Source organism: Sorghum bicolor, chromosome 2 (genome assembly GCF_000003195.3).
Source record: "Sorghum bicolor cultivar BTx623 chromosome 2, Sorghum_bicolor_NCBIv3, whole genome shotgun sequence".
Lineage (NCBI taxonomy): Eukaryota > Viridiplantae > Streptophyta > Magnoliopsida > Poales > Poaceae > Sorghum > Sorghum bicolor.
Window position 1 is genome coordinate 56,894,289 of NC_012871.2, and position 66,651 is coordinate 56,960,939.

The 66,651-nt window shown below is 46.1% G+C and overlaps 6 protein-coding genes and 1 non-coding gene across 8 annotated transcripts; 5 read left to right on the top strand and 2 right to left on the bottom strand.

Moving 5' to 3' along the window:
* On the top strand, nucleotides 10,179-11,809 carry LOC8056175. Its single transcript, XM_002460096.2, has one exon. The coding sequence runs from the start codon at nucleotides 10,402-10,404 to the stop codon at nucleotides 11,542-11,544; it is 1,143 nt and encodes a 380-aa protein (XP_002460141.1). The 5' UTR covers nucleotides 10,179-10,401; the 3' UTR covers nucleotides 11,545-11,809.
* On the bottom strand, nucleotides 12,970-17,096 carry LOC8065373 (protein SCO1 homolog 2, mitochondrial). Its single transcript, XM_002462245.2, has 8 exons — nucleotides 16,890-17,096; nucleotides 16,118-16,247; nucleotides 15,805-15,877; nucleotides 14,985-15,197; nucleotides 14,375-14,464; nucleotides 14,159-14,291; nucleotides 13,962-14,090; nucleotides 12,970-13,404 (listed from the first exon to the last, which is right to left on the bottom strand). The coding sequence occupies exons 1-7, from the start codon at nucleotides 16,970-16,972 to the stop codon at nucleotides 13,970-13,972; spliced, it is 843 nt and encodes a 280-aa protein (XP_002462290.1). The 5' UTR covers nucleotides 16,973-17,096; the 3' UTR covers nucleotides 12,970-13,404; nucleotides 13,962-13,969.
* LOC8056176 (zinc finger AN1 domain-containing stress-associated protein 17) lies at nucleotides 20,920-22,065 on the top strand. The gene has a single exon (XM_002460097.2). It carries the CDS (start codon nucleotides 21,235-21,237, stop codon nucleotides 21,790-21,792), a length of 558 nt encoding a protein of 185 aa, XP_002460142.1. The 5' UTR covers nucleotides 20,920-21,234; the 3' UTR covers nucleotides 21,793-22,065.
* On the bottom strand, nucleotides 22,117-23,208 carry LOC8065374 (succinate dehydrogenase [ubiquinone] iron-sulfur subunit 2, mitochondrial). The gene has a single exon (XM_002462246.2). The coding sequence runs from the start codon at nucleotides 23,158-23,160 to the stop codon at nucleotides 22,219-22,221; it is 942 nt and encodes a 313-aa protein (XP_002462291.1). The 5' UTR covers nucleotides 23,161-23,208; the 3' UTR covers nucleotides 22,117-22,218.
* LOC8056177 (mucin-5AC) lies at nucleotides 29,396-31,436 on the top strand. Its single transcript, XM_021454989.1, has one exon. The coding sequence runs from the start codon at nucleotides 29,714-29,716 to the stop codon at nucleotides 31,073-31,075; it is 1,362 nt and encodes a 453-aa protein (XP_021310664.1). The 5' UTR covers nucleotides 29,396-29,713; the 3' UTR covers nucleotides 31,076-31,436.
* On the top strand, nucleotides 60,587-63,566 carry LOC8056178 (hexuronate transporter). 2 transcript variants are annotated; one of them, XM_021452220.1, is made up of 3 exons: nucleotides 60,587-61,036; nucleotides 61,850-62,599; nucleotides 62,792-62,954. In XM_021452220.1, exons 1-3 carry the CDS (start codon nucleotides 60,743-60,745, stop codon nucleotides 62,804-62,806), a joined length of 1,059 nt encoding a protein of 352 aa, XP_021307895.1. In that variant the 5' UTR covers nucleotides 60,587-60,742; the 3' UTR covers nucleotides 62,807-62,954. The 2 variants fall into 2 exon arrangements, with proteins under 2 accessions (XP_021307895.1, XP_002460144.1); XM_002460099.2 differs by having other exon boundaries at nucleotides 60,597-61,036; nucleotides 61,850-62,595; nucleotides 62,792-63,566.
* Nucleotides 63,567-63,639, top strand: TRNAK-CUU. Its single transcript has one exon. It is a non-coding gene; the product is annotated as a tRNA-Lys (tRNA).

Here is a 66,651-nt window from a genome sequence, read left to right on the forward strand (position 1 = left end):
GTCTTTATTGATGATATCTTGATCTACTCCAAGACTGAGGAAGAACATGAGGAACACCTGAGACTTGTGTTGCAGAAATTGAGGGAACATCAGCTCTATGCCAAGCTGAGTAAGTGTGATTTCTGGTTGAAGGAAGTGTCTTTTCTTGGTCATGTCATTTCAAATGGTGGAGTTGCTGTCAGTCCGAAGAATGTGGCAGATGTTCTTAAGTGGAGTCCACCTCAGACTGTTGGAGAGATCAGAAGTTTTCTTGGGATGGCCGGTTACTATCGGAGATTCATTGAGGGATTTTCCAGTATTGCCAAGCCCATGACTGCTTTGTTAGAGAAGGGTAAGCCATTCAAGTGGAATGAACAGTGTCAGGCTAGTTTTGAGGAATTGAAGAAGAGGTTGACTACTGCACCAATTTTGACTTTGCCAGATGTGACTAAAAGCTTTTCTATCTATTGTGATGCTTCCAAGCAAGGTTTGGGATGTGTACTGATGCAAGAGGGAAAGGTGATTGCCTATGCATCTAGACAGTTGAAGAAACACGAGGTGAATTATCCAACTCATGATCTTGAGTTAGCAGCTGTGGTCCATTCACTGAAGATCTGGAGACACTATATTCTGGGTCATAAGTGTGATATCTACACGGATCACAAGAGTCTGAAATACATCTTCACTCAGAATGACTTAAACCTGAGACAGAGAAGATGGTTAGAGTTGATCAAGGACTATGAACTGGAGATTCATTACCACCCTGGCAAAGCTAATGTAGTTGCTGACGCTCTGAGTAGAAAGAGTCAAGTGAATATGATGGAAGCCACGGAGTTACCGATGGAACTACTGGCAGAATTTGAGTATCTCAATTTGGGGTTTGTTGCTAATACCCAAGGTACTTCCATGGACATAGAACCAACTCTTGAGCAAGAGATCAGAAAAGGTCAGGAAGAGGATGAAGAGATCAAAAAGATACTTAAGCTGATAGAGGAAGGTAGAGCACCTGGATTCAAAGTTGATCAAGAAGGAATTGTTTGGCACAAGGACCGATTGTGTGTGCCAGATATTCAGAGAATCAAGGATGTGATACTGAAGGAGTGCCATGAATCTGCTTACTCTATTCATCCAGGAGGTACTAAGATGTATCAGGACTTGAAGCAAAACTATTGGTGGCCTGGTATGAAGAAAGATATTGGTGAATATGTGGCACTGTGTGACACCTGTTAGAGAGTGAAAGCGGAACATCAGAGGCCAGCAGGGTTGTTGCAACCGTTGAAGATACCTGAGTGGAAGTGGGATGAGATCAGCATGGACTTCATAGTGGGATTGCCGAAAACTCAACGAGGTTATGACTCAATATGGGTTGTAGTAGATCGATTGACCAAGGTAGCTCATTTCATACCGGTCAGAACTAACTACCGTGGAGATCAGTTAGCAGAAAAGTATATGGAACGGATTGTGTGTCTGCATGGAGTTCCTAAGAGGATTGTGTCTGATAGAGGTACACAGTTTACATCAAAGTTTTGGGAGAAGCTACATGATGCTTTGGGAACCGAGCTCAGATTCAGTACTGCTTATCACCCTCAGTCCGATGGTCAGACAGAGAGAGTCAACCAGATAGTAGAGGATATGCTTAGGTCTTGTGCTTTACAGTATGGAGATAGTTGGGATACTAGCTTGCCCTACGCTGAGTTCTCCTATAACAACAGTTATCAGACTAGTCTTAAGATGACTCCTTTTGAAGCCTTGTATGGAAGGAAGTGTAGGACTCCATTGTTCTGGAACCAGACTGGTGAAAGGCAAGTTTTCGGCCCTGATTCATTGAGAATAGCCGAAGAAAGAGTTCAGTTCATCCGACAGACTCTGAAGGCAGCTCAGTCTAGACAGAAGAGTTATGCTGATGTGAGACGAAGGGAACTTGTATTTCAGGCAGGTGATTATGTATACCTGAAAGTGTCTCCGATGAGAGGTCTAAAGAGGTTCAATGTCAAGGGAAAGCTAGCTCCAAGATATGTTGGTCCTTTCAAGATTTTGGAGAGGAAAGGAGAAGTGGCTTATGAGCTTGAACTGCCTGTTAGTTTATCCAACGTGCACAATGTTTTCCATGTCTCCCAATTCAAGAAATGTTTGAGAGTGCCTGAGGAACAGTTGCCACTAGAGGAAATGGATCTACAGGGGGATCTAACTTATGAAGAGAGCCCTATCAAAGTCCTGGACACAGCAGAGAGAATTACCAGGAGTAAAACTATCAGGATGTGTAAAGTACAATGGAAACACCATTCCGAGGAAGAAGCAACCTGGGAAAGAGAAGATGATCTAATATCCAAATACCCCCAGTTATTCCCTGGTTCATCCTAATCTCGAGGACGAGATTCTTTTAAGGGGGGTAGGTTTATAACACTCCAAATTTTTGAATTTCAAATTTAGTTTAAATTTGATTTAATTTTGGCTTAGTTTGAATTTTTGGAGAATTATTAAATAATTTACAAAATTAATTAAAATAAATATAAGGTAGAAAACGTGTTTGATTTTTGCATTCATGGTGCTGCATAATTTTTCTTGATTTTATTTATTTTGCTGATGCTTGTTTTGTTTTGTTTTGGAGCAAGAAAATTTAAAAAAAAAGGAAAAGGGGAGAGCTCTCACCTGGGCCGATTCTCGGCCCAGCCCCCGCGCGCGCCTCCCCCCCCCTTCTCCCCGCACGGCCCAGCAGCGGCCCAGCCGCAGAGCCCGCGGCGCCCCCTGCCCCTGCCCCCGCCTGGGCCGACTATCGGCCCAGCACCCCGCGCCCCTGCGCGCCCAAGTGGGCCGCGGCCCAGCCGCACGGCAGCAGCGCCCCCTGCCCTGCTCTCCCTCTGCCGCCCGCTGACGAGTGGGTCCCGCAAGTGGGACCCACCTGTCATCCCCAAGCTCCGTCCGAATCGGACGGGAGCAACCGCCGCGCCGCCTCCTCCTCGGCTTCCGCGCAAAACCCGCGCCCCGAGGTTCACCCGCGCTTTAAATAGCCTCACTCGGCCGCTCGCACGTGCCCTAGCCGCATCCGAAACCCTAGCCGACTCGCCGACTTCCGCAGCGCCGCCGCCGAGCTCGCCGAACCCGCGCCGCCGCCGTCGACTTCTCGTCGCCGCCGTCCGTTCGCCAAGGTGAGCAGCGCCCTGGATCCGCCTCGTCGTGCCGACCCCGCCAGCACCCTCGGCTCGGCCGGCCGTGCCCCGCAGCGCCGCCGCAGCAAGCCCGCCGCGGCCGGCCATGGAGCGCCGCCGCGGACCGGCCTGCCCGACGCGGCCCCGCCGCTCGCCTACCCGCGCGCGGTCCACCATGGACCGCGGCTCTGCCGCCCGCACGCCCGGTCCACGTGGACCAGGTCCACGCCGCCCCCGCGCCTCTCCCCGGTCCACCATGGACCGGTGGTCCCCCCCCGAGCCCCCCCCGGTCCACAGCGCTGCCATGGACCGGGCCAATCGCCGGCCGCCACGTGGCCAGGACGGCCACGGTCCCCGCGAGCCCCTGCGTTTTTGCAAAAACCCCCCTGGGTTTCTTTGAAATCAACCCGCGCTCCATTTAGTTTTAGATTTATTTAATTTATGCCCCTGCTTTTACAGTTTAGCCCCTGCACCCGTTAAAATTTATATATTTAATCCTAAATGCTTTTTAATTCAGTTTTTAATTAGTTTTATTACGAAAAATAGTTCAGTTTATCTACAGAAATGCCATTTAACTTGTTTTAGCCATAACTTTTGCGTCGTAACTCCGATTTAGGTGATTCTGGTCGCTATGGTTTCGTTCCATCGAGTAGAATACAGTAGTGCAGTTGCTTTATGCTTTCGCATGCTTTGGTGTACTGTTTCTGATTAAGTTTGTTTGCTTGCATGTATTGTTCCTATGATTGATGATTGTCGCGTTTAGCCAACGAGACGTTCGTGAAGGAAGAGGTACAGGATCCCGCCGAGTTCGAGCAACCCGACTTCGATCAAGGCAAGTGCAGACACCATTTGATCATTTTGAACCTACTCATTAATGTCATTTACTTTATATGCATGTGTCCAATGAATGCAAACCCTAAGGACATGATTAGCTTTACTTATTATTCCTTGCTCACCTGGGGTTACGTATTTGGGTAGACTAGGCTATACTAGGTTTGCTTAGCTGCTCTACTCATCTTATACACATGCCTAAACAAGTATTAGTCTCTACTCAACTTGATGCTTAAATTGTGCTGAATCTTTGGTCACTGCGGTGATGGCGATGTTGGATGCTTATGAGCATCGTGATGATGGTGGTGACAGGGGGAGCGGGTACCATTGGTGGTCCGGTTTGCCGGGCGTACCCGTCTCTGCTCTCCGTAAGGACTTAGACAGGGAGCGGCCCCCTGGGACTTACAGTGCAGCTCCAAGCTATATGGCTCTGGCTTGACTAATTAGCAGGACCTCCACTAGTAGGGTGTTACTTTCCGGGTAGGTGTGAGGAAGTAACTTGGGTAATGAATATTAAGTTGTCGGTTGATCGGTATGCCATGGCTATGGGTATCGACTATCGAGCGCCCCGGCGAAAACTTGCGAGTGGCATCCTATTAGTTGGACCCTGTGAAAGGTCTCGTAGTGAGACCCTGCCTGCTCACCTTGGTAGTGTTTTGGGGAGTCGCGACCCCGGGCAAATGGGAATCACGACTTGGAGTGAACGTGCACACCTCTGCAGAGTGTAAAACTGATATATCAGCCGTGCTCACGGTCACGAGCGGCCCAGACCCTCACTTGATGAGCAAATTGGATTCACTGGTTACTTGGAGATGGACCTTGGCGAGGTTGCTACCTCGTGATTTTGGCGGAATGGCTATTCCGTGTTGGCAGGATTGCTATCCTGTGTTAATAATTGGGGTGAATCCCTGGATTACTATAATAATTAGGATAGTCTTCTAAAAGATGTTAATTACTACTTACACTAAATAAGGGTTGGGTTTATGCTACTCATAATTAGTAATAGGTTGTTCTAATAATAGTCATAACTAAAAGTGTTCAACTAAAATGCTACCGCAGTCAAACCAAATCAGCTTTACCTTGTTTTAAGCCTTGCATGTCATTACTTTCCGTCTGTGCTTGCTGAGTTCGACATGAGCTCACCCTTGCTATAATCATTAAAGGTTGCTCGGACGATCAGGAGTACAATTGCGATTTCCCTGAGGACTACCCTGAGTCTCCTGGTTGTTAGGCTCGTGTGGTTCTGCCGTCGACCTTCCTGTGGCAAGGTGGTCCTGCTACGTCGGCGTTTAGTTTCCCCTTTATTTATGGAACAGTTTAGTTTATGTTTCCCCTCCGCACTTTGATAAACTTTTGGCTTGTAATAATGGTACATTTACTCTCATTTATGTAATTCGTTTGAACACTGTGTTTTGTACCATTGATGATGTCGGTCCATGTGTGTGAATTTGAGATCCTGGCGCACATGTGATTTGGCACCCGAATGCTCTCTTACATCCGGGTGTGACAACTATCACTAGACACTCACTTATGACTACAAAGCATATGGACTCAAGTCTATAAATCTTGTGGTCTACATTTGAAAATCCAAATGATCTCAATTCAAAAAAATACAAAATTGAAGATCTCGTCGAGTACTATAACTTTGGTATAAAGTTTATCTTCATCGGAGATCATATGAGAAAGTTATGAATTTTTCCTCCAGTATATCACCACCGGTTCGTGGCTTGAACCGAAAATGATGATCTAATATCACTGTGCGTTCTTGGCTAAAATCAGTGGTTATATGAACCGACAGTGATGACCTAATTATCAGTGTCGGTTGGTCCTATTATAGTCAGTTTTAGTCAAAACAGGTAGTGATGATGCTGGCAGTGAATATTGAAATCTGTAGTAGTGTACATTAGTGTGTGTACTTTGCCTTGTCACACTAAAGAATGATGGGCCTTAAAAATTGTGCAGTGGCAAGAAAAAGGTTTAATTTACTACTCTCTTTGTCCTTGAATAAATAGATTCCTAGTTCAAAAAAAATCTACAAATGAATCACTCTAGAAGGTTGAATGGTGCACCAATCTATTTATTTTTCTCGAAGGCTCCTCGCATTTACTGCACAATTGTTCCCTGTTTGACACTTATGTTAAAGTCAAGGTAAAAGACCATCTTGCCCCTCATATATGTTTGATTTTAGGTGTGCTGTTTTCAGGCTTACCATGAAAAAACATGTGCAAATAAATAAAAGATGAAATAGGTGACAGGTATGGAAATTTTTAAGTTTAGGTGTAAAATATGTAAGGAGAGGGTTTTCTAATGTCAAATAGAGTTATTTTCTGTTTTTATTAATCATTTATCTATTTCAAAATGTTTTGGATTGATTTCTAAGTCTAAGAGCAATTATAGTTTTCTAGCAAGCCACAATGTGAGGACAAGATGTTAAACCAGGCGCCTATTTATTTGTAAATTCCAAACTATGAATATCATCCACTGAATCTCTATCTAACGTTGGCCCATCGTCGTCTTCTCTTCCTACGTGCTTTCAACCGTGCAGGGTTCCAACCGTTTTGCTGCTCACCCAACATATGAGTACTCTTCATTTTAAATTATAAAATATTTTAGCTTATATATATATATATATATATATATATATATATATATATATATATATATATATATATATATATATATATATATATATATATATATATATGGTAAATTTTTCCTACTCCCTGGGAGTAGTTACTCCTATCTGTAAGTATGCACTCGTTGAGCATCCTTCCAGCTAGTCCAGCGGATGTAAAGGTTAGCGGATATCGGAGGATCCAATTAGGCATGCCGCATGAATCTAACAGATTTAGTTAATGAATAAATAAAATAATTTATACGGCTGTACAGTCATCGTAATTATCGCTGGCTGTGATTCACACTTATCTGTATTTAAACTTGCTGTTGTACAGCTATAGATACTAATCCGTCAGGAATATGTATTTGTTATATCTAATGTAAGAGTACCTATATATACTTTTTAGAATGGTGTACATACCTTTTTAAAATATTATTTATACATACTTTTTAAAATAAAGTATCTATACATACTTATTAGAATAAAGTATTTATACATACATTTTGAAATGGAGTATGCAGACATACGCCATAGTATAAGTGACCATACGATCAGAGTATATGTACATACTTGAATGTATGGAGTACATGTGTCATGAAAATATATACATATACTCAATGCATATGGTCACGAAAAGTACATAAATATACCCAGTATGAATGCATACGTCCTTCTAAAAACTAGTATGGACATATACATTAGTATGTATACATATACATACGACTCTCTAAAAGGTTATGTATATGAGCATACCCACTAGCGGTATTTGGAAGATGCAGAGCCACCAGCGGTATCTGGAAGATGCAGAGCCACAATGACGTATTTTTCTAAGAAGTATTTGTCCATACTATTTTTATCATAAAGTATTGGCCATACTATTATGTTGGGCAAGTATTTGTTCATACATTTTTAACAAGAGCATGTGTGCATACGTCTAGATTCTTTTTGTAGAAATATGCTAATGAGTGTCGCTAACCAAACATGACCAGCTTGCATTGTTATTTAGATCAAACAAAGTATAAATAACATATCTATCCCTATATGAATTATCCATGCATACTTCTAAAATATTAGGTATATACACATACTAGTACTATTTAATGCACATATTTCTAAAAGATATATACCCAACTCCATACCAACCCAACGTCAAAACCTGATCCGTTTTTCAAGTGAAGTCATCAGCATATGGGTCACGTACATATATGCGTGGTTCCCCGCACTGTCAACCCGTTAACCCGGCCGTTAGCTTCTCCTGATTGACCGGAGCCTGTACGGTGTGTATGTGGGAGACTGGGAGTAGTTACTCCTGGAAGTATAGAACACTCACCATATATATATATATATATATATATATATATATATATATATATAGTTTTTACTATACTTAGATATATACTACATCTGGATAAAAACAATGTATATAGAGAAACCAAAATATCTTATAGTTTGAATAGAGGGAGTACATATCTTCTTCATCTGGTCCAGTATGTAGATATACCACTATGTCGAGCTTTCTCTAAAGTCATGGGGAAACTACGAATTGAAGCCCTACCTTGAAACCCTATATCCACAGGCCAGTTGAGAGTTTTCACGAGTGTTTTATTTGTATTTAATAACTTGTCACATACGTATTTTTATAACATGGCACTGCTTTAATAAAGAAAGAGAATAAATGAGTTTTATAGGGATGAAATTTTCTTGACACGATTACCGATTCGCTATGAGTTATAGAATCAAATACCTATGAAATCATAGAATAAACATGTTTGTTTGTCGAAAAATCATGGCTAAAAGTATGGTTCGTCTTAGGCGTCTCAATGCGGGTTTCACCAAGATGTCATGCAACATTTATTAGAGCGTCATATCACCAAAACTACACTTTTTGCATGAAACGAAGAGGAGAGAGAAGAAAGTAGTTTCACCATGGTGAAACTACACGGGCATTGTTTCCAACGCGGTGAAACGAGATGAAATCCCCACTTGCTGAAGTTATTTCATAGATGGTTTCATTTCAATCTTGATGACGTATTGGTATGTGAAACTATGCAGTGCCTAATCTGAACAGCAGGAAGCTTGCATCATAGGCTTTTTTTTACAACATTACACCACAGGCTTATGATGATAGAAACATTTATTTCACCGACACCTATTGTTGGATTTGGTGGTCAATTAATTAAGTCACGGATGAAACTAACCAATACCGCAACTTGTAGTGGGTGCAAGCACGTCATGAACATCTTACGAAAGCTAGGCGCCGAAAAGCATGAGTTAAAAAGGGAGAGAACGAATGAACAGGGTTTTTTGGAGCTTAAATAAAGGCTAAACATAAGAAAAGAGAAGATATCGAGCCTATTTTTAAACATTTTAAATTTCCTTGCTCAGTTCTACAACTAATACTCTCTTTATTTTAAAGTATAAAAAGTTTTTTTTACAAAACAAAAAATAAAAAGATTTGAATTTTTTAGATACATAACTTTTGTTATGCACTTAGATATGTACTATATCTCTATATATAGTTAAAATAACGTATAAAAAACAAAAATGTCTAAAAAATAACGCTGATAAGTTCAAAAGAGTAATTAAGTGCACGCTTATACATACATTCAAAAAAAAAACCTATAAAAAGATGCCAAGTACTCCCTCTGTCCCTTTTTAATTGTCGTCGTTGGTGTGCGTGCCACAAGTTTGATTTGATTTGTAGAAAATACGTGCAACATTTGTATCCCCAAATAAATTAGTCAAAAACTAGATTCAAAGATCTTTCTAATGATACTAATTATGTATTACAAATATTAATATTTTTTAATATATAATTGCTAGCAGTTGTTTTTCGGGAAGCGAAAGCGACAATTAAAAATGGACGGAAGGAGTATGCCTGAATCAAAGGAGGAGGAGGCAACGAAGCCATCTCACAACCTATAGGTCGTGAAGCCACGCTTTTAGACTTTTAGCAGCACTGTGCGAGGCATCGGAGGCAGGGGCGAAGGTGTGTTATAACTAGGCGGTGCAAATGCACCCCTCAAACAGTATATTTAATCAAAATTTTACTATATATATACCCTCTATAACTCATATATATGCACTCAAAAGCTAACTGCACCATCCTCTGATTTGCTCTAGTTTCACCACTTATCGGAGGTATCATCTCTATTTTACCACCAGCTCTACGGTACAGTAGAAGGGAGCTTTGGAGCTGCAGCCACAACTACAGCAGAAGCGAAAAGAAGCTGAGGCCAGCACAACACATCCGTCATCCGTGTGACGAAGAATCAGCAACATCAAGCTTCAAGTTTAACTCAAATAGAGTTAAAAAAAGTCTAACTCAAATAACATTTGTTTTTCAAAATGGTTCCCTCCGGCTCTGAATTCAAATGGTCCAATTCTGCAGCTCAATGAAAGATGACATCATAAAACCATGGAGGACAGCAGGAGAGACAAAAACCTCCGGCGTCTCTGCATATTCCCTGCCCCCTTTGCCTGTCGCTCCCTCGAGGAAACGCAGGCAGAGAGAACTGATGGCACATCAAACAGAGAAAGCGGCAATCGAAAACGATGCGTCGATGCCAAAAGCAGCAAGACTCAAGAGCTGACAGAGCGGCCGCCTGCCCTGCCGTACTGTACTACGAGCTCGAGCTGCCGAGCACGGAGCAGTGACAGTGAGCACCCATCAAAAGCGAGCGCAAAGCTGCCCGTCCGCGCGTTTTCTTTTAAAGCGCCTTCATCTCCTCACCCTCCCCCTTTCTTCCCTAAAGCCGTCGCCTCCGCCTCTGCTCCTGCAAGCTCTATTTCCAGTGCTGGTGCAGCCATCGGCAGCCGAACGAGGCCATGAAGAAGGCGGTGGCAGTGGGAGGAGGAGGAGGTGGTGGTGGAAAGGGAGGCACAGCGCCTACGGACCTCCTGGTCTGCTTCCCCGCTCGGCAGCACCTGGCGCTGATGCCCAAGCCCATCTGCAGCCCGTCCCGGACCACCATGGACAAGGCGGCCGCCGCGCGCCGGCGCCAGCAGCTCCAGCTCCAGCTGCCGGGCTCGAGCGCTGCTGCAGGTGGTGGTGGGAGAGTGCGCGGGAGTAGCCCCATGTTCCGGGGGTCCAGGGCGAAGCAGAGGGCGGAGGAGGAGGAAGTGGAGCCGCAGTCACCCAAGGTCACGTGCGCCGGCCAGATCAAGGTCGGCCGGCCCAAGAAGGTGAAGCCGGGGCCGGGCTCGACGGCAGCGGCGAAGCACGGTAAGGACGGCGTCGGCGTCGGCGTCGGCGACGCCAGGAGCTGGATCACCGTGGTGGAGGAGATCGAGCGGCTGCACGGCCGGAGGAAGAAGCAGGTGGGCTGGCTCGAGACCCTCGGGATCAGGCGGGACGCGCTGCCGTTCCTCGGCGCCGCGCTCCGGAGCCTGCGGTTCAAGGCGCGCTGCTTTGGGTTTGGGTCCCTCCATGCCGCGCCGACCGTGGACTCCTCCGTTGACTCCGACGACCCGGGGGAGCGTGGAATAAGCGAGCACGGAGCCGGAGGGAGCGCCGCGGCCAGCGTGTTCTCCAAGTGGCTAATGGTGCTGGAAGGCGGCCAGGAACCCACGGACCTGGAGCAAGACGAAGACAGGTACGACGACGAACGCGACCAGGAAGAAGACGTTGAGGTCGAGCGGCAGCAGGGCAAGGAGACGGACGAGGGCACGAACGGGCCGCCGCCGAACGCGCTGCTGCTCATGCGGTGCCGCTCGGCGCCCGCGAAGGGACTGTCCATGTCCAGAAGGAGGACGTGTGAGCAGTTGGCCGGCGAGTTCGTCGACCAAGAGAAGGGGGCCGCGGCGGACGGCGTGCCGGGAGACGGTGAAACAGAGGAGGACAAGGAGGAGGAGCTGGTGTTCATGAGCACAGCGCCCGGCTTCATGAAGCTGTCACTGGACATCGCCAAGGAGACGTGGATCGTCGGCGGCGGTGACCCGATCGCGAGGTGCCGGAGCTGGAAGAGGTGACCGCCAAGGCGCCAACACGCGCGCCGCGTGCGCGGAACGCCGACGAGGATGACGTGGACGCGGGACTCGTCGTGCTTGTACAGATTGTATCACTGGTTTATGTGTTGGAACATATATAAACTCATGTTACGTAAATGTTCTGAGTTGTAGAGTCTTTGCATAGGATGATAGGAACTTGAGATGACATTGAAGTGAGCCCGTGCATTTCTCTCCCCAAGATCCACGTGAAATCACGCAAAGTTCTTGTTCCAAACATAAGTTTCGACTTTCGAGTCCCCAACCGTGCTAACTACTCCAACGCGCCGAGAGTTTTCTTTCTTTCGAAAATATAAGAAGTTGAGAACGACGCTCTGCTCAAACATAAAAACCGACGCCACCAGTGTAAGCGTGTGGCCTGCCCTCTCCATTTGGGCAGTTGCAACAATCTGAGGCAACGTGGTGCTCAGCTTGGCATCGATGCCGGCCAGACGACCTGCCACTCAAGGCCAGGGAGGCCAACAAAACACGGCCGCTCTGGCACGAATACTAGGGCCTTGTTTAGTTCCGAAAAGATTTCGGATTTCGGTACTGTAGCATTTTCGTTTGTTTGTGACAAATATTATCCAATTATGGACTAACTAGGATCAAAAGATTCGTCTCGCGATTTCCAGCTAAACTGTGTAATTAGTTTTTGCTTGCGTCTATATTTAATGCTTCATGCATGTGCCGCAAGATTCGATGTGACAGAATCTTGAAAACTTTTTGCTTTTTGGGGTGAACTAAACAAGGCCTAGATTGTTTATATGCTGCAAGCCTGCACAGCAGAGGACTCTGGCAAGAAGAGACCAAACACCCCTGTACTAGATTGTTGTATGCCGCAGGCCTGCAGTGAAGAATCTACTCACCCGAACGCTTTCCAAGGCAATGTAAACCATACTTTAACCCCAACGTGCAACGGGTGGCCACCAGCTTCAACAATCAATCAGCAGGCCATCAACAATTAACAAGGAAAAAATCACCATAAGATGAGATCACGCTCTAAGCCTAAATTGCAGGCGTCAGATTCCACCAAACGCACGAGCACACAGGACTATAAAATCAAAAGTGCTACAGCTCACACTAATCCACTACTACTCCTACTGCACAACAGGCTTAACTCTACTCGCTCCAGTGGCAAAAGAGAGGGCTCCCACGGAATGTCAACACCTAGATAGGCCCTAGAACAAACACACCCGCGAATATGAAATGAATCCCCCTCGGGCTCGCTCGGGCAGCAGGCATAATGGAAGCAGGTGGCCGCTGTCGTGCCGGGAGCAGACACGAAGCACGTACCGAGTAGTACCTGCAAAAAGGGAAAGTGCAAAGGCGAAAGCGAGGTGGCATTCCGTGCGTCCCATGGAAAAGGGAATTCGGGCACGAACCAAAAGCGTGGCTACATGTTTCTCCGTTCTCCGACGGGATAGATATAGATCTACACATGACATAACATGGCCAGCGCTGTAAAGCCTCACAATCGTGTTTACCTGTTCAGCATCCAGAGGGGAGAACAATGCAGGTTCATGAATCTATGCTACACAGCCTGCTAGACTGTAGGTCATTTGGCACATCCAATGCAGCAGGTTAATGTTGCGGCAAACTGCAAGATCATTCACGTGTCGCAGAATCGAAAGTGATTTGTAACTGCCAAGAGGCGCAAGAGGAACGCCATTCTGTACAGTTAAGCTCAGATCTCACACAGAAAGAGGGAGAATAGGAGATCTTGGGTCGGTTGATTGAAGGGAGAGCTGAATGGAAGGCCCACTGTGACACCCTTCTGTGAGGGCTATGCAGGAGGCGCTTCACGGCAAGATTTGAAAACTGCTGATACTGCCATATTAGGACCTGGAAAAATGTTGAAGCAAACTTGTGTCAACAAGGTCAAATGTTGATTATGAATCAGATTATACGACATCAAAAGGCATTTAGAGAATATAATTTGATATGCAATAAACATTGAAATCACTACAAGACAACAAATAGCTTGGAAATTCAGTGTGTGCGAATTGTGATCAGGAATTCAGGATTAAACAATTAATCAAAAGAACGCAACAATAAGAACAGAGCTTTTCAAGTCTGCAACATGAAGAGAGTAACTGTGATTGAAATATTTAGTTGTTGGTCTAATATAGATGGTAGGCAGATTAACATAGAGAATTTGTTACTAGAACGATACAATCACATGGGCTTCTTATTAATAACTCACTATCAGAAAAAAAAACATTTTCACTTGAAAAGTTTCTAGTAAGATAAAAGGTTGGAACCTACGGCCAAGTATTAACATGCAGCTAATGTTCTACTTTCAGATATTAAAAGGACTAGCAAATATATAAACAGGCCTAGCTTTACTTTCATATACAAAGTGCGATTAACCAAAAAAAAAGTACACCAAGTGGGAATACCCGCTAGACTAATTTGTTGATGAAGCAGATGCTTTCTGAACCTCTGTTGTTATCGCCTCAGCAAGGTCTGATGCTTCATACTCAGTTCCAAAGCACCTAACTGTCTCCAAGCATGGATCTAGCAAGTACCTGTAACTTCAGATGGTCAATGTCTGAAAACATTCATCAACATGGCAAGGTGCACAACATGCACTTACATATTGTGAGAGCTCTCTACAAGATAGTCCTGACCAACTTCCTCTACTCTTTTAAAGAAAACACGGTACTCCTGAGCAATCTGTCTTACTGCACTGATGGGGCCTGTTAGTCCTACTATTCTTGGGTCAAACTCTGCAGTTAAAACGAGGCGAATCATCACTTGCAGCATAGCCTAAAATTTCAATGTTTCTGACCCCAATAGCAGAATATCTTACCACTAAGGTATGCCTTAAGCTGAGAAGGTGAATCACGTTGAGGATCAATTGTGATAAAGAGTGGTATAATCTTGATAGCATACTTTGACTCTAGTAAAAAAAAACAAATCAAGCACCATAAGCAGTTATGAAGATCCTAAATTAAAAGTGCACATAGATGAATCCAGAAAACTTATTCATTGCAAGCCAATTTTAGACTGTCAATTTTCCAAAGCAGCTGACACTGAGTAGATCGCAGATTTGACAATGACTGACAGAAGCCAAGACTGAGCAATTCTACTAGCCTAGTATTGAAAACATCATTACGAGTCACTTTTCAGCAAAAGATAACAGATAATTGGAAACAGCTAAGAAAGGTTGCAGAGAAAGTGAATAAACAGAGGACATAAGCCAATTTCTGTATAAAGTGGGTTTTTAGCCTTCAAACTAAATATGAAAAACAAAACATGCACATACACAGAGCACATACAGAAGATCACATGCATGTAACTAAATAAGCAGCTTCACAATTGTGTAAAAGTAAAATACAGAGGATGCTGAACAAATTTAACACATAATGTGCCTATGAAATGTATTTGTATTCCTGAGAAAGGGTAATATAGCAATGTACCTAACAGTTTAACAACATCAGCCATCTTCTGAACTTCGGCTGGACCCACATCTGGGCATGATGTATAGCCAAAGTACATCAGAGTCCAATTTCCCCGAAGCTTCGATTCAGTCACCTCATTTTTTTCTGTATCATATAGCTTAAATGGCCCTCCTATAGCAGGTCTATTGGTATTACATCTTTTGGGAACACTGGTCTGTCCTGGTACTTTAGCTGAAAACACCATGATATGAATTGCAAAACAGCAACAGCGAATACAACTATTAGAAAACTAAAGAATCAATGTAAACCACTTGTTTGAGCTAAGCTACTATTCACCACTAAAACTTGTTTTCATGCATTTTCCTTTCTTTTTCTCCAATAAAAATTGTACCAGCAATTTGCAAACAGCAGGAATAGTAACTCCAAGATGTCATGTACACTATAATTAACAGTGTCATAACAAACTTAATCACGAGAGCACACTACTTCATCATCAAGAAGTTCCATCAGATGTCCAAGCATAGATAAATTGAATCTGCATACCATGACAGGGTATTTCATCCAACTGAACTATTATCACAATCTAATCTATACAAGTTAAGAAGTACTCCCTCCGTTCCAAATTATAAGTCATTCTGGCTTTTCTAGGTACATTTGTTTATGCTATGCACCCTAGATATAGACTACGTCTAGATACATAATAAAAGCTATGTATCTACAAAAGCCAGAACGACTTATAACTAGGAATGGAGGGAGAAGACTGAAGCATAGAATGAATACCATCAAAATGTGGAACCTCAGAAAACAACATAAAGCTGCATTGCTGGAAAACTCTTACCGAAGGGAACTGCACGCCTCTCATCATTGTAATGAACAAAAGTTGCTATCCCAGCAAAAGCAAGTAGAGCAGGCTGCAAAACCAACATGTTTACAAAGGAACAGTATTACTTAAAATGCTATTGCAGTTTTACTCAGAAAAGTGTGGGCATATAATGGTGCTAAGGTTCAATTAGGCAACTGTAAATGTGCCCAAAGACATAGGTGTCAAAGAATATCTTGTTGATTATTTGACATTAGACAATACTCTAGATAGCATTGTAACTTAAATATAATATGAGAAATCAGATAAGAAGTCTTTAGAAACAGCATACAGCAACATAATATATCAATGGCCTAGAAGTTGACTCATTCTGTTCAGAAAACTGTCTCATTGGCCTATCATACTTGGAGCTTCCCCCATTAGAATAGCCTCTGGAATGGTAAGTCTGCACAGGTAGGATCCTACAGAACCGAAGAAATAGAATTATCAGAACTCAGTAAAACAAGCACAAGCAAATAATCTACACATGTGGCTGCATGCACAAGTTAGAGGTAGTGACAAAACAGATGGAAAAATTCAATACCCTCAAGCATGTGATATTTTAAGTGTCAGTTTATGGCATTAAATTGAAGTTCAACAGTAGCAACTATCTAGAAGGGGAAAGCAACACATTATCATTCATATCAAATCAAACTACAAGTGAAACATCACAGATTCACAGGCAAATTAAACTTATGGTGTAGCAGGAGCCATCAACAAAGCTACATGCAACATTACAACAAGTATGACATTTATCAACTGAGAACTTAGCACCATTTTCGTGCCATGCTGACTCAACTTGAGAGAGAGAGAAAAAAAAACTCGTCTCTCCCGGAATTCTCCGCTCAGCTCCATGGAACGCTCCAACGGAGACGAATCTCAAATCCCGATTCCAAACCACCCCAAACTACCAACCCAATTACCCAAACAACACCTGCAGAAACCGAGGGCGCCAACGCCGTTGGGTGCCGCCCGCTGCGGTATTAGCGCAAACACCTGGCGCGCACGCACAGCCGCACAGCAACACCACGCGCTCGTAAACCGAGAGAAGAGAAGAGGCGTACCGGGGTCGCCACGGCGGAGGCAGCTCGGCGGCAGCGCGCAGGCGGCGGAGCAGCGAAGGCTTGAGGACGCGCGGTGTCAACATGGCCGCGGCCGGGTGCTAGGCGGTGGGGAGTACCGGAGTAGTATCGGTGAGTCGGAGACGAGCTGGGGATGTTTGATGTTTGAGAAGAAGGAAAAAATAATGCGGCGAAATGGAAATTCTATGGGCGGTCTTTGGGGGTGTCGGGTGCGTCCGACTTCGGGTCCAAGCAAGGAAGCGTTATCGTCTTGTGACCCAAGAAAGGGAGTTTGATCTCCTTGTGGCCCAAGAAAGGGAGGATCTCCGTTCTATTGTGGGCTGACGATGGATTGATGTGGCCCAGACAAGTTATAAATTTCCTATAAAAATAAGAAGGAAAAAGTCCACATTAGCTCCTTCAACTTTTGCGAAAGCCTGTTTTTTTCTCTAAAACACCAAAATCAGATAAAATACCTCTTTCAATTTTTAAAATAAAACATCTCTTTTAATTTTTAAAACCATTCGTCTTACCTCCCTGTTTCGAGATGTCAATGGGCCCTGTTCTCCGATTTCCCGCGGGGAATTAGGATGGTACAAATTTCGCCTCCATGGGAAATTATATGGGGCTAAACTTGTCTGCATCGGGGTTCACGGGGCCGGAGATGGTATGCAGGCCCCTATCCCCGCTCCCCGCGGGGACCCAACTCTAAAGGCACATATACTTACAAGATCTAATAATTGTGATATATAAGCAAAGTTGAAACCTTAATTCTTCACTTTCTCAGTCTCGAATGTGAATTTTTATAGTATGAATTTGTTTCTATACCATTAATATGAATTCGTGAATATGTGAATAGTTAACATTAGATAAACTGATATGAACATCACAGATATGGAGAACCCCATAGATATTATTTCCCGCACAGGGACGGGGAGAAAATCTCCCTCGTGGCATTTGGCGGGGATGAGGATGGGGAAAGTTTCTTCCCACGGAGACGGAGATGGGGAGGCACTCCCCCGACAAGGAATTTCCCATTGACATCTTGACCCTTGTTATAAGCAATTTTGAAGATGGTTTTATCTTTTATCTTTTTTCTTTATTTTACCTAAATCTTTAAAAAAAATCATAGTAAATCAAAAAATACAAATAGAAACATTTAATTTTTTTGAACTCCACTACACATTGAACATATAATATTGTATGCTTTAATACAAATATTTTGTGTGGCTTTAGATCTATGCTTTTCTGTAATTAATTAGAATAATTTAGTTGCAGTTTCTATGGTTCAATGATGATGAATTTTTTATGGCGGGCTTATTATTGTATGATTGAACTATAATTAAAATTTATGCTCATTGTATCATGTACAATTTAGTTATAGATTTATTTATATTTAACAAGCATAAACCTAAATAAAAATCTATAACTAAGTTATACAAAATCTGATAAGTATAAAATTTTTACAATAATTTAAGAATATAATAATTAGTTCAGCATAAAAATTTTACCATAATTGGAATATTGAAACTGTAGCTATAAATTATTTCAATTAATTACAGAAAAGTATAGATCTCAAGCCACAGTAAAAACTTTATAGTAAAGCATAATATATTATATGTTCACAGTATAAATTTACTCATGTAAAATCCAACAAAATTTGATTTTCTATTTTATAATTTTTTTATAATTTACTATAATTTTTTAAAGATTCAACCAAAATAAATAAAAAATAGACAAAATCGCCTTCAAAACTGCTTATAACAGGTCAGATAGGTAAGCTGGAGGATTTTAAAAGTTGAAGAAGGTGTTTTGTCTGGTTTTAGAGTTTAGAGAGGAAATGTGGACTTTCGCGAAAGTTGAGGAAGGTGATGTGGATTTTTCTAAAAAAATAAAAAAGCTAAGTTATAATTTTTCGTATTGCTTTCTTTTAGAAAACTTCTTATCCGCGTGTCTTCATCCACGGTTTGTTTTCAAAGAGCAGCTGCGACTGCAACAGCCCTTTTATTTAAGGGTACTACCGTTTCTCAAAAAAAATTAAGGGTCTAGCAAGAAAAAAATATTAGATACGGTGCAATATGTTGAGCAACTGATGCTAACTAAAAAAATGTTAGTATCTCTGATGCTATAGTTTGCAGTTGAACCCGGTGCAAAACTAAAAAACGTATATTTTTAATGTTGTTCAGTTGTGTAAGAAGTTATCTTGCCTTCGTACACTGAGGAGAGAACATTACTTTGTATTGGAAAGGAGTTAAAGATTACTTTTGCATGACCATTTTCTCCCAAACAGCGCGAGATGAGGTGTCTAGCTTTTAGAATTTCTTGAGTGACTATACACTGCCCCGACTCTAACGGTTACTCTCATATATATTTATATCAGCAAGACATTTGTAGTGGCTTTATGAATCTTGAGATTTGTCGGCTTTATGAATTTTGAGATCAGCCGACTCAGTCTTTCGGAGGTGCGAGGTAGGTTTTGTATATGTGTTCATAAGAGTGAGTGTGTATACGTGTTGTGTGCGTCTGCGTTGTACTGTATAATTTTTTAAAAAAGTTTATAACTATTTCTATATATAACATATAAAGATAAACACCACTAATTTTTCATATGAACATTCAAATTATTAACATCATTTCTTTACTAGTTTTCAATCTCAACATACAGAATATCCACGTTGTCTCTACTAAATGGCGTTACTATTTTCAACCTATCAATCAACAATATAATATATCAATATGATGCCATTTGCTTTGTTGTTCCTTCCCACTATAGTTTAATCTAATATTCTATTAGTTTTTTTTATTATAGTACTCCGTTACCATGTCCAGCTTTAACCAGAATCAATTAAATAGTACGTAGGTCCAGCTCATGCAATACAACCAATGACTTTGTTTTTAAGAAAGTTCCGCTGCAACCGATGGGGTATACTTGTAGCATACAAATCCAGGCACAATGAACTAAGTTGTTCAGTTTAGGTAGTTTAGGACCAGTACATACTCCCTCCATCCGACCGTTGTTATTAACTTTCAGACATCTTGTTTGACCATCGTTTTATTATAATTTTTTTATAAATATCATCTATTTTGATATGACTTATTTGATCATTAGAGGTACTTTAATAATGATTTATCTATTTTAGAATTTGCATAAAAATTTTAAATAAGACGAGTGGTCAAACATGATTGATCAAAATAAAAAACATTGATCTTTTTGAGACGGAAGGAGTATAGCCATAGACTAACTGAAAAGATCAAAGGCCTAGAGGGGGAGGTTGAATAGGCCCAATCTGAAAAATTCAATTCAGCTCGGCAATAGACATAAACTATATATATTGGTCCAGCTCGGAATTTCTAACCCTGATCAGAAGTTCCGAGCTAAACCCAAAGGTAGAAAATGATGTGAAGCCTAGTGATGTTGGTGTCTTGAGAAATCTAGAAGGAAAGGAACCCAAGGTTTTCCAATGCAAGGAGCAGAACACCGTGGCAATGCTCGCAGCCATCAAGAAAGAAGTGATTGGGTTTTGGCAGGAGGAAAAACATTTACAGCGTATTTGGTTCAAGGAATCACTTCATTCTAGATGAGGTGACGCATCATGAATTAAATCCTGAAATTTGGTAGAATGATTTTATTTGTCATAATTAGAGCTAATTGTTTGGTTTAAGGAATCACTCCATACTATTGCTAATTGTTCCATTCCATAAACCAAACAAAAAAAAAGTAAATAATGAGCGGATGATAGACTACCTTATTCCTCAGACCAAACGTGAGAGTAGCCCTTTGTACGGTGTCCATTTGTTCAGAAAAACAGCTGTGTGTCATCTTCCAGCCAACCTCCTGGCTCCTGCCATGGTGGTCATCGGCGAGGTAGGGATGTTGGAAGCGTTCTCAGGCGAGGATAAAGAGTCAGAATGTCACCTGTGCGTCAACCCGCGGCGTTTGTAGGCAAGGAACAACTCGTCAACGCCCTTCAAGAATGAGGAAGAGCCGCGCTTTACGGACAAGAAGAAAAAAACCGCCGAACTATTAGCAGCGTCAGGTAGCACGGAAGGATCAAAGACCTATGGAGAGAGACCGGCTGCCCCCGATTTTTTTTCCCGCGGAAACGGACACCGACTGACGAACGCGCGCGGTGCGCCCGGTGTCGGATTCGGAACCCGGCCTTAATTTGGGGCCTATATATGAATCCATGCCAAACCATAACCATTACCCCGATCGTCACCGATCGCTCCCTCATCATCCATCCATCACAGAACCAACCGCCGATCGACGCACGAAGAAACCAAGAACTCGCGGACGCCGGCAAGAGGGGAGATAGCTAGGCGCCTGCAGGCGGAGGGACGACCGATAATGGCGCGTCGTGGCACGGAGGCGTTCCCCGACCTGGGCGCGCACTGCGACGAGCCCGACTGCAACCAGCTCGACTTCCTCCCCTTCGAGTGCGACGGCTGCGGCGGCTTCTTCTGCGCGGCGCACCGCGCGTACCGGGACCACGGCTGCGCCAAGGCCGCCGACCAGGGCCGCACCGTCGTGGTGTGCCCGGACTGCGGCGACGCCATCGAGCGGGCGGCGGCGGTGCCGGGGCCGCAGGGCGACCGGGAGATCCTGGACGCGCACGCGCGGTCGCGCCGCGGCTGCGACCCGGCGAGGAAGCGCAAGCCGCAGTGCCCCGTGCGGCGATGCAAGGAGGCGCTCACGTTCAGCAACACCAGCCAGTGCAAGGGATGCGGCGTCAAGGTGTGCCTCAAGCACCGGTTCCCCGCGGACCACAGCTGCGCGGCGGCGGCGGCCGCGGTAGCCAGAAGGGCTGCCGGTACTGCGAGGTGTGGCCGCGACGTGGTGCAGAAGAAGCAAGGTGGTTGCCGGCCGGCGCTCGCGGTGTCCGCCAGGAGCTTCAAGATCTGTTGAGCCTTCGAGGGAGGTGACTGTGGCGTGTTGGCAGGCCACGGACCAACGGCAGCAAAGGAAGAAGTCGCTCGTTCCAGACGGGGGAAGCATGGCAATGGAAAGAAAGAGCCCGTCGTCAGAGAAGGAACACGTTGATTCAAGCGGCGATGTGATTTCTTATGTTGTTGTTCCATGTAATTATTAATTGCCTACCCCGATTTGATTGGGAGGACTAAAAGGCTCTGTATAATTGCTCCGTGGATTGAAATATTTCAGAAATATTTACGTGCCGTATGTTCAGATGGTTCTTTGTCGTTGTTTTTCTTTCTGTAAGAGGCATAGACAGATTTTGCGGATTGGCGTCCACAAAATTTTCAAGGCGAAAATTTTCAACTCGTTGGATCGTACAGGTCATAGCTGCTTGCCACTGGGGTTTCCCCTGACTCGTCAGGCCTTGCGGAGCTGGTGCAATGCCTTCATGGCGGAGATGGCGGCGGCGGGGTCGAGGCTCTTGGGGCACGTCGCCGTGCAGCTCTTGATCATCCTGCACCTGTACATCTTGTCCCACCCTTCCGACAGCGACTGTATCCGCTCCCGGCCGTAGTCGTCCCGGCTGTCGGAGACCCAGCGGTAGGCGTGCAGCAGCGCGGCGGGGCCCAGGAACGCCTCCGAGTTCCACCAGTAGGACGGGCACGCCGTGCTGCAGCACGCGCACAGGATGCACTCGTACAGCCCGTCCAGCTTCTTCCGCTGCGCCGGCGACTGCAGGTGCTCGCGGCGCGTCGTCGTTGCTTCGCCCTCGGACGCCGACGACGCCCTCCTCTTGGTCTTGAGCCACGGCTCCACGGACCTGTACTGCTGGTAGAAGTTGGTGAGGTCCACGACGAGGTCCTTGACCACGTACATGTGCGGCAGCGGCGTGACCATGCTCGGCCGCGACGTGTCCGCGTCCACGGGCTTGAGGCACGCCACCGTGTTCACGCCGTCGATGCTCATGGAGCACGACCCGCAGATGCCCTCCCGGCACGACCGCCGGAACGCCAGCGTCGAGTCCTGCTCCGCCTTGATCTTCTGCAGCACGTCCAGCACCATGGGCCCGCAGCTGGCCAGGTCCACCAGGTAGGACTGCAGGAACGGCCGCCCCGCCGGCGAGTCCGGGTTCCACCGGTACACCTGGAACTCCTTCACCGTCGTCGTTGCCCTGCCGTCGCGCTTGCGGCGGTCCTCCTCCTCCGCGGACAGCCGGGCCTGCCCCTCGGCGGCCTCGCGGGCGTTGGCGCGCGCCGCCGGGTGTCCACGCAGCGACGGGAAGTGCGCGTCGACCTTGCCGGCCTGCCCTGCCGCGCCATCCTTCACCGAGCGCAACGCCGGCAGCGTCCTCCGCAGCATCGTCACCTAGCTGGTGATCGCTTGCGGCGGCTGATGATCGGAGCCTGAGGAGAGTGGCGGGCGAGGAAGTGAGTTATGAGGATGCGCCCCGCGGCGGCACGTGCTAGCTCCGTCGACACGTGTGCCGCCGCACGCCGGGATGGCGCGACGGGTGGAGCGATTCGAGACCAGCTCATCAGCTCGCTTGATCGGTGGATCGCCCGCAGATATTCTGTGAAACAGCAGCGGGCTCGGCCCATAGCATTGTTGCCTTCTGGGCTGTTGCGAGTGTTTTTTTTTTTAACAGAAATTCGTCAAGACTTGTGGGCTGTTGTCATAGGCCGTTTCATGGAACTGAAAAATGGATTTTTCTTTTTCAACCGCTTTTCCCTATTTCTGCCATTCCTTGGAAATGCCTAGTTTTATGTGTACATGAAGCTACTACTCCCTCCACTCCAAATTAGGGTCAACAACGGTAAAATCTAAATTGTTGGCTGATATGATATGTAAAGAATAAAAAAACCCGTAAAACTATAGCATTTGGACCGTGCCAGTGTACAGACGTAGGTCCCGTGAATTTTGTCGGATGGCGTGCGAGACTATGGGCCTGTTTGGGACAGAGCTGTTTTTTTTGCCAAACACTTATTTCCAAAACAGTTTCATGGGTGAAGCTGTTTTTTCCCTCCTCTCACAAAGACATAAGTTGGATGAAGCTGAAAAAAAGTAGCTTATTGCAGCTTCTCCCTCATTTCTCTCTCTCAACTATGCATGAAGTAGTTGGTGAAGCTATTTTGCCAAACACTTTCTCCAAAACAGCTCAGCTTCATCTAGAAAGTCACTCATGAAACTATTTTCTAAAAACACAGTTTTACTAGTGAAGTTGAGCTGTGCCAAACAAACTCTATCTAGGAGGGAAGCGTTAGTGTAGTGTTTTTTTTTCTTTACCCTCTCTAACCATGTCAACTAAAACGTGATGTCAGCTAGCGATTTTCGCTCGCTCGTTGGAGGCGCTTTTACAAGTCATTCCAATAATTTTAAAAAATTAAAATATTTTAAGTTTGATCAAAATTATAAAAATTTATGACACTAAATAGATGTACTATAAAAATATAATTAATAAAGAGTCTAATAGTTGGTATCAGTATTATCTTATCGTATAAATTTGATTAAACTATAGATGTGTTTTGATACTATAAGATTTTTGAAATAATTTATAATGTAAGATGCAGCGAGTACGTACTTATATGAGGTGTGAAGTGAGAGCATTTGGCTTTTACACGAAGTCTAATAATAGGTCGTGCAGCCTATTCGTTTGAATCTATCAGCTAAATCTATCAGTCATTCAACAATATTTTTTTTTAATAAATCAGTCAACGATACTTACTGTCATGGTTTATTAGACAAACAAATCGGACGACATCTTTAACAGCGCCCGTGGTACCTATGGACGAAATAGAGAGCGAGATGTACTGTATGTATGCGTGAGGTTCTACCTCGACTTAGAAAGCAAATTATATGTGATCCAAATAGGACCTAAATATGTAGGTCTCAGCATATCTGAAATGGTACAAATATACGGTATTAACCATCTCTAAACTAGATGTCTTTTTATTATTTAAAAAAACTTACAAGTTTTCTCGACATACAGACTGTGAATACTTTCTTTGTATGACTATCTATAAATCTTATAATTCTAAACTCCACTAACTATTTCTCTAAACTTGCAAGATATTCACCTAAGCAATACACTACCATATTCAATTAAATTCTACTGAGTAAAAATTTAATAACTATTTATCTGAACATGTAATGCACTACCACATATACAATTAAAATTCAATAAAACACAAGACAATTGTAGTGTACATGTCAGTAAGACAAACAAATATAGTCTATATTATTATACTACACAATCCTTAATTTTTGCATCAACGCATGGGATATGCTCCTGATATAATAAACGCTGGTCTCCTCGCAAAAAAAACGCTGGTCATTAGAGAAAACAATCCGTATATCCAAGCGTCCTTCTGTAGTTTTGTTAATGCAAAACATACATAACTGAATGAAATGTAAAATCCTGTATCAACTCATGAGGCTTTGTTTAGTTCCGAAAATATTTTAGATTTTAGAACTGTAGTATTTTCGTTTTTATTTGACAAATATTATTCAATCATAGATTAATTAGACTCAAAAAATTCATCTTGTGATTTACAGATAAACTGTATAATTAGTTTTTGTTTTTATCTATATTTAATGCTCTATGTATATGTCATAAGATTCGATATGACGAAAAAATTTAAAAATATTTTTGTTTTTGGGGTAAACTAAACAAGACCTCAAGTTACAGATCTGATGTGAGAAAGGAACAGGGGAAAGCCAGACAGGTACAGATCCCACGGCTGACGGCTCTCTCCGAGTCCGAAGCGCAGAGGAAACGGCGCTGGGCGTCGCCGGCGACCATTGACCGCCGTTGCTATCGGCGGCACAAGTTGTACTGTTCTAGAATGAAATTTTCACGCGTCCGCAGCGGGTTGCACTGAACTTCTGCCGATGACCGGGACGCGTAGGAACGCATGAGCCGCGTATTCTAGTTCTATTCTATCCTGTAATTTTGACGCGTCCCGTGCGTATCTCGCGCGCCGACGTTAGCGCGGGACTAGTAGTAGGAGTAAACTTTGGAGCCGTGTGACACGCCTCGCCATCGGAATGGTTAACCGCGCCGGCGTTGATTGGGCCTACTACAGGCTGTAATTTGCTAGTTAGCTTTGCGACTTTTTAACCACTGACGAACAAAGTTGAAGGTGCTAAGTTTAATAGGTACCATATAGTATTTTTATAATCGTAGTGATTAGTGTTTAATCATAAATTAATTAGATTTAAAAATCATCTTTTAAATTATTCTCTAGCTATATTTTTAATTTTATAAATAATTTTTATTTATAACTTTATGCATGTATCGAAATATTTGATAAGATAAATATTAAAAATAATAGTCCAAACCAAACAGGATCCAATACCGCTGTTTTATTTTTTACCGCGTGGCAGGAAATTTCGTTGTTTGCAAATGCTGGCAGCGATGCCTTGTTACTTTGAATTTATTAACCGAATCTACCAGCCATTTAGCAGTGTTTTTCTCTCACAATAAATCAGTTTTTTATCATAGCTTATCAACTAATCGGTACTTCTTCTTTTTTTTTAATCCTATCGTTCACTTACTTCAAGTAAACCAACTTGTAGTTGACCGGCGAGGTCTAATGCAAAAGCTTAGGGCCTGTTTAGCTCCCTTTCAAATTTTAAAAGTTCAAAAGATTTTTCATCATGAATCTTGCGGTACATACATGGAGTATTAAATATAGATAAAAAAATAATTTATTGCACAGTATACCTGTAAATTGTGAAACGAATCTTTTTAGTCTTAATTAATTTATGATTATATACTATTTGCTAAATTCAAACAAAAAAATACTACAGTATCAAAATTCAAAAAGATTTTGCATGTAAACGTGCCCTTACTATCCACTCGGCCCACTACTGTACTAGTTGCGTTGTTCTTGTGCCTGACGTATTCCCCATTCCAAAAAGAACGATGTTTTTTACTTTCAAACATTATATTTGACCATTTATTTTATTCAAAAATTTTATTTAAATTATAAAATAAATAAATCATTAATAAAGTATCTTTAATTATAAAATAAGTCTTAACAAAATATATAATATTATATAAAAAATTTGAATAACATAAATGATCAAATAAGATATCTGAAATTTTAAAGCGACTTTTTTTTAAGGGAGGGAGACTACTGAAAAAATTTTACCGTGACCTTTTTTTCTAGCTAGGCCTTGTTTAGTTTCTCTTAAAAACCAAAAAGTTTTTAAGATTTTCCATCACATCGAATCTTTGGACACATGTGTGGAGCATTAAATATAAACAAAAACAAAAACAAATTACACAGTTTGTCTGTAATTTGCGAGATGAATCTTTTGAGTCTAATTAGTCTATAATTGAATAATATTTGTCAAATACAAACAAAAATGTTACAATAACCAAAACCAAAACTTTTCGTGAACTAAACAAGGCCCTAGTTACTTTGAACATATAGTACGTACTGGGATTTAGGAAACCAGACTCCCTGAACAGTTCCTAAGGCTGCGTTCGATTATCGTGGATTTGAGGCATGAACTATTCCCACTTATCAAAATTATATAATTTAGTGAAGCAAATCTAGAAGGAATAATTCTAAGGACTCAATCCACGTCAAACAAACGAGCCCTTAAGGGCTTGTTCGTTTCTGGGTTAGAATGGTCTGGAACTATTTCAGACCTAGAACCATTCGATACTTTATACTGGGCTGGAAATATTCCAGGCCGTTTCAGGCCAGGAATGCCTAACCGAACAGGCCCTCGGTAAGCCGAACAGGCCCTCAATAAGATCCAGTAACATCCGGATTTTTTATGAATAATATGAACTCTCTGACGTTGGCCATCACAGTTTGCCACCACACCATCCATAGCCCTGGAAACAACTGCAACCATATTTGAGTATATACCAACTGAACCGCCGTTTTGGGCCGTATCAGGGCACTCACAATGTAGACTCTATCATAGAGTCTAAAGTTATTTATTACCTCGAACAATGTTAACTTAGAATCTAAATAAGATTTGGAGTCTTATACCTCTTTTTTCTATGAATATGTTGCCACATCAGTAAAATAGCATAAATAATATGTAATTAATTGTCTTAGACTTTGTGATAGAGTCACATTGTGAGTGCCGCCGCCGCTCCGCGCGCCACCGGAGGCATGCACGTGTCCTCGTTCCAAACGGGGAGCGCGCGTGCGGTACGTGTGAACAGTGGTTTTCTTCGAGATCAAGCACCTGCTCACAGCAACTACTGTTGTTTAATTTGGCGGTGTAGCTGTCTGTACCTGCCGCAATCCTGGCTGCATTCAGCGCAGTTCAGGTTGCCCGACCCCCAGGCCTGGGGAGGAGCCATGCTCATGCATCCATCCATCCAGCGCCGACGCGGCGCCGCCGGGCGGGTTCAGTTCACGTGGCCGTGTGCTGCCGGTCACAGAGTCGCGCGCCCAACATCCAGGTGTTGCGCGTGCGCGTGACGAGCCCATCCGGGGGGGGCGGACGCGCTCCTCTCCTGCCTCCTAGCTGGCCTGGTGGTTGTGTTGCAGCCTGCTGCAGAGGCGCGATCGGATGTGAAGACTGAAGAGCACTGAGCACACATTGATCGGAGGATTCCGATCCCGTTCCCATATGCACGAGATGTAATGGGTGGGCGCGCACGTTTCCGCGACAGAAAAATCGGTCATCGCCTAGCGTGCGCCGCATGCATGATACTATACTTTGGTCTGCTCAACCGCGGAATCTCTCGATCCCAATGCAGGGGTGTAGAGGCACGGGGTAGCAGTGACCGTAAATACTAAACACCCGAAATTTACATTTACATTATACGATAACAATTAAACTTTAATTTAAAGTGTATAATAAGAGGTAAAGAGTAAAAATTCTGAAATATATAAAAAAATATTCTATCTAAATTCTAAGTAGGGGACGAACCTCCATAACCTAATCCTACCCTGTCAAGGCATTAGGATCCCAGCTTGAACTTTTTGTCGAGCTTAAATGTTTGCCAAGCAGCACGGATACAGTAATACGTTGTTTCGCATAATTGGTGGGCACTGCAAGCTAGCTACAGTGTCCGACCCGGGGACAAACTGGCGGTGGCGGTGGCGCAGACCAGACGGAACAAGCCTGTGCATCGCTGCCAGCGGGCGCGTCCTCAGCTGCCGCGCACGCAGCCTTTTTCTCCCCTCCCTTTTCCTTTCCCCCGGCGACGGAGCGTTCACCAAGGCCTTGTTTAGTTCGAAAAAATTTCGAATTTCGCTACTATATCACTTTCGTTTGTTTGTGGCAAATATTATCCAATCATGAACTAACTAAGATCAAAAGATTCGTCTCGTGATTTACAGACAAACTGTGTAATTAGTTTTTATTTTTGTCTATATTTAATACTTTATGCATGTGCCGCAAGATTCGATGTGACGACGAAACTTGAAAACTTTTTGGATTTCGGAGTAAACTAAACAAGTCCGAAGCCTGGAGTCCCTGGACACCACGCACGCACTCGCACTCGCACTCCGGGGCCCCGGCCGCGGCCAGCCAGGTCGCACTCGCGCACAGCAACGAACCAGACCAAACCAACGATAGCTTCCTTTCCTCCGGCCCGGCCCTCACCCCAGCCGTCAGTCAGTCGCCGTCCCTTTTGCGGGAACGTGCTCCGAAGCAGCAGCCGCCGTCTCCTCCCCTCCCCTCCCCTCCCCACCTCCTCCTCTCTCTTCCCTTACCTCATCGATCTCCCCTTTTTATACCGCGTCGCCGGTCCGACGCAAAGCTTCTCCTCTTTCTGCGTCTGCCACTCGTCCCGGAGTGGAAGATCCGCCCTTTTTAGCTGCTTCTGGTGCTGCTAGTTGTTGGTTGTTTCTGGGGAGTTGCACCACCGGCCGGGAACCGGGGAAGGCACGAGAGGGTTGGTGGGTTTGCGCGCGGTGGCGCTGGCGTCGTGATGGACTCCGGCAACAGCGGGAGCCTCCAGTCGTCTAGCGGCGGCGACGACGAGTTCGACTCGCGGGGTGGAGGGGGCGTCGACTCCTCCCCGCTCTCCGCACTGCTCCGACCGTCGCCGTCCCCCTCCGCCGCCGCGTTCTCGCTCCACGGCTCCTACTTCGGCCTCCAAGAGTTCACGTCCGCGCCGCCTCCGCAGCAGCCGCAGGCCGGTACCTGGTCATCGGCCTCGTTCCCCGGCGCCTCCTCTTTGTCCCCGCGCGTCGCGCAACCGGACTCGGGCGCGGGCGCGCGCCAGCAGCAGGCTGCTGACACGACCGTGGCGGCGGCGCAAGGGCAAGGGGCGGCGATGGGCGGCGCGCCGGCGCCGGCAGCGCAGCAGCCACCGAGGGGGTCGAGGAAGCGGACGCGCGCGTCGCGGCGGGCGCCCACGACGGTGCTCACCACCGACACCTCCAACTTCCGCGCCATGGTGCAGGAGTTCACGGGCATCCCGTCCCCGCCCTTCGGCGCCGCGGGCGTCGGGGTCGGGGTCGGTGGCCCCGCCGCGTCGCTTCGGACCCGGTTCGACCACATCTTCCCCCCGCCGTCGTCCTCCCTGCGCTCCGCCGCCGCGGATGCCGCCACGGCGTCGCTGCCGCCGTACCTCCTCCGGCCCTTCCCACACAAGCTCCCGACGACCGTGCCCTCCTCCAGTTTCCCGCCCTTCACGACGACGTCGTCGTCGTCGTCATCGTCCACGCCGTCCTCATCCAACATCGGCGTCGCCAATGCCAATGCCGCGACGGGCACGGCCGCCACCGCAGCAGCAGCAGCAGCACCCTCCAACCCGGTCGCGGCAGCCGGAGCGGCGGGCGACACCTTCCAGCAGCTGACGTCCTCGGCGCTTCTCCGGCTGCAGCAGGACCCCAGCAGCTACCTCTCCTTCCAGAACCTCCTCGACTCGCAGCCGTCGTCGCAGTCCATTTTCGGCGCGGCGGCGGGCGGGTTTGGGCAGGCCTCGTCGAGGCTGCACGATCCGGCGCCGTCGCCATCGGATTTCCTGGCCAGCGTCGGCGGCCTCACTCACGGCGGGCTCTTGGCGAGCTCCGAGGGCCTGCACTTGCACCATTCATCAAGGAGCGACGACGTCCACGGGCACGGCCACGGCGGCGACGAGCTGTCGGGCGTGGTGGCGGCCGGCGCTTCGGGCGGCGGCAGCTGCAAGCTGAACTACTCCTCCCACGCCGGCGGCGCGGGCACCTCGTCATCGGGCGCGGCCAGCGCCGCCGACAAGCCACCTGACGGCGGCGGCGCTGGTGCTGCTGCCGGAAGGCCGGGACGAGGCGCGGGCCTGGATCCGTGGATTTGTACATCGGAGTAGTAGTAGTAGGGATGATGCATGCTGCGCGCCGCCTCGTTGGCTGTCGTCGTCCTGTTAGCTGCGTTGCGATACGGGGGCTGCGGCGGCTACGGAGACGAAGCAAGCCACCAAATCCGTCCGCCATGCATGAGCATGACAAACAAAGGTCTGATTAGCCTTTATACCTTTTGTTACTACTTAGTATTAATCACTTCTTTGCAGAGGCATGCAGTTATCGTAGCCGTAGCCCCTCCCCACCTTTGTACATTAAAAACCTCTTCATCATCGCATCTTGCTTCGGCTCGATCTCTCACTCATTAGATTCTTGAGTTAATTACACACGATTTAGACGTGCAAATGAAATAATGCCTTCTTCCCCTCATAGATACTGTCGTACCCAGAGACAGAGAAAGGCACGGTGCAATGCAACCGTGCAAATTTCAATGCCAACGCAAAGCAAGTAGGAGTTGCTTGGCTTGTTGTTGTGTAGCTAGTGGCTACTGGCTAGTGCTCTCCAGCGTCATGTATTGCTATTTTCGCCGGCACTGTGCACAAGTCGAAGCTGCAGTTGCTGTCGTCGTCGAGCTCTCGGCGATGGACTCCGTTTTTGGTGCGTGATACCGGGGGGCCGGTCCTTCCCAAACATGAGTGCATGCAAACAAGTGGAGTAATCCCCACCGGCGGCGGGCCGGCAGCGATTGGCGGCGAGATTTCCGGCGCCAAGTTTTGTTTCTTCCCCCCATCCGGTTCGGTCCCGGTCCCAACCGTCGAGATTGCGTGGCTCTACGAATTTAGTTGCTCCACCGGTCCCAACCGTCGCTCACCAAACTGCTATGCATACGTACTTCTCGTATGTCATCATGTGTATATATGTATACTATGCAAGCAAAACCGCCGCAACTGCTACTTGCACACAGGAGCGATGGAGGCGCTCCAATGGAAAGGAACCGGATCGACGGCGACGGCAAGGGAGGGAAGAAAGATGGATCGCTTTGCTATGCTACAAAAAAAGTCGAAAGCGATCGGCGCGGCGGTGGCAGTCGCCTACCGGCTTCGGATTGATTCTTGGATGGAAGCGAAGTAGCTAACGCTAACCACCCCACTGGAGACCGCCATGACCATGACCATGAGAGCGATCGATGGATGGAGGAGGAGGAAGACGAAGATGGTTCTTTGATTGGTGGGGGATGGAGGGGATTATTAGGAGAAGGAAGGAGGACTTGGGGTTGGCCTGGGAGGAGGAGACCAACGACCCAAGAGAGAGTATGTACGTGTACCTTCCCCGGGCCGGGCTGACCGTGTTAGCCGCGGCATTGCATTGCATTAAAAAAAAGAAAGAAAGAAGATGGCGCCACTGATGAGATGAGAACGAGAGAGGGGGGGAGAGAGAGGCGATATGCCCATCGATGTTGATCTTTTTAAATCCGTGCGTGCTAATAAGGGTTTTTTTTTTGTTGGAGTAGCATGTGATGTGGTTTTCTGGGCAATCAGCTAGGGCCTTGTTTAGTTCCGAAAAGTGAAAAGTTTTCGGTAATGTAGCACTTTCGTTTGTTTGTGATAAATATTATCCAATCATTGACTAACTAGGATCAAAAGATTCGTATCGTGATTTCCAGCTAAACTGTGTAATTAGTTTTTGTTTTTGTCTATATTTAATGTTTCATGCATGTGCCACAAGATTCGATGTGACAGAGAATCTTAAAAACTTTTTGGTTTTTCAGAGTGAACTAAGTAGGGCCTTGTTTAGTTCCGAAAAGATTTCGGTATTGTAGCACTTTCGTTTGTTTGTGATAAATATTATCCAATTATGGACTAACTAGGATCAAAATATTCGCCTCACGATTTACAGCTAAACTGTGTAATTAGTTTTTATTTTCGTCTATATTTAATGCTTAATGCATGTGTCGCAAGATTCGATGTGATGGAGAATCTTGAAAACCTTTTAGTTTTTGGGGTGAACTAAACAAGGCCTAGGAGTAGGGCGTAGGAGTGAATGGAATGGAGGATGGAGCCAATGGACATTGGTGTGGGGTGACCAGTAGTTGTTGCATGTGTCCCCCCTTGCCTACACTCGATTGCACTCCGATGGACAGCTACTTTTTCTCGTTCATACTACTCCCGCGCTGTCAGCTCAGCTCCGTTGGATTTTACATTCAAGACGGGATTGCATTTGATCTAGCACTTGATGGCTTGATCGGTCGACAGATTTCTCTTTTGTTTGGCTTGCTTAGATTGGATATCCTTATACTGTACTAGGTACAAGGCTTTACATCCTACTACGTTACATTACTCCTAGCTGCCTCTAAGAATTGCACTCGCTTTCTCAAGGTTCACGTCCATGTCTACGTCACCAGTACGTACACGCTCTATCTACTCCTTAGTACAAGTAGCGGTCACCCTTTTTTCCCCTAAAAAAGAAAACTGTATAGTGATCACCTAACTAATGTCTCCGGAATCATTTCGTTTCACATTGTTGTTCTTCAGGCATGCATACTACTCCCCATACTAGTAGTGGTAACGTTTTATTTTAGCATAATAATAATATTCTAGCCAAAGTTTTACGGTTACCTGTCATGAAAGTGACATCAATCGTTGTTTTCCTCCCTTTTGACAAAAGCTAATGCTAATCTATCATTAGGGTGTGCAACTTTTGAGAAGGGAGAAGGGGGTGAATGAATGAGTAATCCTCGAGCTCGAGATGATTAGGCACTGCATTGGTTGGATCAGGGGCAGTGATTACCTGACGAAACCAGGGCCTAACCCCCTATAAACGATGGATCGCCAGATTGTAAAGTAAAGCGCGAATCTGATTGATGCAACGAGCGACGGCATGATTAGCTCGCTCGTCCGCAGCAGACGGCAGAATGCAGATCCATCTCCCTCGGTGGTTGCTCAGCTGCTGTGCTGCGTCGTCTCGTCCGCGGACGGACGGACCAGACTGCTAGTGGTAACATGTGAACCCCCCCTCGCTGGAATCATGGTCGCCCGCCCCATTTGCAGGGAATAACTCTGTTCTGCTGCCGGCAATGATGCCTATTCCTCTCTCTCTCTCTCTTGTTGTTGCTGCTGCTGCTGCTGCTACAGCTACAATGCATTGCTGGTTGTTGCTGCGCTCTGGCGAGGTGATGATGATGGTGATCTCTCGCACAGGACCCTGATCCTGGCCCGAGTGGCCGCGTGAAATTTCGAGCCACACCCAAAAGTTTAGGGGCTTTTCCAGAGCCCCCAACGGAAGTCTGGCCGGCAACACCACAGTCCACGCCACTGCTCATGAGCTCAGCTGCTGGCTCGCCGGACGGACGCCGGACGGGCCGTCATAGTTTCCGTGCCAAATTAAGTACCGGCTGCATCACCATTTTGCCGAGGCAGATGGAGATGGAGATGGAGATGGCATGCAGGTGGAGAAGGTAATGCCAGGGCGCTGCAGCTTCATTCCCGACTGTATTGTAGCCCGCTGCCGGCTGACGCAGAGAGTTGAATGTTAAACCGGACTTTTACTCCTCCTTCCAGTACTTGAGCTGTGTCGAAATCACACGTCCCCTGTTATATATGGTACTACCTGCAACGGGCGCACACGCTGTTGTTGATAGCCGACGTGCCTTCGCCGCCGGGGCCGGGCAGCAGCGCACATTCACGCCAACTGTTCACGTCCGTCCAGTTGCCATCCACGCCGCGGTCTTGAACAGCCGCCGCGTACGGCTTCCTCCGCGTAAGGGCGTGTTTAGATTGGGAACGAAAATTTTTTGGGTGTCACATCGGATGTGTCGGAAGGATGTCGGGAGGGGTTTTTAGAAACTAATAAAAAAATAAATTACATAGCTCGTAAGGAAACTGCAAGACAAATTTATTAAGCATAATTAATCTATCATTATCATATGTGGGTTACTGTAGCACTTAAGGCTAATCATGGAGTAACTAGGCTTAAAAGATTCGTCTCGCGATTCTCAACTAAACTGTGTAATTAGTTTATTTTTTTATCTATATTTAATGTTTCATGTATGTGTCCAAAGATTCGATGGGATGGATGAAAATTTTTTGGGTGGGAAACTAAACAGGGCCTAAGCCACTGGCCGCAACATTGCCGCACACGGCGCACGCACCTGCCCAGGTCCGTGTGAGCAGGCGCGGTACCAGCGTACTACGTACTACGGCGTGCCAACCCCGAGAGGGCCGGGGGACAAAGAACACAGAAAGGGAATAGTCGCCGTCGCCGGCCGGCAGCCCGGTCTGGCGCTGCGTAGTGTACGATCGGTTCAGCGACAGGGCCGGGGACGCCTGCCACCAAAAACGCCGAGCAGCAGTAGCGCAACCATCGGTCGCCGCCTCACCGGCGGCTGCATGCGCGCCTGCTCCATGCCGAACGCCTCCCTCTCCCCTTCTTCCCTGCCTATCCTGACGCGGCGGCAGCCGGCAGGTATACCAAGCAAAGCACGCACCGCGCACACATGTCGCGGTCGTCGCCGCATGGCCAGGCGCCAGCGGGAACAGAGCGGAGAGCAGGAGAATGCGACCACCGTACTACGGGCCAGCCGGCGCGCACAGAAAATGATGCAACGTGCCCAGCAGCTAGCAGCACATGCAAACTCTCTACTACTCCTGTCCTGCAAGAAACTGTGAAGCCGCCCGCCGCACGGGCCCTGGTCAAGCCGGGCATGATGGCCCTGCCGCGGCAGAGCTCTGCTGAAAATGCTCGGCAGCGGTGTGCCACAGTGCCAGTGCCCAGTGCGTTGGCCTGTTGACTGGGCTAGTACCGGTGCTGCGTGGTCGCCCGGCAGAAGCAGAACCCGTGGTCAGGTTCGCCCTCGACCGCTGTTGGCCCGGTCCACAAGCCGCGCGCTCGTCACGTCCGTCTGATGGACATGGACGCGCCACCCATCACCAATCGATTAGATGCGGGCCGTGACCGACACATGAGCGTGTCTGAGGCCATGCCCGGTGCGTGACCGTTGGAGGAAGCTGGAAACCCTGCATGCCGTCCGACGGTCCAGCCGGTCGTTGCCTCGTAGGTCGCGAGACGTGATATGAGCGCGACGTCAACCATGATTATGCATTCACGGCAGTGCCGGTCCGAACCGGAGACAGCTGACAATCCATGAACCCCAGCTGTCTTTGTGCCACATAGTACACTCATGGAGGATCCAGGACGAGCACAAAAGGGGCTAAAAGTGAACGTTTAAGATTAAAGTTAGAGATTAACAAAGATTTAAGACTAATTAATACTAATTTAAAAACAAATTAGATTTATAGGAGGCTAGAGCCCACCCCGCCCCCTTTGGATCCACCCCTCCTTGGTAGATTCTCACTCTCACGTGCTTGTCGTGTGGAGCTCGTGGGAATGGCTAGGTCAGGCGAGCCACTATGGGTGCGTTTGGTTCATTTCCTATACAAACATAGCTAGCAAAATTAAGCTAGGCTAACTCTAGTCTGTCCCTAGCAAGTCAAGACATGTTTGTTTAGTTGCGTGTGATGCTGAGCCTAGCTAGGATAAATTCGTGTTTGGTCGGTTGGTTTGGTTTGTATACAGTCACATCTTCCTTGAGTGGGTGAGTTCACCGCCTATGAAACATTTTCTCAAACACGTCTGCTCCACCAGAGTTGTCTTCTTTGTCTCCAACAAGTAGCCCAACGAAGTCTTCAACGAGCACAGCGAGGCAACCAACACTCATGGGCTCGCCGCGACTCGCCGTCGGAGCCCACGACCTCTTCCTCATCCACGCTCCCTCGTGTCTCGTCCTCATGGGCTCGCCGCGACTCGGCGTCGGAGCCCACGACTGCTTCCACCACAGTCCCCACCGTCCTCGACCCCGAATCTGTGCTACCTGGCACGGGCATGTCGTCGGGCACGACCTTCTTGGCGTCGTCCGGCAGCGCAGACGATGTCGGCGCGGACTCGCCCTCAAACAACGAGGTGGACCCATCCAAGGAGACCCCGCCTCCTCCTCCCTGCAGCGAGAGGTCGTCGAAGAACACGACTTTGCGGGAGAGGCTTCGCATGTGCGCCCCGCTCGGCGGCGTCGGCAGTGCAGGGGAAGCCGCCCGTTGCTGCGACATCGGCTGCTGAGAGCAACTCCAGCCGAAGCACCCAAATCAAGCCCCCTATTTTTGATTTGGGTGCTCACCCCTATTTTTCTGGATCTAAGAAATTGATTCTACTCCAACCATACTGGTCAAATAAAGCCCCTAAACTCATACTAGCACACGCCATTGACTAGCGAAGCAGCATGGAGATGCAGACGCAGGATACCAGGCACGCATGCCTGCAGGGGCGTTCCTGTGACCCCGCGACCCCGCGAAGCCGATGGCTAGGAGTGACACATCTGACTATTTGAGATCCGCGTGCGCCTCAGTTGCCGGGTTCAAGCGAAGCGATGGACCAAAATAGCTCTGGTGGTTGCCATGGACACAAATTAGCTAGCGGCTAGCGCATGAATGAATGAATCAAGAAAGAAAAGCAGCAAGAAAAAGAAGAAACAGTACGTGTACATGGCGTGGTGAAGCAGAAGCAACCGCCGTCAAATAAAAGCAGCCGCGTAGCGAGAGAGAGAGAGAGAGAGAGTCTAGGCGGCCATGCAGGCGGTGCGGACGCGGCCGGAGCAGCTCGCTGCGGAGGCGGCGGTGGTGGAGGCGACCCCGCACAGGAGCGCGCGGTCGTGGAGCCCTGAGGCGGAGATCGGCATGCACGTGGAGAACATCTGGGATCGGCATGCGCGGTCATGGTGGCCGCTACGCATCGACGGAGCTCGCTGGCGTCGCGCGCCGTCCAGGCTGCCCGTCCGCTCGCCGGCGCGTCGCGCTGGGCCGCCCGCTCGCCTGCGCGCCGCCGCCCCGCGCTGGTCCACCAGCTCGCCTGCGTGTGCATCGACGGAAAAGGAGGGGAAGTGGTGTGGGGCCCACAGATGAGAGGGGGATAGGGGGCTACTCGATCTGGGAACCTGAAACTATAATTTGAGAGGGCATTAAAAATAGGAGCCAAAATAGAAGTTGGGTTGGAGTTGATTTTTTGGACGAAGTCCCTAAATTTGGAATAGGGGCCTGTTTAGGAGGTAGGTTGGAGTTGCTCTGAGGCAATGGCGCCTGGGCCTAGGTGCGGCGTTGGTGTCGAGTAAGACGCCACGGGCGAGTCGTCAAAGAGCGAGGGGAAGTCGATGTCGGAGAAGCCGAAGTCCGCGTTCGGGTCCAGCAGCAGGTCCGCGTCAAGCGGATTAACATCTTCGAGTGCCCCGCCGGTGGTGCCCCACGCTAGGAGCAGCCCCCTACCCCACCACCACCCCCGTCGAAGCAGGACATTGGCGCTAGGGCGTGGCGACCGGCAAGGGGCGAAGCGGGCCTGGTGCGAGCAGGGAGACCGTCGGTGAGAAGGGGGTTAGGGGGATGGGGCTGCACACATGATAAGGATAAAGGGCGTGTGCACGGAGAGGAGTAGCAATGATGAGAAAGGAGGAGAGGGCTGGCCATGCGAATGGCTAGCCAGAGCCGAGCTAAGTTGGGACGGCCGATTTGGCTTTTCAATGTTGGCCAGGCCAACGTGGTACAGTCGGCCCGTCCTAGCCATGCCCCAAGCCTAAAACAAGGGACAAAATACTCATTTTCTAGCCTAGCTCAGCTTTGCCTACACATGGGCTTCAACCAAACACACCCTAAAAAGCCAACCCACATAACTTTGCTTGAAAGTGATGCTAAAACTAGTCCTTAGTGACATACTCCCTTCGTTACCAACCCCCTCCAAAAAAAGTCACAACTGAATCGTACTAGTCATATTTTCGCAACTTTCACTAGATTTGTAGAGAATACATATAACATTTATATCTTCAAATAAATTTATTATGAAAGATATTACTATTTTGTTATATATATATATATATATTTAGTCAAACTTAAAAGTTATTAACTTTTTAGAAGCGAGAATGGCCTTTTTTTAGGAACTCTCTTTCTAAAAATTGCACACATATCAAAGCATTCAATTTAATGAATTTGTTTTATTATTTAGCAACTACTCCCTTCGTCCAAAAAAAGTGTCGTTTTAGATTTTCGTGCCACAAGTTTGACTCGATTTATAGAAAATACGTGCAATATTTATATCTCTAAATAAATTTGTTAAAAAACTAGACTTAAAGTTCTTCTCAATGATATTAATTATGTATTATAAATATTAATATTTTTTACTATATATTTAGTTAAAGTTATTTCTCGGGAAACGAAAACGACACTTAAAATTATTTTAAGACGGAGGGAGTAGGTCCTGCGTAGGTTGCCCTGATCCAAATGGGAAGTCACTTGTGTGTAGGTCTTCGTCTTCACGTCATTCCTCTTGTCAGATGTGTATGCTCCCCTTCGATCCCTGTAGAAGAAGCCTAGGAGCTCCCTCCTCCTGTCCCATGCGGTCATTCCCGTGCAACCCTAAGCCAGCGGATCAAGCCAAGCTCCCTATGTTAAATACATAAATAAATTTATGAGTTGATACACAAAGAAACTACATGTAGTTTTTGGTATTGAGATGACTACCCTTTAGACCCTTTATTTCTTGAGTGGCCCGAGGAGACAGAGGATTAAGATATCACCCTTACCACTATTAACAAATCATCTCAAAGGTCCAAATGGTTAGAGGGGGGTGAATAGCCTATTTAAAATTTCTACAAACTTTACTAAACAAGAGAGTTAGTAAAATAAGTGGCGAAGTTATTCTAGCACTAGCACAACTAAGCTATACAAGCCACCTAAACAAGTGTAGCAAGAAAGATAAACAGTAAACCACAACAACTAGAGAAGGCTACACAACAACTAAGCTAAACAAGCTAAACTAACAAGGTATGACAAGTATGTAAAGGGAAGAGTGTGGTTGTTATACCGACGTTGTAGGGATGAGATATATACAATCAATCACGTGCACAATTGCAAGAGAGACCTCGACAAGAGATGATACAAGATTTTTTACCGAGGTTCACTTGCTTCCCGGCAAGCTACTCCTCGTTGTGGCGATACACCCACTTGATGGATCACGAGCTAATTGGCAATCCAAAGCCAAACCCTCAGCGGGTGCCACACATCCACTCACAAGATGGGGATCCTCTAAGCCACGAGCAATCCACTATAGTAGCCAATTGCGATCTCCCGCGGAGAAGGCTCAAGAACCCCTCACAAAACACTTGGTGTGATTCGAAACAATCTCCAATCACGAGCTCAACACCACCGCTGCTCCAAGCCGTCTAGGGCGTCGGAAAACACCCAAGAGTAACAAGAATTCCGCAGCAAACTCAAGGATCAAGTGCCACTAGATGCAACTATCAATGCAATGCACTTGAATCTCACTCAATCTCACTAGGATTAGCAATCATGCAAGGAGATGAGTGGAGTGAGTGTTCTCTAGCTCAATGTATACCTCAAGTATTCAAATGTGCAAGAGAGAACCCCAAAGCCGGCCACCAACTATTTATAAGTTCTCTCAAAAAAACTAGCCGTTGGTTGTTTTCAATGTGCTGCAGTCGGGCACACCGGACGCGTCCTAGTTCACACCGGACGCGTCCGGTATGAACTAGGACAGCGTCCGGTGCCCTTGACCGTACGAAAACTAGCCGTTGCCGTTGAACGAGACACGGCACCGGACTCTCGACTTGGAACGCACCGTACGCTAACCTCGGACACGTCCGACCTCATACCGGACGCGTCCGGCCTCACATCGGACGTGTTCGGCCTATACGCGCTGCACGAAATGATCTTCAACTTCTTCTCTTGCTTCCATGTGCCAACACAAAAGTGTCACAACACTTGTGCAAGTGTGTTAGTATTTTCACAAATATTTTTATCAAGGATTCAAGTTAGCACTTTACTAGATCCTAATGCATATGCTCAAGATATGGACCTAGTAGCACTTGATTCGAGAGATGACCGTGATTTCCCCTCTCGATAGTCGGCTATCTATCCTAAACCCGGTCAAACACTTCTCTACTCAACTTAGAACGGCAAAAGCAAAACCCTATATTTATACCTTTGTCTTGATAACTTTGCTCCTCGTCTATCATTATGATCTCCACATCATGCTTCATCTCTTTGTAAACATGTGACCACCTTTCCATGCCACCATGCACCTTCATCACATGTGTTGCTATATATGTCTAATTAAAATCACTTAAATACAAGGCAACTTGGTGTCATTAATTACCAAAACCAAACTTGGATTTTCATCATCCCAATTTAGAGCAATGCTAAAAGGGGAGAGAGGTGCACATTCATGTGCTGATTCCAACTTCTCCAAAAATTATTAATCTAACGTAGCAGTAGGGAAGGAAGGAGAGATGAGGATTATTTCTGTTGCGAATCAAACAAATGGAAGTATCATAATGATATTTTATTTTGTGTAATACCTAAGGGTTCTAGATAGTTTCGGTGCCTGAAATTTTGTACGCGGCAGCTATGCATAGCGTGATGCCATTTTTCACGACCGGATTCATCTTCTTTTTGGCACCGCTAGTTCATTGTACACAACTTTAGAGCAACTCCACCAGATCTTTTTTTTCCTTAGAAGTTATTAGTATAAGAAAGTGAGAAAACTCAACTCCACATTATAGGGAAGAGCTTCTTCAACAAATTGAGAAAGCCATCTCTTTTTCTTTTGTAGGACCCACATGTCAGTGGCATCTCTATTTGTTCATCTCCCTCTTCTCTTGTTTTCCTCTCCCTCCGTCATGACAAGGAAATGGTCGTAGCATGCATGGCAAGCCTAGCGTGTCGACATCGTGGCCATCCTACTGTAGCGGCGCATGGCTAGCTCGCATGCCCTGTGCAGTGGCGGCACTTGCCCAGAGCACCACGACGATGCTCCACCATCTTGTGGGCTCATGTGTCAATGACATGAAGGAGAAACGGAATTCAAAAAAAATTTTGTGCTGAATCCTCTTCCTTGAGGGATCTAGGGGAGTTTTTAAGTATTGAGAAACCATATTGTGGGGACATGTGTCAATGTCGATCAATTTACAAATATTTTGGAAAAAGTCTACATCACCCCATGATCTATGGGGTGGTGTCTACTTTACCCCCCGAACTATGAAACGGTCTATGTCGACGAAAGCTGGTCGGCAGTCTACCTTGGGGTATACCCACGGTAGTAGTTTATCGGTAGACGGTGCGCAAACTACGAACTCGATGGTGACGCAAGACTCGGACAAGCTTTTTATCCAGGTTCGGCCGCCGAGTTGGCGTAATACCTACGTCCTGCGTCTGGTTGTATTGATTTGTGTTGAGAGAATATCCTGTCCTAGGGGGGTCCCTTGCCCCTCCTTATATAGTCTGGAGGGCAGGGTTACAGATCTGGAAACTAATCCTAGTCGGTTACAATTGCCATGGATAATTCGATATCAATTCCTATTCTAACCGACTAGAATCCTGCTTGATCTCCACATCTTGTTTCCTTGCGCGAAACTCCAGGTTGTCGGATCAAGCCTTGAACTCGTCTCGTAATGGGCCAAGCCTCCTGGCCGAAGTCTAGCCGTAAGGGTATAGGGGTTTATACCCCCACAGCTAGTCCCCGAGCACCATGTATTGTGATGTAACACGCCGTCTTGAGCTTCTTCGATCAGTGAGACTTGACGTCTTCAATAAGTGGGAAAGTCGCCCAAACAGTTGCAACGGTTCTTTGACCAACTCAAAAGACAGTTGATCAACATTGACATCGAAGAAGCGAGTTGTTCGAAGAATGCATGGTGCTCTAAATTAAAAAAGATTTCTTTCCTGGTGAAGTGTGCCCACTTTACTTTTTTGAAAGGTATAGACCTCAAAATAGCAAGCATATTCACCGCAAGGTGAAGTGTGCCCACTTAGTCCCCGAGCCTGGTAGTAGGTGACGTAGGCACGTGGTGCCAGGGTCAAAATAAAAGTCCTCAAAGAAATTCTGTAACTGAGATGCATCGCCAGATGCATCGTACCGATGTAGTCCCCGAGCTTGCTGGAAGGCGAAGTATGAGCCTTGTAGCAAGGTCTAAAAAATTGAATTTACCAGTCCGTCTGCAATTGAATAGACTAATCGACCAGTCCCCGGGTGTATAATAGTATGACGACCAGTCCCCAAGCACCAAGTGCGCTCCTTAGAATTCTGCGTTGCTATACTGTACGACCAGTCCCCGAGCATCGAGTGCTCGGTGGTCGGTGCAGTCTTTGAAGTTCCGAGCTGATAGACTGGGCGACCAGTCCCCGAGCGTCAAGTGCTTGGTGGTCGGTGCAGTCATTGAAGTTCCGAGCTAATAGACTGGGCGACCAGTCCCCGAGCGTCGAGTGCTCGGTGGTCGGTGCAGTCCTTGAAGTTCCGAGCTGATGGACTGGGCGACCAGTCCCCGAGCATCAATTGCTCTGTGGTCGGTGCAGTCTTTGAAGTTCCGAGCTGATGGACTGGTCGACCAGTCCCCGAGCATCAATTGCTCGGTGGTCGGTGCAGTCCCCGGATTGTTGACTCTCTGGCATATTTGTCTTCTTTTTATTGAAACGATCTTTTCAGTTAAAGTTGACATGACGAGACCTCCTGATGGGTTGTCAGATGGACGCATGAAAAGTTGCGCCTGGCAACTGTGCAGCCGCCCTTTGCGTGGTTTGAGAAAAAGGAAACCATCAATTGGTACGAAAACTCCGCCACATTAATTGTCTATAATCATTGTAAACTGAAACGCCGCATCCGCCGCATGGCCCGCCCACTTCCCGAGAATACAGGAAATGGGAGAGGTGGAGTTGCGGGTTATAAGAGCCTGACAGTTCCGCCTGTACTCCTCACCCTGCCATTGCCCTCAAGCCTTCCATTCTCGCCTCTTTCGATCACCTGCATCTTCGTAACCCAAATCCACTTCTCACCTCCAATGGCGAAGAGCGACTCCAAGAAGAGGGCCGAACTGATGGCCAAGGAGTGGAAGAAGTCCCGCAGCACCACCAAATCCCTCGGTGACCTCGTCGACATGGGACTCCTGCACAGCTCGGAGCTTGGCGGCTGGAGAGCGCCGGAAGGAGAAAGCTTCCCCGACCCTCGTGCCGGTGAGATCGTCGTGTTCGAAGATTTCGTTAAGAGGGGATTTGGGGTTCCGGTTCATCCTTTTCTCCAAGGTCTTCTTTTGTATTATGAGATCGGGATTTGCAATCTGCACCCGAACTCAATTCTCCTTATCTCCACGTTTATTCATCTGTGCGAGGCCTATGTTGGCATAGAGCCGCACTTCGATCTTTTTCGTTACCTTTTCTGCTTGAGGAAGAAGGGAGCAGTTGGAGGCTCCAAGGTCGCAGGTGGAGTATACCTCAACCTTCGTGATGGAATGAAGAATCACTACGTGCACTGTCCATGGAACACTTCCTTGACCGAATGGTATAGGAAGTGGTTCTACGTCAGGGAGGAACCGGGCAGCTCCACGTTCTGCAACGTGGATAACATTCCCGAGAAGAGGGTGAGCTGGACCGACCGCCCGGAGTTCGACGGTCAAGTGGCGGATCTGATGAAGCTGATCGACTGGTCGCGCCTGGATGGGCTTGGCGTGGTCGGTAACTTTATTTGTCGTCGGGTGATGCCCTGCCAGAAGAGGGTGCACTCGGCGTACGAGTATGCCGGAAGCGTGGACCCGACCAGGATGCGACCGGAGATCTTGGAGAAGGCGGAGGTACAACGGCTGTTGAACGAGCTGTTCAACTTTGCGGACGGAGGCTTCATCCGTGGCAGTGATCGGGTGCATGCCTTCAAGTTAGGTCGACCATCACCAAAGGTATGTTGCAGATTATTTTGTTTTAGTATTCGTATATCGTATGTGGCTGGCTCATCTTTGTTGCTTTTTGCAGATCGGCGATGTCGACCGGTGCACAGTGTATGTATCACTGGCACCGGGGATGGAGAATCCTGCGGGAGAAGACCCGCTAGAGGAGGACGCTGCTCGGTGTGCTCATTACACCAGCAGTGAGGAGGAACAAGCCCGCCCCGTCCCAACCACCGAGGAAAGGGAGTCGGGGAAAAGGCCAATGCCTGTGGATCCGTCGCCGATGCCGACACTGCCGGCGGAGAGCAGCCGAGCGCCGAAGCGGCGTCGGTTCGTTCGGATCGACGACGACGAGGAGGAGGAGGAGGCCGTTCCATCGTTGGTCCGGAGGCCTCCTAGCCGTCCGGACGGCGGGGCGACCACTGCCAACCGTGTGGCCGTCGATCCACCTGCGCCTCGTGCTGGGGAGTCGGGAGCACAAGTGTCGACTGGTCGGACGAGAAGGAGGTTTACCACGACCCACCGCCGCTCAAACCTGTAAGTGTTCAACTTACGTATTTCACCAATGTTTTTTTTATTGTAGTTTTGTTCCTTTAGCGCGGCGTCGGATGTCAACCCTAGCCATGCCGCTGGCCAGGGGACGAGTGAGCCGGTTTGCGCTGCTGAAGACGCGGCCCCGCAGACCGCAGAGCAGCCTACGGCTGCAGCCGTGCCTGAGAGCGCCGAGGAGTCCCCGGCCGCGGCACCGGCTACGTTGAGCAGCCCGACCAGGGTTGAGGAGGCTATGGGGACGCCTCCCCCAGCCAGCACCACGGAAAGGGAGGGAAGGGCCCCGACCCCTCCTCCCGCCGGGGAGGGTGAAGTCTCCACACCGCCCCGAGCAGGGGCCGCTTCGACTGCAGGCTCCCCAGGTCTAGTCCGGGGACCAGTAATGCCTGGGACCGCTACCGGAAGCAACGCAGCGCGGGAGGAGGAAGCTCAGGCGGCCTCCGAGGACGAGGTGGAGGAGATTGAGGGTCGTCCCCGTGATGGCCGCCAACACGTGTATGTGTGGCGCCAATGCGGGGATCACTTTATCGGGCATGAAGAGCTCGCCGAGACCGAGGAGGCCGCCAGGGTGGAGCGCGCGGCCAAGCGCCTTGTCGACGAAGTCAAGGTAAGCGACTTTTTGTACTGCTGTACATTCTATGCCTTGTCTTGCATGGTCGTTATATGTTCGCTTTGTAGGGCGCAATGAAAACGGCAAAGTACCGGAAACGGTGCTTTGACCAGATAGAAGGCGTCGTGGCTGAGAACAAGGCCCTGGCCGCGGAGGTAGACCGGCTGCGGTCGGAAGTCGGGGAGAAGGTGGCCGAGATGAGCACCCAAGAGGAGCGTCGTCTCGACCTCACTCGTCGCTTGGCCGACCAGTACCGGCAGCGAGAAGGTTAGTCACACGCTCCGAGCAGCTTTGCGTACTTGTGTAGTTTGCTTTACTGACCAGTTTATGATTCACGCAGACTTGGAGGAGGAGGTGGCGCGCCTCCGACAAGAGAAGGAGCAGCTCAGCCAACAGCTCGCCGGTGCGCTGGAGTCCGGGCGGCGAGCAGGAGAGGAATTGGGTCGAAAGGACCGGGAATTATCTGGTAATGGGTGCCGCCTTGTTAGCTGCTGCTTGTCGCCCCTTTGTTTGTTTGGTATGCCGAAAATAACGCTTTGTTTCGTTTGCAGTGCTCAAGGTGAACGCCAAGAAGCACCTGGATGATCTGGTCAAGGACCGGGACTCCTGTAAGGTCAACTGTTGCAGGATCTAGAAAGGAGTGTCCCCGGTCCTAGACCTGATCAGTCCCGAGCTCCCGGAGAGCCAGCCCCGCGCGCCACAGTTGACCCCGGTCGAGAAGGCGAACGGGCGTGGGACTGGCTCCAGCAGTTCGTGAAGGACGCCGGGGAGTTTGCCGGCGCGCACGTCCTCAGCATGGTGCGCGCCCACTATCCCCTGGTCGACTTGAGCAGGCTGGAGAAGGGGTACCCGAAGGAGGTCGGCCCACAGGAAGCGGACGAGCTTCGGGGTAGTCTGCTGGACTTGTCGTCGACAGTGATCGGTGACATCAATCTGTGCGGAACGGCCACTCCCCCAGACCAGCCGAGTTCAGATAGGTCGGCCAGGGAGTTGTCGGTCGCGTCCGTTGCGGGAGATGGGCGGTCGACGCCTGCGGTCTCGACCAGCCAGGCGCCGGTGGCCCCGACCCCTTCGTCCGGGCAGCAGGGCCAGGCGGGTGATCAGCCCGAGCAGCTAGGCCAATAGAGTAGTCTGTAGGAATAGACTAGTGTCTGCCCGTCAGGGTATTTATTGTAAACTTTGTATGTAAAGTTTGTAATAAAGTTTGCTTTTTGTCATGACTGTTGTTTTGAGCGCTGTAAGATTATCTGAGTGACGTGTCACCGTATTCGTCTTGGTAGTCGTTAAGAGCATCCATTGCAGAAGTTTTGCCGAGTGCTGTGTGCGACAAGGTATAGGCAAAAAATAGAGAATTTCATTATTAACAATTATAAGATACTTACAAAGGGAAGTTATTAAAACTTTATGGATAGAAACGTCGCAGTTTGTCTATGTGCCAAGAGTTAGGCACTCGTGTTCCGTCTGGGTATGCCAATCTGTAGGACGTAGGTCGTGTGACCTCGGTCACCACGAAAGGTCCTTCCCAGGGAGTGGATAGCTTGTGCATTCCCTCCTGGCTTGTTTTCCATCGAAGTACCAGATCACCGACCACGAAGGAACGGTCCTTGACGTTCCTGTTGTAGTATCGCCTGACTGCCGCGAGATATTTTGCTGTTCGGAGACAAGAATCTAAACGCTTTTCCTCCATGCAATTGATTTCGAGTTCTCTGGCGTTGTCGGCGGTCGCCTGGTCGAAGTGTTCGATTCTAGGAGATCCGAAGTGTATGTCAGACGGCAGGACCGCCTCTGAACCGTACACCATGAAGTAGGGAGACACCCCTGTGTTTCGACTGGTCTGAGTTCGGAGGCCCCAGACCACTGCCGGCAATTCATTCATCCATCGACCGGGTGCTCTGTCGTTTTCGGTGTACAACCTTTTCTTTAGGGCATCAACGATCATTCCGTTAGCACGTTCAACTTGACCGTTGGCACGTGGATGTGCCACTGACACGTATTTTATGACTATGCCTGTGTCATCGCAGAAGTCCCAAAAAGTGGTGCTAGTAAACTGAGTGCCCAGGTCGGTGATTATGCTGTTCGGGATGCCGAATCTGTGTATGATTTGATTGAGGAACTCCATAGCCTTCTCGGAGGTTGCCTTGACCAGAGGCATGTATTCAATCCACTTGGAGAACTTGTCGATTAACACGAAAACAAACTTGAAATTGCCCGGGGCTGGTTTAAATGGCCCGATCATGTCAAGCCCCCAGCAAGCAAAGGGCCAAGACGACGGGATGGTTTGAATTTCATGGGCAGGTACGTGGGTCCTCTTAGCGAAAAACTGACATCCTTCGCAATGTCGAACCAGTTTTTCTGCGTCGCCGACCGCGGTTGGCCAATAAAAACCTGCTCGGAAAGCCTTTCCGACCAGCGTTCTGGATGCGACGTGATTGCCGCAGGATCCAGCATGTATGTCTTCTAAGAGCTTGATACCATCATCTTGGGGTATGCACTTGAGCAGTACTTCAGAGCTTGCGTTTTTCCGCATGAGTTTGCCGTCGACCAGGATGTAGTTCTTTGATCGTCGAATGAGGCGCTCGTTCTCTGTTTTGTCCTGAAGGCCTGTCCCGTCCGATATGTATTTGATGAACGGGGTACGCCAGTCACGCCCACCGGTTGTCGGAGTGGCGTCGTCTATGAGCATTGCCTCGGTGGGTTGCTTGTCGACCAGGGAGGAGCCTACGCTCGGCTCGTGGATGTCCTGGACGAAAATACCCCGCGGGATCTGGGCCCGAGATGAGCCTAACTTCGACAACGCATCTGCTGCTTGGTTCTTATCCCGGACCACGTGGATGTACTCTATGCCGTAGAAGTTGGTTTCCCATTTGCGAATTTCTTTGCAGTAGAGATCCATCTTCTCGTGGGTTGCGTCCCACTCCTTGTTGAGCTGGTTGATGATCAAAGCGGAGTCGCCATAAACATAGAGGCGCTTGACTCCCAGCTCAACGGCTAGTCTTATGCCATGCAAGCATGCTTCGTATTCGGCGACGTTGTTTGACGCCGGAAAAAGGATCCGAAGGACGTAGCGCAGTTTGTCCTTGTTGGGTGATACGAACAGTATCCCAGCGCCGGCACCGTTGATGTTCAAGGACCCGTCAAAGAACATTGACCAGTGGTCTGAGACATCGGGAACGGAAGGCTCGTTGAGATCGGTCCATTCAGCAATGAAATCGACCAGGGCCTGAGACTTGACAGTGGTGCGACTCTGGAACTCCAGGGAAAATGGACATAATTCCATTGCCCATTTCACGATTCTGCCATTGGCGTCTTTATTGCGCAGGATGTCCCCGAGAGGGAAACTGGTTGTCACCAGGACTCGATGGCCGTCGAAGTAGTGCTTCAGTTTTCTTGACGTTATTAGAATGGCATATATGAGCTTCTGTATTTGTGGATACCTGGCCTTGGACTCGTTTAAGACTTCACTTATGAAGTAAACTGGTCTCTGGACCTTGTAGGTGTGACCTGGTTCACCTCGCTCGACCACTATTGCCGTGGAAACAACCCTGTCGGTTGCAGCAATGTAAAGGAGTAGGTCTTCATTGGGCTGAGGCGCTGTAAGGACAGGTGGTGAAGTGAGGAAGGTCTTAAGCTGGTTGAATGCGGTGTCAGCTTCTTCTGTCCAAGAAAATTTTTCCGACGCTTTTAATAGTTTGAAGAAAGGGAGGCCTTTTTCTCCTAGCCTTGAGATGAAGCGACTGAGGGCGGCCATACATCCGGTTAGCTTTTGGATATCCTTTAAGTTCTTCGGTGGTCGCATGTCGAGTACCGCCTTTACTTTTGAAGGGTTTGGTCGTATGCCGTCGCGACTGACAACGTTGCCGAGCAGTAGACCGGAAGGAACGCCGAAAATGCATTTCTTGGGGTTGAGCTTCCACTTGTACCTATTGAGTGCCTTGAATGTTCGGTCTAAGTTGTCGATTAGGGTGCTCGCGTCACTTGTTTTTACGACCACGTCGTCCACATAGGCCTCGACGAGGTCATCACGAATCTCGTCGTGGAGGCATTGCTGGATGGCCCTTTGATAAGTGGCTCCGGCGTTTTTGAGTCCGAAAGACATGGTCGTGTAGCAGTATGCGCCGAAAGGTGTAATAAAAGATGTTTTGATCTGATCTTCTTCTTTTAGCGAAATCTGGTGATAACCAGAGTAGCAGTCTAGAAAGGAGAGGAGTTCGCATCCGGCCGTTGAGTCGACCACCTCGTCGATGCGAGGGAGACCAAAAGGATCTTTAGGACAGTGTTTATTGAGATCAGTGTAATCAACGCACATTCTCCATTCATTATTCTTTTTGCGTACAAGAACCGGATTGGCGAGCCAATCGGGGTGATACACTTCTTTTATGAATCCGGCTGCTAGAAGCCGTGTGATTTCTGTCCTAATAGCCTCCTTTTTGTCACGAGCGAACCGTCGCAGCTTTTGCTTGATTGGTCTTGCGGTCTTCGAGACATTTAAGGAGTGCTCGATCAGGTTTCGTGGGACGCCGGGCATGTCTGCGGGTTTCCATGCGAAAACGCTTACGTTGTCCCTTAGAAACCTGACGAGCGCGTCTTCCTATTTTGGATCCAGGTTGGCCCCGATGAGGGCCGTCTTCTCGGGGCTGCCGTCGACCAGTTGTACTTCTTTGTGCTCCTTGGATTTTGAGTTCTTTCTGGGTGTCTCCTGCTCAGGTAATCGGAGCTGGTCGGGAAGCAGCTGCGCGGCTTGAGTTGCTGTTTCTGCCATGCGGATTGAGAGGTCGATTGCTTCGGTGATCTTGAAGCTCTCCTCTTCGCAGGTATACGCAGTGTAAACATTGCCTCTGACGGTTAGGACACCCTTCTCCGTAGGCATCTTAAGGACCAGGTACGAGTAGTGCGGGACTGCCATGAACTTTGTCAGCGATGGTCGGCCCAGTATAGCGTGATAGGTCCCGTCGAAATCGGCGACCACGAAGTTGATGAACTCCGTCCGGAAGTGGTCGGGTGTGCCGAATTGGACAGGCAATGTTATCTGTCCGAGAGGCACTGAACTTTGACCCGGCAAAACCCCCCAGAATTGGGCGTCGTAAGGTTTTAGTTGTGCAGGAGATATCTTGAGGGCGGGCAGGCTGTTGCGAAAGAGGATGTCAATGGAGCTTCCTCCGTCCACGAGCACGCGCTCGAATCTGATGCTGTTGATGCAAGGGTCCAGAATCAGGGGGAAACGACCCGGCTCTGGGATAGCGGCCCACTGGTCCTTCCTGCTGAACGAGATCTCCCTGTGGGACCACGGGGGAAATTTTGGGTCTGCGATCAGCCCGTCCGTTGCGGTGAATATTATTGCGACTCGTGGTCAGAGCAAGTAGGCCAAACAACTTGGTTGATAGCCGGAGCAGGTCGGTGTCGTCGATCTGCCTCCCTTTGTAGCAGAGAAGCGGCGACGCGTTGTCGGCGTGGTCGGAGACGTTGCTGGTGTGGTCGAAGCCGTAGCCAGCGTGGTTGGAGCTCCAGCCGACGTCGGTGAAGAAGTGATCGACACAGATCGGATCTACGCCTCCTTCGCGGTCGTGGTGGTGAAGCTGTTGAAGCTGACGGTGAACGTGAAGCCGCCCACCATGGCCGCGAAGTCGGGGATGATGGCCATCTTGTTCGTCGGGAGAGCTGTACGCACACCCCCTACCTGGCGCGCCACTGTCGACGAAAGCTGGTCGGCAGTCTACCTTGGGGTATACCCACGGTAGTAGTTTATCGGTAGACGGTGCGCAAACTACGAACTCGATGGTGACGCAAGACTCGGACAAGCTTTTTATCCAGGTTCGGCCGCCGAGTTGGCGCAATACCTACGTCCTGCGTCTGGTTGTATTGATTTGTGTTGAGAGAATATCCTGTCCTAGGGGGGTCCCTTGCCCCTCCTTATATAGTCTGGAGGGCAGGGTTACAGATCTGGAAACTAATCCTAGTCGGTTACAATTGCCATGGATAATTCGATATCAATTCCTATTCTAACCGACTAGAATCCTGCTTGATCTCCACATCTTGTTTCCTTGCGCGAAACTCCAGGTTGTCGGATCAAGCCTTGAACTCGTCTCGTAATGGGCCAAGCCTCCTGGCCGAAGTCTAGCCGTAAGGGTATAGGGGTTTATACCCCCACAGTCTAATTTACCCCTGAACTATCCAAAACCGTTCAAATCACCCCCTGTACGGTTTTGACTGCGGTTTAGATTTTTTCTTTTTTTCTATTTGTTTTGATATAATTTTTAAAAAAACATAGTAAATTACAGAAAAATCATAAAATAGAAAATCTAATTTTGTTGGACTCAGCATGAGTAGATCTACGCAATGAATATATAATATGGTATACTTTAGTATAATTTACTGTAGCAAAACCGCCGTAAAAAACCGTCCAGATGGTGATTTGAACGGTTTTGGATAGTTTAAGGGATAAATTAGACCGTTTCATAGTTCGGGGGTAGAGTAGACACCACCCGATAGTTCAGGGGGTGATGTAGACTTTTTCCCATATATTTTTGGTTACTGATTGGGAGCTCACACTGGGCCAGTCTAAAGGTAGAGTTACATAGATGCCGATCAATTTATAGATATTTTTCCTACTTAGTTAGAAGAAAACAATAACAAAATAATTATTTTTTTTGAAGAAAAACAAAATGATTATTATCTCGTTGAAGTCGCCCAAGCTCCTTACACCAGGTCTGATGTTGTACCTTAGTTCGGTGGGCCTCATCTCTGGTAAGACTGTTAGCCTCGGCCTCACATAGGATTAACGTGATCGCTGTGACTCTGTCTATTCGATTTGATTGGTAATCGACAGATGGCTTAGTGACTCCACAAAGTGTTACAAATATTGTGTACAAGATGATCTCATCCTTACCGATACCGTAGGTCTTGGGATTTCTTATCAGTCAAGCCAACTCTGCATAATCCCTCGTGCGTGGGAGTTTCTGCCTGACTGCGTGGGAACCTCGGTCATGGGCACAACTTACGTTGCGAATGTTTGACAGACTGGGTTTCCCTCTCCAAACCTCCTCTCATATTGTGTGTATATATTCATCGACGATCAATAAGAAGATTTGTTTGTGGCTCATTTACAATTCCCCTGTATCATTTACATTACTCGCAACACAAATGATTCGGCCAATGGATATTTTAGGCCACGCGCCTACGCCATCGTCGTCGCTCACGCTCTGTTATTCGATGACACTTCAAGAGACGAGGAAGCGGTGAAAAGTTAATGTACCCATGTGTCATTACAATAACACCAAATTGGTCAATTTAGTTTTTTCTGTTTTTCTCCATCCACAAACCATCTCTTAAAGGTTGGCTAATTCTATAAAAGGCTAAATCAAACAAATATAATGTCACCCACCGATTTTTATGGTAGTTTAGATCGAGAATCACATTATATTGAGCATGTATATGCTTCTACATTATCCCACCTCTATTTATTAGTATAGTAAGATTTAATTAAAGTAAATATATGTGTCTTGCAAACATGCATGAGCAATAGTAATCATATGTTATATTTTCTCACATAAAAAAATTATTTTTTAATAACACATATACTAATTATTTAAAAACATATTAGTAACCATAACATATAATTTATATAGATTGTTACTTCAGGTATATTTTTATATTTTGACTAAAATATTTGGTATGTCTATATTGATATTTTAACCGTAACTGTTAATATAATTCCTTGATAGTAAAACTTGATCATCTTAAGAAGTGTGGGAGACCATCAATGGCTATATTTTTCGAGGCCTTTAAGAATACTTTAATTTAGAGTAAAATTTGATCATTATAAGATTTAAGTATTAAAATTCTCTTGATGTCAGCATTGCTACTCTGTCCGAGATCTCACTCATACTCCATAACTTAAGAGATACTCCCTCCATACCCCTAAAAAAGTCGTTTTGGACAATGTTTGGATCAAACATTAGGAGTATAAATCATGAATAACTTTTAAGTTATTGAGTCTGGAAATGTGAAAACCATATGAATAGATTTGTCTTGAAAAATACTTTCATAAAAATATACATATACCAGTTTTTGATAAATATTTTTATAAAATAAGGAGTCAAAGTTAGGCTTTAGAGACCGTGTCATTGTCCTAACCGAATTTCTTTATGGCCATGGAGGGAGTATGGTGCATGTTCCAAATAATTTATTATGCTATTGCAGTACTTAAGAACATACTCTATGACCTAAAATCTTTATGTTAAAAAAGTGCAAATAGTAGAGTTAATGAAATATACAATAAGCATAGGAGTTTCAACTTAATTTGAGGCGAGAAAAAAGGTTGTAGCAGTCGATAAGAATAAAATTTGAAAAATCAAAGTTTAGATTCATGACTTCATATGATACATGATGCAGCAAGAGCCACCATGATTAATGGCAATGTTTCAAAGTAACTTCATATTTAAAATACATAGAGGTGCCATGCAAAGCAAAAATATGAATATGCACAAAATATATAGTTTATTTCCTTCAAAAACAGTAATTAAAAGTTTAAGATAACTTGATATAGACTACATAGTATCTATTATATCTACTATGATAGAAAATAAACAAAGAGAAAAAGATATAATTTAATATAAGCAATTCTTTATTAGTCAGATCTACTCCCTCTGTTTCAAATTATAAGACGATTTGAGTTTTAATTTCTAAATGTGCAGCTTTTGCTATACACGTAGATGTATTGTCCACATACATAATAAAAATAATATATCTAGAAAAGTCAAAATATCTTATAATTAGAATAAAGAGAATCTTAAACAACACCTAATACTTATCTAAAAGTTCTAGCCCATGCAAGAGCACAAGTTGATGAACTAGTATATATTAAAAAAAGTTGAAAAAAAAATCAAGTGTGTAGGCCTCTAAAGCACTTGAGCTAGGTATGGTAGACGCTAAAATTGTTTGTGCACGTATTGCACGATCCGTTCTGTGTGGATGAAAATAAGATAGTTTTTTTTTATGTAACAGGAGGGGTCGGCCCCTACTGATTTTATTGATTTTGTAAAATAAAGTACAGGTCTAGTTTGAAAGAGTAAGAAACAAAAGAAGACAGAAAATAAGTAAAATTATGCAAAGGTTTTTAGCCATTGACTAATGCTAGGTTGATAAGATGCGTTCACTCTAAGGATAACTTAAGCAAATTCTTTCTAGAAGATATATCAACACCTCTGCACGGAAGGCTGAAAGCCTCTAGAAATTTTATCTTTTCTGAGTGTCTAAATCAACTAGCACATTGTCACAATAATCTTCATGAAAAAAGACACCTGCAGTTGAGTTCTAAGGACCTGCAAAGTTACTAGAGGATTGCTAGGATCATGAATGTAACTGTATTTTTTAGAGGCACCTGCTATCCGTTGTTTTGTCTTATAAATTGTATTTTTTTACCAATTAATAGTATTTTTCTCTCATAATAAATCAGCAAATAATATTTTAACCATAACTTTTCGTGAACAAGCTCAGGTATTTCGTTTGTCTTAACCATAGCTTTTGGTGAACAAGCTCAGGTATTTCGTTTGTCTCGGCGTCTGGGTACGGTAGATGCCCAACATGTCCCGTTGTCGCTACTTGATCTGCTCAAGTTATCTTTTTTCCATCTTTCAAATCCAGTTTCAATCAGTCATCAATTCCTCTCTCTTCCCTCGAACCAAAACGTCTATTCTCGACAGAAGGAAGGTGTCGATTTACCTGACAGTGACTCCGCCGAAGACCTAACGGTCCGTAACGCCAGTAGGCCCGTGTGGAGAACGAGAGAAACCGAGAAATAAAGGACCGCGAACCGAACAAGCCCGTGTCATGACGTGCAGGGTACAGCACCGTATATATACTCTATATGCGATATACTAGATGACGATGGAACGACGCTGGCGTGGCTAACCGGGCCCTTCCGTACGTCGCCCGATTGAAAATTCCGCAGACCACGGAGAAAACACAGGGAGGACACGGAGAAAAACGGAGCAGGTCCGCTTGCTGGATCACGAACGAACGGTGGTCCACAAGTGTGCAGCGACCGGCGAGAACACGGTCGTTTGTTGAGAATGACGTGCGCACGCACGGAGACGGAGTGATCGATCGTCCAATGGTGTTTGTTTGTCTGTCCACCTTTAGGCCTTGTGTAGTTCAAATTTTTTTTACAAAATACACATGGAAATAGTTTCGTTTGTATTTAATAAATATTATCTAATTATAGATTAAATAAGCTTAAAAAATTCGTTTCGTAAATTATAGACAAAATGTATAATTAGTTATTATTTATATTTATATTTAATGTTTTATATATATGCCGCAAGATTAGATATAATAGAGAATTAAAAAAATTTAAATTTTTTTTGAAAAACTAAACAAGGTCTTTATTTAACTTTTAGTGATTGGCAACCAGGGAACTGATCATGAAAAAGCCAAGAATTTGATCTTGAATCTGGATGGTTTCCTCGTGTCTGCTTACGCGCGCGTGGGGGCCGGGGCCGGAGAAGACACCTACACCTACACCTACCTACGCAACGCGGGGGCCGGCTGTCCTGACGGGAGGTTGGGGAGCAAAGGTACGGGCCTTACAGGAAACGGATTGACGCAGCAGATCTTTGCTAGATTTGACCAAAAGCTTCACATGGCCACATGGACCATCCATCGCAGGTTAGGTTTTCCTTTTGTAAACCATGAACCGAGCTGCAAACTTTTTGAATTGAACGTGCAAGCTTTAAATTATTCGTTTGGCTGACAAACAATGACAGAAAATACTGTTGGCCGATTTATTAGAAAAAAAAACACTAGCAGATTCGTAATCTGATAAACTCAAGTGAACAGTTTATCAGACGAATTTGTTAGCTATTTAACAATATTTTTTCTTACAATAAATCAGACAATAGTACTTTGAAAAAGACTTTGCATGCATGTTTGAGGCAAGAAAAGGAAGACACGGACACGACGCGACCCATGGCAAATGGCTTTGCACACGGAGCGGCCGGCCGGGCGGGGGCGGCCAGCAGGCGAGCACTTGGCCGTCCGGCCGCCCGGGCGGTTGCGATGATGCCCAATCACACGAGTCCATATTGCGGCCATCATCAGGGTGCTGCGCTCCTTTGGCCCGGCAAAAGGCCAGCGCGCCACAGTGAAAGAGCTAGCGGCCGGGTTAAATTACTTGGCGGATGTGATCCTGAAAGACGTTTTGTCTAGGAAAGGAGCTAAAGAGAGCATAACACACATCGAGTTGACATATATATCATAAGGATTGCAAAAAAGCAATGCAGCTTTTGCTAGAAAAAGGTTTTTGATGTACATGTAAGAGAGAGAGAGATAAAGAATATATAAAAGTAGCTTCGATAATTTAGACATATTATAGGATTTCTGATGTAAAATTGTCTTCTAAAGTGGATTATTGAAAACTCTTAGAGATGGTCTTTTTTTTCTCTCGATACCTTTTTAAGAGTTGCAAAACTACATGTTTTTGGGAGAAGAAAAAGATACGGTTGCAGATGTTAATATCTTTCAATCAATGTATAAACAACCAGTAAAAACTTGAACTTAGGAGTACTTTATTTTTCATATATCCGCAATTTAAGCGACGATCAACAAACTGACAAAAAGGGGAGTCTAATAAGGGGAGGTAAGTGGTCAAACTGACAAAGCAGGCCGAAAGGAAGAAAAAAAATGCACTAGACATACGTACGAGCATACGACCACATGTACCAAACCTGGTCCTGTGCTGATCATCCGGTCTACTATACGGTGTGTGCGGACCGCACGGGTGGCCTGCCCAGCTGTGGGGCTGGACAGCGCGCGTGCCCATGGCGTCACGGCAGTGTGAGCATGACGAACGAAACTGGGAAGAAACCGGTGGCGACGGGCCTGGCGGTGCGCCGGCAATGTGGACTTGGGAGCGGCGCGCAATGTTTCGTCCGGTTCCTGGCCGTCAGCCGCGACAATTACGGCCTTGTTTTAGTTCACCCCGTAATCCAAAAAGTTTTCAAGATTCCCCATCACATCGAATTTTACGGCACATGCATGAAACATTAAATATAGACGAAAATAAAAACTAATTATACAGTTTGTCTATAAATCGCGAGACGAGTCTTTTGATCCTAATTAGTTCATGATTGAACAAATATTTGTCAAATAAAAACAAAAGGGCTATAGTAGCGAAATCCGAAATTTTTTCGGAACTAAACAAGGCCTACGGCGGAAAGCAGCGCGCCACGCATCGCTCCGCGCCGCGGTTCCCTGCCCGTTCCGTCCCTAGTTAGGCTTCCCAATTTTTTTTCAAAGATCCTATGGCACATAATGTTGCGGCATATGCATACAACATTAAATATAGATAAAAAATAACTAGAAACATATTTTATCTATAATTTGCAAGATAAATTTTAAATCTAATTAGTTTATAGTTAGACAATAATTGTTAAATACAAATGAGTCTTAGTTGAGTTAGATGGACTGGACGTGACGTGACCACGGTGACTCCACTCTCCACCGCACCGCAGGCCGTGGAACGACAGAGATTGGAGGAGGGAAACAAACAGGAAAGTGAAAAGGCCGAAGCTATCTACTACCAGTTGGCGGTTGGGGTCGGATGGATCGGAGTAGGGATGAAAACGGATCGGATACGAACGGATATCACTGATATCATATTTATTTTTATATTTTTAGTCGAATTCGGATTCGAACATGGATAATATCAACCATGTCGGATAAGATATGATTGGATGTCGACATCACAAATATACGATTTAAGTATTCGGATACGGATACGGTATCAGATGTTGAATATTCGGACTCGAATACGGACAGATCTAAACCCCTCTAAACGAATTCCGTCTCAAATACGGTCAGAAAATATCCGTAACGTTTTCATCCCTAGATCGGAGACCGGGGGAGCGAGGGCCGGGGACCGGAGGAGGTTGGCCGGCGCACGGCGCACGGCGCACTGCCGGCCGGCTGCATGCCCCGCGCGCCCACTGACCGTCGTCCGTACCTGTACCACGCGCACTTTGAACCTTTTCCAGCAATCACCCAAAAACCATGCATGCCGGCAAGAGATATCTTCCCTGTCGTCTGTCCCCGATCCCGATCGAGCACTGCCGCCGGCCGGCGACACGATCGATCGAGCAACGACGGGGAAAAACAAGCCGTGCGTGGAACGAACAGGATCGGAACAGGCTGCTGCCTGCATGCATGCATGCCCTGGACCGGACGACGGTAAAACAGCCGAATCTCTATTTTGCGTATTTTAGGGCAACCACGTGCTTGGCTGTGGCTCACATGATGTTGCCAAAAAAACGCTGCTTTTTTGCCCTGTCGGCTCTCTGTCAGCCGTGATTGCCGCAACACCCTGCTTTGAGAAGTTCACCGATTCCCTGTCACATTAAATCTTATGACACATGCATAAAACATTAAATATAGACGAAAACAAAAACTAATTATACAGTTTAGCTGTAAATCACGAGACGAATCTTTTAATCCTAGTTAGTCCATAATTGAATATATTTATCACAAACAAACGAAAGTGCTACAGTACTGAAATTTTTTCACTTTTCGAAACGGGAGAGCAGTTTCTCAGTGCAGTACTGCGTAACGCCCCCGCACGTGCCTAGACCACCAAAATTGAGTGAGTACCCTTTGGCAGCCGTAAAGCATGATTCGGAGAGCACTAAAAAAATACATGTCCCCTTTCGGTGTGTAGAGATTTGCCTAGGTCATCATCTTCTTGATAATGGAAGCGATCGATTCCGTCCAAAAAACGAAATTTGTAATAAGCATTTTTATGCCTACTTTAATTCATGGCCACGATTCGAACGTGCGAATTTCTAGCGCAATCTGTATCCGTGAAGTTCTGGCGCTGTGTAGAATGTCGCCATCCTCCATGTATGCCCATTTGCAAATTCCAGACTCCTTTTTCGGATCATTGGATGCAACAAGATTTGTCTGTGTGTCTTGCAGAAATCGATTGTTCGTTTTAATTTTTCTGCAATGCTATTTCCATTCCTTTTTATTCTAACTTTTATTAAAAAAATATTATTTTTTTTTAGTGGAATTAAACAATTATTCTTCTCCTGCGATCCAAAAACGATATCTCAGTTGGCGCTTTTATGCTTGTCTCACAAAAAGCCGTGATCTCCCCGATCCAAAAACGATTCTCGTTGGGCCCTGCCTAGCCTTGGGGCCCTTCCAAAAGCGCAGGACAGTCCTATCCTGCCTCTGCCGTGGGCCACTGGCCTAGGAAGATTGAAACAAAGCCTTGCACTGGGGCCCAGTGGGACCCACAACTCTGTCCTGCGGGCCCGGTTGTGCAGGAAGGGATGTTCCCTGACGAGTCACGGTCATCAGTGCTCGTCTTGCCGTATCCGAAGGATTTTCCTCCTGGGACGCTTGGGCCTGATCTGACTGGAGATCGTGGACAAGTTAGTTTGTAAGAATGGGCTTTGATAATCAGCTCTTGGTACGTACAAGTTGGGCCAAGCCCATGACGGGTTTGGACTTTGGAGAGTCAAAGCCCACACCACAACGTTCCTCCGGACCTGAATATTCCGAGTATCTGAAACACGTCACTCGTGCTCCGGGACACGCGGAATGAAACCGAAGATCAGGCCAAAGTCCGGCCGGCGAGCTGACGTCACCCACTGCTGTAGTAGCTGTACTGCACGACGTTTCTATCGACCAACATTTTCCACGAAAAGTCTCGCCGCTCTCGCGAAAAAAAGGACGCCACCGCCCTTCCTTGCTTGCTGCTCCCCACAGCCAGGTCCAGTGCAGCAGGGGCGCCTCGCCTCGCGCGCGGACCAGTCAGTCAGCGGACCCATGGCGGCGGAGGCGGGGAGGCGGACGCTGGCGCTGGTGAACCTGGCGGCCATCATGGAGCGCGCCGACGAGGCGCTGCTGCCGGCCGTGTACCGGGAGGTGGGCGACGCGCTGGGCGCCACGCCCGTCGCGCTCGGCGGGCTCACGCTCTACCGCTCCGCCGTGCAGGCCGCCTGCTACCCGCTCGCCGCCTACGCCGCCGTGCGCTACAACCGCGCCCACGTTGTCGCCGTTGGGGCGCTTCTCTGGGCCGCCGCTACCTTCCTCGTCGCCGTCTCCGGCACCTTCGCCCAGGTCCGTCCATTCCTAGAAAATCCCTACTTTATCTTTGTCCCGCGGCGTGTTTTTTCTCTCTTGGCGTGGGATCTCTTGCCACGAATTTGGTAGGTCACCAGTCCGATTGTGCGGATCCTCAGCGGTATATGCTTCGGTACGCTACTTTGGTTCATCCGCTGATAATTCTGTGCTTTCGCTGTCGAGGCTTTACTGGCCAAAAAGCTGGTGAAGGTTCGCTTTAGATTCCTGTGTGGCTTTGGGCACCCTCTTCGCTCGTATCAGCAGTCAAATTTGAGATGCTATAGGAAACCAAATTTAGAATAAAATGTTAGCACGAAATTTTTGCTGTTTGTTTCTCCTGATGACTCTGAACTATTATTTAATTCAGTTAAAAATTTAGTGATGCATTCAATATGGCAAAATCGAAACATATAAGGAAAGTAGAACTGCCATATCCATGACTATTAATGGTTGATTTATGTCTATTCCATGTTTATATTCATAAATTATCTGATATCCATGAAATTAATGTTTTACTTCTTTCCATTCCAAATTTTGAAGTGGGAACCTTCTCTGCCATTTTTCTCATGAATATAATTTTTTTTAACTTTGAACCTGTTGTATGAAAATCTGGTTGGATCTCCATGAATATCATTGTTTGCAATCAAAACTGATTTTGAAGATTGAAAACCTTGAATTTAGTTTGCTTGATATTTTGCCACATCAATTTTTATGCAGTCAAATTTTAGTCCTCAAAATAATAATAATTTTTTGTATACAAGTAAAAGATGAGAACATGTGTGCATGAAAAATGTTTTTTTTTTTGAGCAGGTAGCGATAGCTAGAGGTTTGAATGGTATTGGCCTAGCACTTGTCACCCCAGCAATCCAATCTCTAGTGGCAGATTGCTCTGATGACAATACTCGAGGCGCCGCATTTGGATGGCTTCAACTCACGGGCAACATCGGTTCAATTATTGGTGGATTGTTTTCCCTGATGCTAGCATCAACCACAGTCATGGGTATTGCCGGTTGGCGCGTAGCATTTCACATTGTTGCTCTTATAAGTGTTGTAGTCGGTGTGTTGGTTGGCCTATTCGCAGTGGACCCTCATTTCCTCCATGTTCAAAGTGGCGAGCAGCTGTTGGGCAAGTCTGCATGGGCAGAGATGAAGGATTTACTGAGAGAAGCCAAGGCTGTTGTAAAAATCTCATCATTTCAGATCATTGTGGCTCAGGGTGTCACAGGCTCGTTTCCATGGTCTGCCCTGGCCTTTGCCCCGATGTGGTTGGAGTTGATGGGGTTTACACATAACAAAACTGGACTCCTCATAACAACATTTGCACTGGCAAGCTCACTTGGAGGGCTATTAGGTGGAAAGATGGGGGATCACTTTGCTACTCGCTTCCCAGATTCTGGTCGAATAGTCCTGTCACAGATAAGCTCGGCTTCTGCTATTCCACTGGCTGCTCTATTGCTTTTGGGGCTCCCTGATAACTCTTCTTCTGGTTTCTTGCATGGACTTGTCATGTTTATTATGGGGCTGAGCATCTCCTGGAACGGTCCTGCAACTAACAAGCAAGTACATTTTCACCTTTTATTTGATTCATTCGTTGCTGAACATATTATCAACTCAAAAGTGTGCACAGGGAATCCATTTCTGCATTAGTACTTTACTGAACTTTTACTAGGCATGCAATATATTTTATGACATGCAAGAGTAGCTCCATGAAATTCTTGTGTGCTGGCAATAATGATTCTATTTAATGTGCAGCCCGATATTTGCTGAGATTGTACCTGAGAGGTCAAGAACAAGTATCTATGCATTGGACCGTTCTTTTGAGTCAGTTTTAGCTTCATTTGCTCCACCAGTTGTTGGGTTTCTAGCTGAGCATGTTTATGGCTACAATCCCATCTCCTATGGAGCTGCAGATAACAATGTTGGCAGGGATAAATCAAATGCTGATGCCCTAGCCAAAGCTCTATACACGTCGATCGCCATACCCATGCTGCTTTGCTGCTTCATCTACTCCCTGTTGTACCGGACATACCCACGCGACAGGGAGAGGGCAAGGATGGACACTCTGATCACTTCAGAGCTCCAGCAGATTGAACTGGAAAGATGTCATGGGATAGGGGGTCATTATTCTGGAAGGAAGGATGACGCCACTGTGATCGATATGGAGTACAGCGAGGAAGATTTTGATGCCGATGATGATGAAAAGGGTCTGATGGATCAGCAGGCTAAGCAGAGTGGCAGTGTCAAGTGGAACGGGAGTGATTCACAAAATTTGTGACGTTTTTGCGAAAGTAATAGTGTCTCTCGGATCTGTACAGAAAATACATGATATATGGGCGAGTGAGAGTGAGTTACCTTTTGAAGGACGATTATTGCATAGGGTTGTTTAGGAGTGTGCTTACATAGACTCGTAGTTCAGAAGCATCAGAACCCGTCAGTTATTTTCTGCAGTATATAGTAATAGTGTAAACCTTGGTGAATATATCTACAGCAATAGACTAAAGCAGAAACACTAAAATAATTTACGTGAGCCCGTCTAGCTCAGTTGGTAGAGCGCAAGGCTCTTAACCTTGTGGTCGTGGGTTCGAGCCCCACGGTGGGCGTTTTTTTTCTTTTTCAACCTTCTTTTGTCTTTTTTTTCCTTTTCGTTTTTTTTCTTTTTCAACCTTCTTTGTCTTTTTTTTCCCTTTTGCAATTTCAACCACTCACCTTCCATTGGGAGTTCTTTTTCCTTTTTTTTTTTTGCAATTTGCACCACTCACCTTCCATTGGGAGAATGCATCATATTCCTCCATCTGAGTTAAGCAAAATGAAATAGCGAATGATCATGAGTCACGAGCTTAAACAACATAAAAATTATAGACACAAAATAGAGGTATGCACTAGGTAGGTTTAGCTAGGGTGCGTTTTATTTTAGGACGAAGTTGGATGAAATATGGCGATTTATGGATATTGGGATAAGGATATTCATGATACATTGGTTGGATAGATGGAACAAGTTATTTTTTTTGTTTGGTTGGATGAATGAAAGTGGATGAAAGAGAGTAGTTAACTAATTATATCTATTATTTTAAAAATAAAACTAATTAGACACTAATAAATATGCACTAATACTAATTTTGTCATGATAATCACTAATTAAAAACAAATATGTTAATTAGCACCACTAATAACCTAATTAGCACATGAAACATGCACTAATCAATGTATTAGCACTTATCAAAAATGATTATTAGTATGTAATTCATCCCCAACCAAACACACCCCTAAGAAATTTGTGAGGGAAGTTAACATTTGGCACATTGAAACTAATCCCCTTAAGCTCTTCTATACCTATATATATCTTAGATGTGCAAACTCCACTAGCATGTCTATCTTTCATGCTAGGTATCCACCTTAACCAAACAACAATCCACTAGCACATACAATTATCATATTTATATCATCATTCAAGCATGTCAGCGGACCATATCATTCACTAACATGCATTTAGTTCTTCATATCAGCGTGCCACAACATCCACTAACATCCATTGTGATAGTTTATCCTTCATATAACTATGTATAAGTAGTCTAATTTTATCCAAATCATCTGCATTCCCGCTACAACATGTGGGGTGCCCTTCTAATTCACAATATCATTTAGTTAATTGAACATATCTGATACACACTAGTGCACAAATAATTTCTCTTAGCGGTGGTCTTTTATTTCTAGAGGCAGTTTCATGTTAGAAATAATTTAAAATTGATTTTTTTTTCAAATGACTTCGTATGAAAAAACCACCAAAATAAAAGTTGAAGATCTTGAAAAGTTATGAAACTTTGTAGTTGATAACTTTTTTATTTAAAATCATCTTGTCATCGAAAACTACTTTTGAATTTGTCAAATTTGAAATTCAAATTTTGCAAACGACCTTGGATGAAGAAACTACCAATATAAAAGTTATAGATCTTGAAAAGTTATTAAACTTTGTAGTTGTCAATTTTTTAATTTGGATTTGTTTAGGGCCTCAAATAATCAATGTATGCTTGGTGTAGGATAATATGTGGGGAATCAAACTCTAATATAGACAGATGTGAGCGATGCGTGGAGTGGTAGAGGAGACTATGTGTGAGCCAATGCAAATGTGTTTACAACCACCACTACTGAGGTTCTAGTATGTACTAGTGACGCTTCCATTGTTCTTCATGTTAATTTAATCAAACATGTTCTTGTATGCAAATGCCTTTGCATCCTTGAACATCGTTGTTCCTTGTGAATTTCCATGAGCTTGGTCGAAATATCACTTGCAGTTGAGAGACTCTTGATGCGGTTGAACTCATTTATGTGAGGCGTAGATCATATGGTTATGGCATGGACCGTAATTTGTTGTATCAAAACTATATTGATCATTGTAATGAATTAAGCTTGAAACAATGTCTTGAAAAACTTAAGCACTACCTTTCATTTAATGTGATGTGAGCTTGTGCAAACTACCATGGATGAAGTCTGAATATGCATAGTGTTATATGTATGGTAAGATCAGTCTCAATGCATAGTTTTATGACACAGTTACCAAGACTATAAACTAGGTAACCGAGCCACATAAGTTTTATGGAGATGAAACTCCTCTCTCATCTAATAAAACTCATTTATTTAATGACCCTGTCAAGTCAGCAATTTTGCTTATATGGCACCTTATTTAATGTGCATGACACTCTCATGAAACATGCATTAAGACTAGTTCGATACTCGAGACAACCGTGCGGGTCGGGATTAGGCTAACCGGCTAAGTACAGTTAAGGGCACTCACAATGCAGACTCTATGATAGAGTCTAAAGTTATTTATTACCTCGAACAATGTGGACTTGGAGTCTAAATAAGACTTGGAGTCTTATTTTTTCTACCTCTTTCTTCAATAAATATGCTGCCACATCAGCAAAATACCATAAATAATATGTAATTAAGTGTCTTGGATTCTGTGATAGAGTTTTGCATTGTGAGTGTCCTAATGGATGAGTACTAGTTGGCCTACCACCCAACCCAGCCGAGGAGCAGTCCTCTCACCCATCCTATCCAAATATACTAATCCTTACTTTCACATCCCAAATAAAACTATCAAACCATAAGTGTTGTCATTTAATCGAGGCCCTTGCTACCAATTATTACAAATTAGCCCTCAAAACGACAAGTTGTCCACTAATCTCCATATGTGGAGGCATTGATTGAATCTGTCGAAATAAATATGCAAGATCACAGACAATACTAGATGCATGATCCTATCGCCTCTCACCTCGCTCTCCCCCATGAGCCTTATGTTATGGTTACAATAGTAGTTCTCCTTTTATGTTTATTAAGAGACCAAGTTATAATAGTCCAACTATTATATGTTGTCAAATACAACTCAAAGTATTAATATATCTAGACTCATACATCATGGGCACGTGCAAAATCAAGTAGCCTTTTAGGTCACGACTGTAAACATAGACATTCAATTCGGCAACTCAAAAAGTTGTTCCTAGTTAGGGCTTGTTTAGATCCAAAAACTTTTTGGATTTTGACACTGTAGCACTTTCGTTTTTATTTGACAAACATTGTTCAATCATGGAGTAACTAGATTTAAAAGATTCGTCTCG

What these genes read in the sequence shown, in the direction of transcription:
- LOC8065374 (XM_002462246.2), bottom strand. Translation starts at nt 23,160, where the DNA reads ATGCTGCGGAGGACGCTGCCGGCGTTGCGCTCGGTGAAGGATGGCGCG.
- LOC8056175 (XM_002460096.2), top strand. Translation starts at nt 10,402, where the DNA reads ATGAAGAAGGCGGTGGCAGTGGGAGGAGGAGGAGGTGGTGGTGGAAAG.
- LOC8056178 (XM_002460099.2), top strand. Translation starts at nt 60,743, where the DNA reads ATGGCGGCGGAGGCGGGGAGGCGGACGCTGGCGCTGGTGAACCTGGCG. An exon ending in TCTCCGGCACCTTCGCCCAG is followed by an intron (nt 61,037 to 61,849) that starts GTCCGTCCATTC and finishes TTTTTTGAGCAG; the next exon opens with GTAGCGATAGCTAGAGGTTT. An exon ending in AACGGTCCTGCAACTAACAA is followed by an intron (nt 62,596 to 62,791) that starts GCAAGTACATTT and finishes TTTAATGTGCAG; the next exon opens with CCCGATATTTGCTGAGATTG.
- LOC8065373 (XM_002462245.2), bottom strand. Translation starts at nt 16,972, where the DNA reads ATGTTGACACCGCGCGTCCTCAAGCCTTCGCTGCTCCGCCGCCTGCGC. An exon ending in GAGGCGTGCAGTTCCCTTCG is followed by an intron (nt 15,198 to 15,804) that starts GTAAGAGTTTTC and finishes TGGTGTTTTCAG; the next exon opens with CTAAAGTACCAGGACAGACC. An exon ending in TGATGTTGTTAAACTGTTAG is followed by an intron (nt 14,465 to 14,984) that starts GTACATTGCTAT and finishes TTTTTTTACTAG; the next exon opens with AGTCAAAGTATGCTATCAAG.
- LOC8056176 (XM_002460097.2), top strand. Translation starts at nt 21,235, where the DNA reads ATGGCGCGTCGTGGCACGGAGGCGTTCCCCGACCTGGGCGCGCACTGC.
- LOC8056177 (XM_021454989.1), top strand. Translation starts at nt 29,714, where the DNA reads ATGGACTCCGGCAACAGCGGGAGCCTCCAGTCGTCTAGCGGCGGCGAC.